Raw genomic sequence first — 72,089 nt, forward strand, 5'->3', positions numbered from 1 at the left:
ATATGCCCCACACTGCATATTTTCTGTGCAAAGCTGTGCAATGCAACTTTGTGTCTCTCTACAGCATCTCCTGCATCTCTTTAAGGCCTACTCATCAGGTCATTTCAGAGGTGAAGGTCAATGCCACCATGTGAAAGAAGAAGAGCAGAAGTGAGTGAGCTGGGATTCCGTGGTTTGTTCAAGCCACCACACAAGGAAGATTGAACAAATGTTTGGAGGTATCTGGTAGTTTCTTATTCCTTCTGTTGAGCCTTTGAATATTTGCACTGAGGCAGATGATCATGAGTAAAACTGATTCACACTGAAATGGAATTTGATTACAAAATTCCAACAACTACAAGGAGATTCTGCTTTGCATTGCTTTGTAATTCTCATACTGTAACCTTCCCTTTCAAACAATTAAGTACTTCTTTTTTAGTGGCTACATTCTGAAGTTATCAAATCCCTCTCTGTGTTCAACCTTATACATCAGAGCATAAAGGGCCTGATGTACGCAGAACCGAGGAATCTCTGAGTTTTCGAACAAATCACTCCACTAGCATAAATCTGCTCTTTCTTTCAAGACTACAGATGCCATGCAGTGTGTGGATGGCCACTTTGCATCCAGCTCTATAGCCTATAGAAGACAGGCAGGTAGAGGACACCCATGCCAAGGGAGAGCACATGCATCCTGTTTAAGATGCTCCAGGAGGTTCGATGGCTCAAGATGAGGCAGTAATTCATTGATTCCATTTTTTGACTCAATCACTATATACATAGCAAGAATAAATAATTTCTTGATCAGATCTCATTCAGTTGTTTGTAAAGCAACTACAAACCTGGAGTGAACCTGTATTGGGTGTCTGCAGCAAGGTGTTGGCAGTGGAGGGCTGCAGGGGTGGCCTCTGTGAGAAGAGGTTGGGGGCTGCCTCGTGCCAAACAGTCAGCTCCAGCCAGCATCAACGGACCCACTGCAGGACACAGCTGAGGCCATCAGCCAAGTTATTGGTGCCTCTGGGAAAACGTATTTAAGAAAGGGAAGATGCCACACAGCTGAGAGAGTAGTAAGGAAAAAAAATAAGAGAAGCAGCCCTGCAAGCTCCAAGGTCAATGGAAAAGAAGGGAGAGGAAATGGTCCAGGCACTGAAGCAGACACTCCCCTGCAGCCCATGGAGGACAGGATATGATCTGAAGGAAGCCACTGCCCATGGAGAACCTATGCTTAGAGCAGGGGAAAAGCATGAGTAGGGAGGAGTGGCAGAGAGGAACTGTTTTGAACTGACCATAAGTGTCCATTCCCCATCCCCATGTGCTGCTTCGAGTGGAGGAATTAGAGGAGTTCAGAATGAAGGAGTGAAGCTGACCCTGAGAAAAAAGAGTGAGGGGGAAAAGTTGAAAAGTTATTTTAATTTTGTCTTTGTTTCTCACTATCCAAATTATTTAAATTAAATTAATTCTTCCCAAGTCAAGTCTGTTTTGCCTGCAATGGTAATTGGTGAGTAATCTTTCTGGTTTTGTCTTGACCCATGAGATTTCTTGTGTTGTGCTCCCCCTTTTTCCTGTTAGGAAGGGAGAATGAGGGAGCAGCTGGGTGGGGTGTCTGGCAGCTGGCCAAGGCAAACCCACCACAGAATCATTACACTTGGTGCTTGTAAAAGGTTATTTTTAAGTATTTTTGAAGCTGAGTGACAGGAGTCAGTATACCTTTTGGATTCCCAAGATTGGCTCACCAGCATTTGTGCATGCTATTGCATTTTAGATTTTTTTTTACTTACCATCACTTCTACAATCAGCTTCTGAATTTCAAGGCATTTTATCTTTGAAGAGCACACACCCCTTTTCTGATCACTAGTAGATTTTTTCCCTTTGATCATGTTACAGGTAGGCTTGGTAACATTGGTAACATCTTGGATTATAAATTCCTGGTTTCAGTTGCTTATGACATTGCTAACCTTAAGCTTTTGGAATACATAACATCTATAGTGCATGTATACTGAAATATTTTAGAAACTATAAACCAATGTTTTTTAGTCATGTCTGAAAATGAAGTCATGGAAAAATGTTATTTTGTCCATCACAAAGACGGAAATATGCAGAAGCAAGAGTCCTGAAAATGTTTTACTAAAGATCAAAGACAGGTGCTCCACTAACCCCAGCCTTTCTGAATCCACTCCTCCTTGTTGATGCACTCATTCCCCAACCTCATGTTTAACTTCTTGGGGAAGTAATACTTTCTTATGATGAATGGAAACCAAAAGCTTTCTGTTCCTTTCTTGGCACTTCATCAGAACCATTATCTTTTTAAACAGTAACTGTATTTCTATTCCCTGCTTTATTTTAAAACAGCTGTTTCCTTTTCCCCATCTTTTATCTGACCTGTCAATTATGTATGTATCAGGGCTGAAATGCTACCTGTGTGTTTGTGGAATGTTTATTCCACTAAGGCTGTGCCTTAAATTGATAATTTTTGATGTTGTCATAAAAATATAATCTGGAAAATGGATCAAGACCTGGAGAGTCTGGATAGCAGAAGAATAATATGAAACAAGGCACACTGGAGTTTATCTGAGCTGCATCAGGAAATCCGTGCAGGTGACATGAAGCGGTACTTATCACTCAAACAGGTTTATCTATCTTCCTTCCCTATAATACTATAGGATCTGATACAGCAGGGATATCTTTCTGTCTCTTACCATGCTGTTAAATTGCACACACAGCTATCAGAGGAGGGGTTCACAGCACATTGTGATATATCTGATGCCTTTCAAACTGAGATTATTAAAAGGAATAGTAACACTGGTAATGGGTAATGTAACATCTTATACTGTAGATAATCTTTAGGGTGCTGTAACTAAGGAAGACTCAAGAACTTTTTTCTTTTTTCAAAGAAAATGTCTTAAGTTGTCAAATGAATGAGGAACTTTATATATTGCAGCTTTGTAGACAGGTAAAAATCCTAATGTTAAGTTACAAAAGGCTGAAAAATATTTGATACAGTACTTTGGATGAGATTTCTGTGGATAGTTTCATCATAACCTGCACGAGGATGTGGAGCACAGATGGGGCATCAAAAGAAATCCTAGTCATCATCAGCATTACACATTCTTCTGTAAGCATAGAAGACTATAGCATCACAGCTCAAAACAAAGATCTTCCATGGACTAGCTAAATGAAGCACTTTGTCAATTGATAGTAATTTAACAATCCAGCCTCTACTTTATGAAATCTAGTTTAAAGTTGAAACTATCATATATTTACATGGTACATGTTCTAGCATGTCCAATATACAACTACAGAGCACCGTACTTATTACTAATTTTCCTTGGTACTAGGAGTACTGGATGTCTGATGGATAAATTCACCAGAATTAATGCACAGGTTTAATCACATCAGTTATTTCTAACCTTAAATCACACACACTTTGCTTAATGTAAGCTTATTTATAAGCTGTTGGATATAACCGTAGGGGTGCAATAATGAAGAAAAGCTAACCCAAGTTCTGGTAATTGCTTTCTTGGCTTGAGTACTTAGTACAATGTTTATCCATACCATTACATTATAGCACTGAAGCATACTAGTGCTTTTACCAGCTTGTTTTCTGAGGTGAATGTAATGATTCATATTTTGTTGGAATGGTAACTTTAAAAGAGACCGTTGTTTGAAAATAGTCTTCTTGTCCAATATAAAAGGCAAACAGAAAGGAGCTAGAAAACTGTTATTTGAACTCAAAAAATGAGCTTTAACATGAGGGCATAATGAATAACAGTCTATTTAGCCTGTTCAAAAGAAGGTTAAAAGACTATGATCACAATCAGGTAGTGTCCAATTGTGGAAGAATTATGACTCTTCAGTGCAGAGTAGAGAGATTCAAATTTTAGAGGCTGAAGCTTTATGTACTTCAATACACAAATTTTAAGTGAGAATAACTAGCTGTTGGAACAACCTATTAAGGGATGTGACAGCTCTTCTAATCAAGTTAGAGTGCTTTTTTAAAAGACAGATTATAGCTTAGTGTTACAGCCTTGATACAGAAATGATTGGTGAAGGTCGTTGGTCTGTGTTGTTCAGTAGAGTCAGCCTAGATTATCATAATGGCCTTTACTGTCTGTAATAATCTATGCATATAAGATTTCATCATGGCTAAGGGCAGATGTGGGTGGCATAAGCAAGTAAGTTCTGCTTTAGAGCCTTTGTGTCAGAGGCTTTTCCCTGCATTCTCCCCTGCCTCCCATGGGAGCAGGGGGAATGGTGTTCTTCATGTTACAGGTTTAAGAAGAAACAAAGCAATTAAAAAACCCTCCCCTTCATAAATGTCTTGGAACATTTCATGAGAGATGTTAAAAGTATAAAAATCTAAACTGTTTGAACTAGTTAGACAGCAATGCTGAGTACACAGAAATGAAACAACCTGCCCTCAGGGAGGTTTCGGTATGTTCTTCGATCCCAGTTCACCTGCAACTTTCTATTCATTTGAGGAGCAATCTTTTAAGTCATCTAAGGTAAAGAAGGGATCTTAAAGAACTCATTCACTACTTTCCTCAGCCTAAAGAAAAAATCATTATGAGCCATCTCTGACTAAAAACCTGATCTAAATGCTTTACTGAGGGAGATTACAGCTTATTACAATGTTCAAAACACTTTGGAAGTTTTTTGTCCTAACATAATGGCCTTTGCAGCAGACTTTATTATTTTTCTAAGTCATTAGTATCTGATAAATAAAATTATGCTTTCAATACTAATCACACCGAATCCATATAAAATAGCAATAAAACCAAGGCAAGGGCACGTACACATAAAGAAGATGAAGGCAAAGAAGAAATATCATGAAAGATTTTTCTTTTAATCTTTTGTGGAGATTTGTAATCGTTGACCCCATGGTCATCAATGAAATTCAGATTTTAATTTCTCTTCCTTTATATATGATGGGAAAATTCTTAAGAATTCACTTTCTGTTGCACATTTCATAGATGTAAATACACTGAAAGGGAAAAAAAGGCAGGCTGAGAAATATATCTGGCTTTGGGATGAGCTTGTCCAATATTTTTAAAGCTTTCCAAAGAAGGGAAACGGGTGGTCTTTCTGAGTAAGAGGATATGACCATATTGAACTGTGTATGTAAAAGATGATCTGCGCTCATTGTTTAGGGAAAGGGTTAGAAATTGGATCAATTGCTTTGGGAAACAAAGATACAAATGCTTTCTATCATGTCTTCCTTGTGACCTTTTATGCCATACATACAACTGCAGGAGGCTGCTAAGAGCTAGTTTCACTTAAGCCTTCACAGTTGTTCACCAAGATGACAGCTCAAAGGAAAAAAAAAAAAAGTGTATTGTCAGATAAACAAGCAGTGGCCTCTGTAGGACAAAATGGCACTAAATATTTTCTGTTTAGGGACAGAGGAATGCAAACAAACAAAAAGGAGAAATCCAGACCTGTGAAAGACGTTGTGAAAAGAGAGAAAGGGACAGCGCATAAAGAGCATCTTTTCTCCATCTCAGAAACCACCGTAAAGAAACAAGAGGAGACTGCAGCAAGGGTTACAAGGGGGCTGCTGCTGGGCATAAGCAGCGGGCATGAAAGGGAGCAATGTTTTGATCACAAGGTACCTGGTGAATATTCTTTCATATGTTTTCTTCGCGTCCTTTTACCTCCTCTGTAATTTTCTTATCTACTGGGAAATACCTGTTTTCTGGTTTAAGTCTTACCCTGAGTATGTAAAGGGGCAATTTTCTTTCTACAAAGGTCAGACTTTTCTCACTGCTACATAGTCAAGGTTTAGACCCCTAATAACAGGCATAAGCCCATTAAACCAGAATCTTATCCATACTGCTGTCACTCCAAGAAATTCCTTCTGATACCCAAGGCTTGGAAAATTATTCAAGTGGTTTTAAGCACATTTGAGATTTAAACTGGACGGCTTTGTGCAGCAAGGCTGAAAACCTGACAGTCTCTTTCACAAAAGGGCCTGAAATCATATAGCAGATTTTAGGCTTTTGTGAATTATAAGGGAAAAGAGATGGGGCTGGTCTGCAAGGGATTGAGTGTCTAACCTACCCAGGCTGATTCATGAGGTCCTCTTAGTATTTAAAAGAACAAGGTAAAAGTCTGTGTGATGCTTTTAACATTTCTGAAAGATGAAAATCTTAGAAAGGCAGAGTGTAATTCAAAATCAAACTATTCTATCAGCTTACTAGTTTCCATTACTATCTCATTTCTTTCATCCCATGGCTCCAGCAATGAGTAACAGTGAGATGATTTGGTTCTGATCCCATCTGTTATCTTCAAATAATTGGTCTTTTGGGGAAGGTCAGCAAGATATCAAGAAATTTGCCTCCTGCAGTTGTAGTAATTATGAATTTCTCCTTTAAAACCTAAGTACTAGGTGAGATGATACAGTTGGATCATTTGACTTCAGAAGATGGAAGATATTAAGGACACCTTAGTTTAAACAGCACTTCACTGTATGGCCAAGAATAAAAAGGCCCTGAAAGTACTCTGGGGAAGGCAAATACTGCTTATGGTTATGTCCTAATGGAATCAAGTGACACTTTCAGTCCTCACTGAAGGATGCTGGCCTTGCTTTCAAAGAATTTAAGCACTGTAATTTGTGATTCTTTCCACCAGCTTCATAACACACTTAACCAAACTATTAAGAAATTGTATTTTTGTATTGATTGTAACTTTCTTTTTATGAAGTCAGTTTGACTTTAGCAGTACAAAAACATCATGATGGAAGTGGTAATTGAATCTTTAGGTTGCACTGCAGTATTCAGAGAAAGCTTTTAGTCCTTAGGTAAGTTGACAAATTTAATTTAAGGTTTCTGGTTTGGGGACATGTTTTTGTGATTCTTGCTATTCATTTTGTATTATGCTTGCTGCTCCCTGGTATTCTGTGTGGAAGCTGAGAGTTTGAAAGTTTTATTTTACTTACAGGCTTTGCCAATTGGAGGGAGTGAGTGAAGGAGAGGAAGGTAGACAGACAAGGAAAAAGAGACTTACAAGGGGATAGTCCCAGCAGCTCAGTACGCTGAACAACCAAAACAAGGATGCTTGTTTGGTGACTATGCAAGACCTGAGGCCTGATCCTTTTCCTGTTAAGACTGGTGAAAATTTGAATTAAGTCTGCTGAAGACAGAAATGGAGGGAGAGATTTCTGTGGCATACCTAACTGAATGGCTGGTGTTACAAAGGGGTATGCCCCTAACTCCGATGCTGAGAGTCCGGTACCCTGCTGCTCCAACAGCCTTTTTACTGTGAACCTACAAACCACTACACTGGGCAAAATTTGGTCTTTCAGTGTCCTTTTTCTTCCACAGTTGAATACTTCTCATACCACCCAATAGAAGCCTTTCCTACCTATATGTATGTAAAACACATGTTCTATACACGGCATTTTGCCTTACATTTGCATATTGTTATACTATGTGCACAGTCACTAATACACTAAATAACCCCAGGGAAATCAGGTAAACAAGTACCATCTCTTTTTTTGATGGAAACAGAACCTGAGAAGCAACAAAGTATCAGGTGATGCACAAATCCAGAAACTGGAATTCTCATTTAGCCTGGGATGAAACAAAACCATGTGGTCCAGTACACCCTTCCTTCCACCAAAAAAAAAAAAAAAAAAAAAAGTTTCAACAATCAAGAAAGCAATTTAGGAAAAATGTTCATCAAAATTGTCTCATTTTTTACAAGGTCTTCCTACCCTTAGCATACATTGATACTACTCACAAAAGCTAAGTGGTCAATTGCAGGCATAACCAGAAATAGTAACAACTGATGTAGCTATTTCTCTCCAGGTGAAGTCTTGTGGCTACCAGATTTCTGCTATGTGTTCTTTCAAGAAAGATTTCTGTGCCCAAGTTTCATGTGTGTAATTAATGTTTATATCTTAGTACTAGTCACTTCTATCAGATAGCGTTAACTTAGCATTAGCTTCTGGTAGAACAGTGCACTAAACTCAAAAATCTTACCTAATGACACGGGCATGCAGTGCAAATCGATCCATGGCATTGGCCTTTGCAACATAATGCAAATCAAGACAAACTTCTGTCTCTCTGCATCGAGTTCCAGTCTTTGAAGCCTAAGGCTCTTCTTTATGCAGTCAGTGTGAAAGCTACCATGAGCTTCACTGCAGCAAGGCCCAACTCATGTGCTTATGTATCTTATATATCCATGCATTACTGTCATATGGAACATTTCCCACAGGCCTCACAGAGGACAGATTCTGTACTGTTGCCTTAATGCAATTTATCAACAAATGTACTCAAGTCAATACATTTTCTTCTTCATCATAAAATTCCTTGTGAAACTGACTTAAAGCTTCAAAATATTTGGTTTCCATAGCTCTTCTAGCCTCAGTTTATATTAAAATAGATTGCAGTTTGCCCAGCAATGTCTGAAACCTTTACAGCATGAAATTTCATTGTTTTGCTACTAATACAAGCACTGAAGGTGTCTAAAACTTAAAGCAACTCAGTCAGTGTAACATCTGGTCTAAGCAGCCTTGACACTTGAATGCACGTTGATGAGCTGGGCCTCCGGGACTCCCAGCTCTCCTCTGTGGTCATTGACTGACCAAGATCCTGCACACACAGGGAGGACTGGAGGATTCCCTGAAATAACTGACTTGTGGCAAGGTAAGTAGGGCTACTTGCAGTCATAAAGGCAGAAAGTTGAAATAATTATTCTGTTCTCCAGTGCATTCAGCTGGAAAACAGGAGCCACAATGTTTGCCTGCTTCTTAAGGGGCTGTAAGGCTTAATTAATTAGAATCTGCAAAGTGTTCAGGGATTTTTGCTTGAGGGCATTTTGCAGACACAGCGTTTTTCCTTTAGTGTTCTGCAATTATTAATTGTCCTATAAAAGCATCAAATGTCATAAGCAGGAATTGAGCTCCACCTCAAAGTCACCTGGATAGTCTGCACAGCCAAAGCTAGTCTACAGTCCAGTAATTTCATACAAGATAAAGGAAATGTGCACGGGGGGGTGGGGGGGAACAGACGGACGACAGTCACAGAAACACTCCTTTCCATGGGGCTAGAGCAGAGCTAACTAGTTTTAAGCTGGTTCAGTTGCTTTGGATGTGTAGCTTTCCCTGTAAATTAGTAAATTTGAAAGTTGTATTTTTGCCTTTCCAGACCTCCTGTATTGAAATCTTTCCATTATCTCTGGCTTTGTTCCAACCTATTGCATGCTTCTTTTTATTTCAGACCTACATCAACTTTAAAAACAAATCTATGAACATCTTTATTGTCTTTTTGTTAAACTTGAGGTTTTAATATCAAGATTAAATTTTCATTCGTTAGTCTTCTGCCAGGAAAGCTATCACTATGATACCTCCAGAAAAACATATTAAATATTTGTTTATGAATTTGGCATTGACTTCTCATCCTGACACTTGGCTAAAAAGTATAAACCTCCTACTTCGGTTAATGAATGGCTCTGAAGTCATGAAGCAAACCAGCATCATTCAAATATTAATTTTCTTATAAGATTTATGGTCCAAATGCCTGGGTTTTGGCTCAGTTTTATTACTAACTTAGTAATATAATACTGCATCGCTGTGATTAGACAAAATGAAGTTTTTAATTTTCATGATTAGCAAACAGAAGGCTCTTGATTTGCATTTCTTTTATCACCTTTATATAATATTATTCTCTGCTGTTACAGCTGAAGATTTCTTACTAATTTTTTTATTTTTCATTCAACATGAGCATTTAGCATTTTGACACAGTTGAAGTAACAGGAAATAAACATCCACTTCAAAATCAGAGCAGAGGAAACTGTATAAAATGTATTAAGGATTATCTTTCTTAGGATTGGAGACTAGCTTGCCATTATTTTTTGCCTGTCTTTTCCAAATTGCATCATTTGACTGGTGCAGACTAAAACCCAAGAGGCATGGAAGATAACATTGACAACTAGTTTTCAATTTACGGTCTGTAACATTTTGAAAGAGTAACTGAGAAAAGCAGACTTATTTGCTGCAGATTTAAATTCACCATTTATGTGCCTGCACCACTGTTACAAGTTTTAGTGGATATTTAGGAACTGCAAGATAAACTGCACATCAATGATGTGAACAGACGAGGTGCAACACGTTAAAAAGTCTGGCTGAAAACCCCCAGATTCTATTTCATAGTACCAAGACTTTGGATCTTGGAAGTATTACTTTATTCTTTAAGAAACCAAACAAATAGATTAAAGGAGATCACAGGAGTGAGAAGCAAAGTCTTTTACAGTCTGCCTGTTGTTTAGTAAGTTGAGGTTGAGTTGATAGCTTCAAATTATTTCTGAGACTGGCAGGGAGGAATCCTTAGTGATGTTCAGTCGATCACTTTGCCACCAAAGCTGCATATTCTTTGTCAAAAATATATATAACCTGTACCTGATGAAAACCCCAAGTGTCGGCAACTAAAGCACATTTTTTTCAGCCTGATTTGGGAAGGTGAGAATTAAGCAGGTGGTAAGTGCCAAATACCCTTTATTTTTCATACAAGAGACTTAGAAAACCATGAAGTCAAGCCTTGCGGAGAGGATTGTCATGGAGAAGACTGTGTTCTTATTATGTTCCTCCCATTGGGATGAAAATGTCAGGCTGTGTTAAGTGTAACCTGGAAGATATCTAAACTCACATGCACAGAGGTCTACAGGAAACTTGAGGGATGAAAGTGCCAGAATATTATTTCCCAGCAGCGGCAGCATGTAACAATCCCCTGAGTTCATGCAACTTCAGAGATGTTTCCCAACCGAAAAATGGAAAAAAAAGGAAAATCAGAAAAGCTGACAGCAAGACCAGAATATCACAGTCTCTTTCAAAAACAAGTTCCTCTCCTTCCCGCCTAAAAACAGCCTCACCTGCCTGTCTCTGAAGCCACTCTGGTTCTACCAGACTCTCAAAACTAACCAAGATCTGAGGGGAAGGAAAGCCAGCAAAATGACAAAATAAGGGACGGGTCAGTTTCTTTGACATGAAGGCTGTAGCTGATTAAACCCACCGAACTCAGTGTTGTACCAGCTTCACACAGGCGAACCATGTAAAAAAGCATTAGACAGGTTGAACACACAGGTCTGTTTCCTACTTCAGGTACAGGAACTAAGGGCTCACCTTTCACGGATTTAATTGCTTCATCCAGATAATGCTGGTCTTGTGTACTGCAGCACTGCTATGGCAAACCAGATTTTTTTTGTCTCACAAACAATCTCACAAAAAAAACCCTCACAAACAAAACAAACTCAGGGGAAGCTCTGAGCCACTGAGTGGACAAAATGCCATTAAAATAAATGGGCCTGCATCTATTTAGTAAACTTTAATGTAACAAGAGATTATTCTTTACCCTTTTCACACTAGAAAAAATAACCACAATATGAGGGAACTTTGCTGGTTTAGGCCATGTTTAATCTAAAGTTAGAGCAGAATTCTAGAAAGCCAACTCATTGCTTCAAAGCAGTAAGAGCTAGTTTATTCAAGCAATCAGTCTTGCAACAAATGTGTTCAATTTTTAAGAGCTTGTAATTTATATGTATATAATTTAATAATTTATTATTAAAGTAGCTCTGATTTCTGTGAGAGGTTCCAGGACGTTTTACAGGCAGCAATACACATCCACTAATGCTTCACAAATGCTAGCACATGAAATGTTGTTACACATGCTGTAGCAAAATGTCTTGAGAAGTGATGCTAAAAATGAGAATTGTGGATCCCATGACTATAGCCAGACATCAGCAGAAGGTAAGTTACTGTCGCTCTATGGCGTAGCCACATTGTGGTTAAGGCACAAAGCTTCAAAGCTCTAGTAAAAGACTGGAAGGTGTGATGGATAGGGAGAGGAGGGACTCTGCCCCTTGCTTGGGGAGGAAGATGTCAAAGGGCATGATATAAAGGCCCTTTGGTGAAGGGGGCCCTCTCTGATATATAAGGCCTGAGAAGATTAACAGATAAAGGCTTTTAAAAAGCATACATCTGAAGAGGAACACAAGCCAACCCAAGCACAGCCAACATTGATGGAGGTGACAGGCAGAGGTTGAAAGGCTGGTCCCTGATCTTCTATGCCATGCACAGAAGAACTCCTCTAATGAGCCAAAAAAGAGGGAAGTTCATGCATGCCTATTCAATTTTGACCCTTCCGTTCTTTTGAACATATTTTAGACTCCAGCCACTTTCCTGGAAAGCTTTTAAAATCAGGAGGTATTTTCCACCCATCAAAATAAATAATTAAATGCCATGATTTTTAAGCCAATAGCACGATTGTTATTCTTTGTAAGGGAGAATATGATATGATTCATTGGTTTTGAGCTTGTGGAGTCAGCAACACTATTAAAGCCACTGTATAAAACTCAGGAGGTAGCTACAGCATTTGGCTGGTAAATTGTACATAAAAATACATCTGAAGTAAGATTTTGCAAGAAATATTAATGTTATTCAATTAAATTTTTAAGAAAAAAAATCACTCATCCCAGATATTTATCTAATTTTGTATCATAACCCATAAAACTCAAGTTTGGTTTCAGCCTATGCAGTACATAAATGTAGATAATATTTTTCCTTTTCAAATAGGCCTGATTTGAGCATCTGGAGCCAATTTATTTTTATTATGTTCTGTGTCATAAAGTAAGAAACTTCCAAGATGCTTTGTAGCCATAATATGTTGGCCCACGTATTTTTAACAAGGCATTTTTTCTTTTGCATGTTACTCACTACAGAAATGATGGCTTTCAGATTGGTTGTATGATTACTGTAACATGCACTGTTGTACTTATGCCTAGAGGCAGGCTTCAATATCATGAACTTTTTTTGGAAATCTATGCTAAAATGATTAATAACATATTTGAAGCAAAATTTGGTATAGCAAGGGTGGGGTTTTTTTCAGATAACACCATCTCCTACCAAACTGAAAATCAGACCCTTCTGTAAAAGAATCAGTGAAATAATTTTGCCAAACCTATTTTGTGCTATCTGTTACACACAATTATTCCTCCGTGGTAACCTCCAGGTACTAGAGTGGATGTCACGTGATGCGCTTCAGTTCTGAGGCCAGATGAATACATGGCAGCCCTTGGTTCAACCCCATTCTCTGGCTGTTTTAGAGAAAAGTTGGCTAAATGTTCCCCATATGAGTGCCCAAATCTCTGGGCTGTGGATTCACTCCTATTCTGTTTCTTCGCAGCCAGCTTAACTGTTGATTATTGAAATACTGTCAATATTTCATGCAAACCAAGGCACGAGTATACCCTATCCCATAAGAAGTGGTAGCCTTCTGACTGAAGTATTCCCAGTGGGGGTGTGGGTTTGCTTCCCCCAGGCAGGGGAGGAAATTGAGCAAAGGCTTCGATTCAGCCAAAATTATTCAGAGAATTCCACCCACATCTGCAAATATAGGATTCAACAAAATCATTTCATTCCTTTCTGCTCCATTACTGCGAGGTGCTGTGAGAACATCTTTTCAAACTCTCCATCATCCCACACCGCATGCAAGGCGTTGAGTAATGCCACTCTGGATGAGTGTCGTGCAGGCAGAATACCTTTCTTTCCATACTGATGTCACCTCTGGCGATAAGGTATCACCCAAATAGTATGATGGCTGGCTGCAGTCTAAAGGTCTATTTTAAAAAATCATTTCTAACCAGTGATATATCCACATTAAACATTAAGAGGCCATCTCTGGGCAGATAATAAATTGGTTAATTTTACCTGTACATTAAGCAATGCTGGATAATACTCGATCTCTTTATTTTTAAGAAACATATGCATAACAAATATCTAATTATATTCAGTCAGTATTTTGACAAATGTGTTAGTGTGTTAAATAAACAGTTAGATCTTCACAGATTATTGTAAACCCTTAAATCCCCAAATTACTGTATTAAGCTGTTTTCATAGCAGTGTTTCATTGTTGAGGCAAGCAGCACTGCTAGGGAGTTTCTGGAGCCATGTCTGATGTGTTAGTGTGAATAAGATGTTTGAAAGGTGACTTCATATTGGGAAAGTTTTACGTGATAGATTTATTATCACGTTCATCTTCTCATTTTGTTTTTCACAGAAAACTTGTCAATGTTAATACAAAATATTCCTCTATCTGGCATAATAAATCTTCTAACTATATCATGCTAAGCCTGTGTAATTCCTTCTAGCTAGTATATAGGGTAGTATATATCAGTAACAAAAAATTACATTCACGAAAATACTGTTACAAGCTCTATTTGGAAGATTCATGTTGTAGTGGTTATTAGGTAGGCACGCTGTTACTCAGCAGTGCATGCATCTCCACCCACAACAATGGAGACATTTAGCTGGAAAACTACTTTATATTAATAAATTGATTAGGTTGCTTAGGTAAATAACAGTACTTCCCAACAGTCTGATGGAACAGCTGGTACCACCAGAATTTACAGACACCTCTCAACAGAATGCTTCTGTAATCTCACTTTTAACAGATAAAATAAGGCAGAGAATTGCAACCACCAGAAATGAGTAAACCACCAGCTAAGATTAAAATTAATATCATATCCATCTTTCTGTATTCAGCACTTGCAGCACATTTTTGAAAAACAATCTTCTTTTATCCCTTAGCATCTCTACTGGCTTAGGGAGCTACATAAAAAAAAAAATCACTATTCAGATCTATTCAGGGTTTGTTCCTCAAGTCCATCTTGACCATATCTCTACAGATGATACCTAGTTGATAATCACTCTGTTAAAGTCAGTCTGACTTGGTCACAATGAGCAGTGATCCGTGATGCACTAATTCTTTTCTATTTGGCACCTACATCACGTACCAGATGGGATTGGGACTGTATGGAGAAAATACATGATCATGCAATCTTATCCAATACTACAGTGTATCCATAGTTCAGGAAAAGTTCAAGTGGCATGAGAAACTTTTATTCTTGCTGGTTTATTATAATTTCCTAGGCTTTCTTTTGAAGAAGAAGACATAAGAAAATTGCTTTTTCAGTCTTTTTTTTTTTTTCCAACTCAGAAAAGTGTCAGCAGAGACACCTGTCATTTCAGCCAGAGAATCAACTGCATTAACTAGAAGGCTGACAAAGGGAGAACAGAACTGGCCCCAGGGTAAAGAGAAACTTTACTCATTGCCCTTTTTCAGGTCTGTGTAAAATTTTGGGAAGGCAATAGGTTGGGCCTGGAGACTTTTAGTGGTATTTCTTGTCCACAAAGGAGTCTCAGAGAGGTAGGAACCACTGAAGTACACGCTTCATATAGCATTCAATATTGTAGCAAAAGCTGAACACCTGTAACTTGAGCATATTCTAGAAAATATTAAAGACTCATTATTAATGTAGGAGTTACGAGTATTTTGCAAAAAGAAAACTGAAAGTTTACTGTATTGAAATGTTCTGGCTAATCTAGTATAGTTTTGGAGTATCTTTAATAAAGGTGTGCATGGCTGTAGCGGTATCCCTTCCAGATTATTATATGGCAATCCTCAGAGCGAATCTCACATTCTGGATATTGCCACATTCAAAACGACAAACTGAGTCACTGCACAGAATACAAAGAGGTTCTGAATCTTCTATACGCTCAGTGATCACTGCCTCTGTGGTAAAAAGGAAAAACCAATATAAAACAAAGCTGTGGGTTACTCCAGATCAAGTCCAGTCCATTCAAAATAAAGCTCAGTGACACCTTTCCTCAGTCACAGTTAGCCAACAACTTAAAATTGCCTAAATGTGAAAACTGCATATGAAATATTGAAAAGCTGCACATTATCCTGCTTTTCTCTTAACCTCTGATGGGCAATGATGCAATAAAAAGTAAAAATGCTCCCTGTTCTTGTTCTTTTTGTTCTTTCCAAAGGAATTTTTTAAGGATGACGTTATTTTGCAACATGTTTTTAGATGTATTTATGCATTGCTCTCATAGCAAGATCTGGAGTTGATATAAATATAAGCTCCAAAAAGATCTGCTTCTCTGTCTAGTATTTCAACTATTCATAAACATCTTTGGAGCATTTTGAATGAAAAATAAAAGCATCTAAGTGACATTTGCATCATGGTGAAGTCCTACAGATTCTTTGCTGTAGGAGTAATAAATTAAATATGTAAAAAAAGAAGTCTGATGAAAAGCCTGTTGCAGTTTGTTATGAATGTAACAAACACACTGTGTAAGAGATGAGAAACAGAGACTGCGAGAACTGTTCTCTCACTGAAATAAGGAAAATAAAAGGAAAAAGACACGTAGATACTCAGTCAATTTATAGCAAGCAAATGGGATCTGCTTGAAACATGATTTATGTGGACTTATTACACAGAAGTAGGACCTGTCAGCTCACTAGTCAGTTAACCACTTTTTCCTTTCCCCCATTACGAAAAGATGATACAAAAATGTGAATGTCTAGTTCAGATACAGCCCAGAAACCAACATGCAAGAAGTCTGATGACACAGGAGTACTATGAACAAGATGTGAGACCACTGCTTTTCTTGAGGGTGCCATGGCATTAGCATGGCCCAGTCAGTGCCTTCTTCAGGCTCTCAAAGACATTGGCATGTCCCAGTACCTTCATCAAAGCATTCCTCCTCCTGGTTATGCAGCACTTGACGCTCCAATTACCTGTGTTATGAGGCTCCCACTCTATGAGTGGGTGGACTTCAACATTGAGGAGAGAAAGTCGTGTATGTTCAGAAAGTTTCTGTGTTCCCAATGAGCCCTTCCTCTGAGAAAGCGCGTAATATTTAAATATCAGACAGTAATAGTAGGGAGATGTTCCCATGTGCCAAATGCCACAAGAAGTCAAGATCTATTTTGGAGTAAAGAAATTATGGGTTGTCTTCACCAGGTAGACAAAGACAAATTCTAACAGCTCCACTAAGCCCAAAATATGTGTAAGGAATTAAAACCATATTGTCTTGGAAAGTAGCTCAGCACTGAGGATTTTGAAAAGGCTTCACCACTCAGACAATGCTGAATGGATCAAGTTTGGAGGAGTTAACGCAAAACTAAATGAGGAAATGGAGCAAGTCTTGCTCTCTGTTCAAAAAAATTTAAATGGCAGCGTATTTTCTGAGGTTTTACATTAAACAGTCAGGGCAGAATTTGTCCCTGGTGTTAAAGCTACCTGGATGTAAATGAGGGACAATATAGCTTGGTACCATTTTTCTATGCTTTTATTTTGAGGGAAAAAAACCCCACTTTAAACAGTTTCACAGTTGCACTTCTCCTTTAACACAGTTGTCAAAAATAGACTAAATACCTTACACAAATATTTTCAGACTAAGTCTCTTTTGAGGTTGCTGTTTAGCAATTGCTTGTACGTCTTCCACCATCCAGATGCTGATAGGCACCAGTTTTATGGGTTTTTTTCTGAGTCTAAATGTATAGCAAGTACCAGAAAAAGTTGTTCAAGCTGCCTTCTGTGGACAGCAGGTTATTGTTCTGATAATTCTCTCCAACAGTAAGTAGCTAAACATTGCCCATTACCTTCAGGATTACTCTTTCTTCCCGATTATTTCTGAAGTTCATATATTTCTCAAAGACACAAATTAAGGATAACTGGTATATTTAGGCTGAATATCAAACCCAAAACCAATTAGTTTTATAAACAGACTAGTTCAGCTTTATTGCCTGAAGTAGAGCAATGAACAAATGAAATATATTTCCTGTCATAAAAAAGGACCTTTTAGATTACAATGCTGTTTTGTGAACAGGGAGGGACTGAACAAGCACAATTATTTATATGTCAACATTTTGACTTTTAACTTCAATATTAAAACATGTTATGTGGATATTTCATCTGAGTTTAAAATAATTTTCTCTGAGGTTCTGATGACTCTAAATGCAAATTTAAGCCAAGCACAATATGTGGTTATTAGATGATTTAGCAAAATCATTATGTTACAGATTGATATAGGACACAACACATTGCTTGTCATGAGTTTTAACACTTTCTGGAGTCCTCACTACCTCCCAGGACTCACAAAATCCTCACACATCTGTTAATTCCTGACTGATCCATCCTTTCATACAAGTGGAAATATGTACTGCAAGGAGCTCTGGTGAGTCCTACAGCTCACCTTGCCTGCTCCACACATGCTGAATGAATCAGTAGATTTTTCAAAAGCATGCAGTGACTTTAGCACAAGAAAGCTAGGTCACACACTGAAGTTACAAATATCCCATCCCAGAATCATTTTCACCACATCAAGACAACTTGTTAAAGAAGCAATAATGAAAGCAACAACTGATCAAGTGTTCAGTTTGAAAACCTTGCTACTGCAATTTTTATAGGCATGGACAAATTTTCTTTGACAATCTCTTTGTGCTACACGCTGTGATGATTTCTGGTTTGAAACACACTTTTTTAGAAATAAAGGAAGAGATCATTCATCGTGAAAGTATCTTAAAACTATTCACTAGCAGCATGATAGATTATTTTTTTTTCCTATGTGCTCTGAATCTGATTATATCCCTAGAAGTTAACATGAGCACTTTGGATACATGTACATGACATGTCATGCTACGATGATTTTGAGGGCTGGTCTTAAACACTGAAGTGTGCTTTTTATAATATATTGCTTAGAACAGTCTGAGATAATTTGGATGCATGTTTACAGGAATATGAGAAAATTACTGGAAAGCATCCAGCTGAAACAAGTAAATTCAAGATTCTTTAAATGTGTAGCTCCAAATTCTGTTCCAAGACTGAGATGTTTCTGAAACATGTGCATGCACCCACTCACCCTTAAAGCAACATTAATAAGCACCTCTATCCTAGCTGACAGCAGCCAAACAGTCTCAATTGCAAACCACCCCAATTACGTTAACAGAAACATGAGTAATCCATACCAAGGAATGTCTATGAGTCAGTAATGATGTGAAATTTTACGGTGCTAAAATAGTGACCTTTAGTTCATTAACTAAGTTTGCTATATCCATTATAATTTTGCTTTAAATCCACAGTCCTGTTGTTATAGTTTAACCTTGTCAGCCAAGACAGTGGATGACTGACTATCTCAGTGCTGCAAAATCCAAAGCCAGCAGATCTCTTTCTTTGACCAGAGGATTGGATCTTACATAGCATAAAAAGTTTTTAACTACTTAGGAATCACAGATTGAAACACACCAGTGTGAACATTGGTGAAACAGCTGAAAGCAACACCTTCTTTTCTGTAATTCTTGATTTTACTGTCTCCCAGGTAGGTCAGGATTACTGTCATATATGAACGCCATTAACCATAGCCAAGACTGAAGAGAAGTGAGGTGGAGGTATCTAACAAACAACTTCATATTTTGACACCACTCTTCAGTCAATGTCTACAACATGCCCTGCTAGAGCTGGAATCACGTCATCCAGTCCTTTACATAAATTCATCAAATTCCATAGTAGATATCCAGGATTATTACTTTACTACTGCACTGCAAAGATTGAGAGAAACTTCTCCTTTTATTCATGGGAGCTTTGTATTTATTTGTTCTTGAAATAACATCAGAAAATATATGCAGGTCTATTCCATGCTGTTATTGTAAACTACAAGTACCTGATTTCTTTGTAGGATGGAGAGGGACTGTTTATAAGGGCATGTAGTGACAGGACAAGGGGGAATGGCTTTAAACGGAAAGAGGGTAGATATAGATTAGATATAAGGAAGAAATTCTTTACTGTGATGGTGGTGAGGCACTGGAACAGATTGCCCAGAGAAGCTGTGGTAGCCCCATCCCTGGAAGTGTTCAAGGCCAGGCTGGATGGGGCTTGGAGCAACCTGGTCTAGCGGAAGGTGTCCCTGCCCATGGCAGGGGGGTTGGAACTAGGTGATCCTGAAGGTGCCTTCCAACCCAAGTCATTCCAGGATTCTATGATACACAGAATATTAAAATATCTCCATGAAAGCTGTTGAGGACTTTACTCAGTCCCTACCAATTCACAGTTTTCCTGTGTGCCTACAATGCAGACATCCCCATATACAAATAAAATTATTAAAAACTTGGGGCACTTGGAGAAAAAAAATCCAGAACTATGAATAGCGGTTATGGGCAATACTAGGATTTATGAGATCACTCAAGGCTATTTTCCATAAAATATTCTGATTCACCCATACTGCATGTAAACCATAAATCACTGGTCCCCACTGATAGACCTACTTCTGAGATGGGCTTGAGACAGCTACTGTCTTAGAAGCACACTCTGGCTAGTCCTAACCATTCGTCCTTTAAAACTGCCAGGCTTCATCCTGCTGTGCCTAACTGTACTGTCACGAGTAAGCAGAGAAAGCAGCAACTTTGGTGATGCAGAAGTTGCTGCAAAATGACTAACCGAGATTGCAAGCTGTGTAAAGTCACATATAGAGTACCTTCAAAAATAGCCTGCCATATTAAGAGATGTCTTCCTAGACTATTTCTGAAATAATTCACAAATTTTATATTGCAAATTCAGTTCCAGTATCTGAAGTTCTGCCTCTGAAAATATTCTGAATTGAGGCAAAGCTGGCAAAGTAAATACTCCTAAACTTATCTCAATCTTTTATATTCGGTAGATGGAAAATTATAAACTATCTCTTGAAAAATCTGAAAAAGCCAGTTCATCTTGCCAAGTAATGACTCTATTAAATTCCTTTATAGATACTGTACATTTATACCTTTTTATTACTAGTAATTATATTACTATTCCTCTCAATAAAAAGATCATTATTATAGCAATGCCTAGCATATGACTGGAGGAATGTTTTTTATTAAGAGGATTTGTAACAGCTGACTCAATTGACATATTTTCTTAATGAAATTAAAATGCTAGTCATTTCATTCCAGGCCAACAAATAATTTTGTGTTAATTGAAATGAGGGGTTTAATTTCATTTTTTCATTAAGGGTCCTTAATTTTTAGTTAAAACTTAGGTCAACTTTGACACAACAATGCCTTATCAGTATGAAAACTCATATCTAGTTTTAAAAGTATCAGTATGAAACAATATGAAGGATTTTGTTACTTTTAAGTACCTAGCTCCCTTCATATTCCCCTCCCCCCCCCAATATTAAATGAACTCAACTAAGTGTCTAAAACTGGTTTGGGTATGAGTGGCATTGAATTTTGGAGCAAACTTACCATAAACTGAAAGAAAAGTAACAAAAATGCCTACTTCTAACCTGCAGGCTTAATTAAGCTTTTCGGTGGTTTTTGGCAGAAGACATTGTGGAAGTAGATAGAAAATGGACAAGTTCTCCCTTGTAAAGTCACGGTTTATGGCTTAGATCCTGCAAAGTTTAATTTAATTTGATTGTATATATTTTATTTGATTTACTTAAACTCTGTGTAGGACCAGGACTACAAGGCTTTTCCAAATCTACAAGCCCTTGTAGGTATCTTGCTCAGTACAGGTAGATACTTAATTTTTTTTTCTTTTCAGTGTATTTTACATTCTTTCATGCATCTGAACTAGCCAGGCACTTACCCTGTGCCTGAATGCCTTTGCAAGTCTCAGCCAAAACCCTTCAAGAATGAAGACAGGTTTATGACAGGAGAGAGCTGGTGAAGCAGTTACTGAGATGTAGAACTGGGAAAAAGAATAGAATAAAATAACATTTTGAAAATGGAAATTTCACTTGAGAGGAATCTTGAGTATCCAAATATACCTGCACTTGCACCAAATGTCTCTCTTATTGTCCATTACATCCTGAGTAGGACTGAGCACCTGCTCTTCTTATTGCTTGCAATGTGAGCTGTACGTGCCCTGTGCTTTCCAGTATCAAACTCCCAATGGACTGTACTGGTTATCAGATGCTTAAAATGAGCACAGCTTAAAATGAGCTTGGGTTAGGAGTCAGCCAACCAAGTTAACATTACTTTGGTATTACCCAGGACAGGACACCATGGGAAAACGTAGTTACTCAGGAAAAAAAAAGAAAAAAAAAGAAAAAAAACACAGAGATAAGTCTTCAGCTGTTGAGTATGTCCAAACAACATGAAGGTCAGCCTTTTTGCTTATGTTCAGAGTAGGTTTTGCTCTTTGAATTTAAGGCATATCAGAAAGATTCCATTGGGAAATAATTTTTTTCCCCATTTTGACTCCCCTCTTCAGAAGAACATCACATCTTGAGTTATAAACAGAGAATGACTTTCCAATGTTTCTGCTTTTATCAGAAACAGGAGGTGGGTCCCTATTTCTGGGTTCCCTTCTCATGTCAGAGCATGGAGAAATTCTGGCTTGCTTACAGTGTTGGAGGTTCCCCCAGTCTTGATTCTTGTCCTCAGGAGTAAAAGAGGAAGGAAGAGTGCTGCCACCTCCACACATGTTCTTCTGTTCTCAAGCCAGTTCTAATCCTGTCTAGAGTATCCTCTGGTCAAAAAAACAGGGTTGGCTACAAAAGCCAGCCTTCCTCCTGACACAAGTCTACATGCATCACTTGAAATGAGAATGTGATGCATTATGACACAATACTTCATCCAGTTTATACGCAGCACTGACTACGTCAACAAAAATATGTGCAAAAAAGTTGTGTCATACTTTAGCAGAATAAACACGAGGTCATGGAGTTAAATGGAAAGGCAGGCCAGGCGATGGTAACAGTGTAGGTGGAAATGGCTTAGCTAGTAACCTCTATAAATATCTTTGTCAAGGAAAGGAACTGAGAGAGACAGGACATAGCCACAGCAGCTCTTCCAGAGAACAGGCAAAGAATGCCTGGAGAAAAACGTATGCTTTCCCACTTCTTAATGTCAAAGCCTATAGCTTGCATAGGTGAGCAGACAGAGCAGATTCAAGTGTGTAACGTAGCTGAAAACATGCCTCAAAGAATCCAGGAAAAAACACCTCTACTTCCAAGAGCTCTGTAAAAAGCAGAGAAAAGGGCATTAGTTAGCCCATTCCAGCTGAGGGACTTAATGCAGCCACCAGCACTCAACTTTTTAAATTTATTTATATGGAAATGCCCCATGCTTGCATTCAAAGAGCAACTCCGTACTTAATTCTCATCAGCCCTTCAACAGCCTTGTCACAGACTTCAGTAAAATGAGCATCTTAGCTTAGGTACATTAATACAAGTGTAACCATAGTCCTTCATTCTGTGATGACTACTGATGTATTTTTACAGCTTTAATGCATGTTTCGTAAAGCCAGTACTCTACCAGTATCTGAGTACAATATTTTAAGATGATCTTAGGTCTAGAGGACACTGCAGCTTTGACTGCAATTTAGAGATATTTTAAGCCAGAGAAAATTATTCCAAAAGAATATTAAGCCCACTGCATTTTCAAAAGCATGAAGGTGCATGAAGAAGTAGTTTTGAGTCCTGTTGGAAGTTTTTGGTGCTAATGCAGCTGAAGAGCCCAGCAATTTTTGTTACACTCTAGGCTGCAAAGTACCTAGGTCAATTGTGACAAACTACCAAGATTATGTACTCAACAAAAGACGAGCAGCTTTGGGTCCCACGTGTCAGACAAGTTGTAGCCCTTCCCAAGAATGGCGGGGCATACCACAGAGCTTCACTCCCCTAACATATGGAGATGGATTTCTGTAGGTGGAGATGTGGAAGCACATCACCAGTTCTGCACTCAGGAAAGTCAGCTGAAAGCCTTGAGTTAAATCCAGCTTCTGTGCTGTGTCTATGCTAACAAAGGGCCTACTGTGTTAATCTGATTAATGTCTTTAAGGAAAGGTAAAATCGATACTAACGATGCTGGATTCCTGAGAGGTCCAGATTACCTGACCAGCTGCAAACTGCAACAAAGAACTGGAAGCCCTGAGAAGCCTCAGAGGTCATCTTACATACTACAGATTTCAATAAACTCAGGGCAGTTTATTCACAGTGCGGTCTCATCTTCGACTTAGCAAGTGAAGGCTGGCTACTCCTCAGGGACAGCAATCCTTTCTTTTAATCAAGCACCATCTGACCTATCCATTTTTCCTGAGCACAGAATTTCTCCAGAAAGTCATTCAAAATCATAATGCTCATACACACTCACATAACACATATCAACTCAAAGATTGTCATCAGGTCCCAAATTCTCCAGCCAGAAAAACCTCATTTGATGATCTCAAAAACAATTCACAGGATATTCCTGCTGCTCTGCAGATGCCCATCTTCTGAATTCCTCAGTGCACAGGTGAGCTTTTCCAGTCTCTGACTCCTTATCTAGTCCCCTCCTTAGTCCCAGGTAGCCCCTCGCCAGGCTGACTAATTACTACAGGTGCTGCCCAGCAGCTGTGAACAGGCTGGCTCTCACCGATGATAAATGTGCACTTTGCAGCCTGGCCTGCCTCCTGGTACCTCAGCTGGCAGAAGGGTCTCAGCTCTGCCTAGAGCCTCCTTTTTTAACCTTCATCTTATGTAAAATACAAATAACCACAGCAATGCCTAATTAGCAAATAGTAACATAGAAGATCTTCCAAAATTCTACTACAAATGATAAGTAAAAAGATACAGAATGCAAAGCAAACAAAATATCAAGCTGCTGTAGCAATGCAGAGCCTAAAGATTTCAAATGGGTTTACATTATCCAGCATCTAATAAAGAAGGCCAAGCAGGATAAAAAGAGCAAGTGTAAAGTTTCAGATTCTCCAGTTGCAAACCAAACAAACCAACCTAGCAAGGTTTCATTAACATCAACTGATTTTTAGTATGTGGTTATTTTAAAAGGATTCTTATACTACATAAAGCTTTTCTTCAGCTATAAGACAGACAGGGAACTACTGGAGAGGGTCCAGCAGAGGGCTATGAAGATGAGGAGGGGACAGGAGCATCTCCCTGATGAGGAAAGGCTGAGGGAGCTGGGGCTGTTTAGCCTGGGGGAGAGAAGACAGAGGGGATCTTGTCAAGGCCTACAAATACCTTAAGGGCGAGTGTCAAGAGGCTGGGGCCAGGCTCTTCTCAGTGGTGCCCAGCGACAGAGCAATGGGCACAAACTGCAACACAGGAAGTTCCATCTGAATATGAGAAAAAATGTCTTTACATTGAGGATGACGGAGCACTGGAACAGGCTGCCCAGCGAGGCTGTGGAGTCTCCTTCTCTGGAGAAATTCAAAACCCACCTGGACATGACCCTGAGCAACCTGCTGTAGGAGAACCTGCTTTATCAGGGGGTTGGACTAGATGATCTCCAGAGGTGCCTTCCAACCCTGATCATTCTGTGATAACCAGTCTCTGGAACCAGATACTGCATATTTTGCCATTTAACTCACAGGTGCAACTATTTCATGTTCACAGCCCTTGGAGAGGCTCCCTATTAGAGGACAAGGGTAGGAAATACTGTGATTAAGAAAAGCCAAGTGGCAGTGCACTTCCCCTATCAGATTTGCTTAGGGAAAACTTATAATACTCAAAGAAGCCTTTTTATTGTTATTCATCTTTATTCTGGTGATTCACCTATTACTAAAATGTACGCCTTCTAGGGGAAGTGTTGCACTCACTGATGTTCTTTGATAGAGTGTCTGTAAGAAACAGATTCAAAAGGCCACATCTTTGCACCTTGTATTCTGTATTGTCTTTGGAAAGCATGGACACAGCAACCAGGACCACCAAAGGTCGTTAGTAGTCATGGCAAATAACTTCTGTCCACACCCATTGTCTCTTAGTCCTCAGCTGGCTCTTCTCTGGCTCTGGAGTCAAAGCATGGTAACCACTGAAGCACTGTCCTCCAAATGCCTTTGGCAAGGAATTTCTAACATACAGCAATTTAGTTAACATAGTTCTTCAGCACTGGAGAAATTCATTAACCCTGTCCTCCCAGGTAAAATTTGTATTTGAGAGGTGACTGATGTCAAAGAGATACATTTTCATGGGAGGGACAATATATACCAGTGCAGGTAAATAAAGTTTAACACCTCTTAAAAAATACAAAACATGTCCAAATAGCTTTCACATCAAATTCTCTTCTACCTGGCCCACCAGTTCCAACTTATATATTAAAATTTTCAGCTGCTACCAAAAGCTTTCCCTGTTTTTTCTTTGTTACATAAAAATTAATACATTTGCATTTCCCTTTACAGGATTTTCTCTGATGAGAAAATCTTAATGAGCTCAGTTCAGCTCAAGAATTATACCCTGTTTCAAAAAGGAATACAATTCTCTGCTGAAACTATATCAGGTAGTTCAATAAACCCACAAAAAAAAATCCATTAAAATAATTATGTACTAATGTTGTGAGATTTTCCCAAGAAACTTAGAAGCTTTACACTTTTAAAACTTGTTTTTAATTGAAGACTACATGCTGAAAAACAATTCAGCAATACAGTGCAACTAGTTGATCAAACAGGAATTTGTATATCCCTTTATAAAGTAGGACATAAAAGAAAGGAAAATTCCTTCCAAGTCTTGCCTTTGAATTTCTGCTCCCCAGGTTTTGGACCACATATATTTAAACTTCTATTTTTTTTTTCAGTCAACTGCATTTGAACCATTTTTAAACCTTTACAAAATGGTTTTGCCCAAATTAAGCCTGAATGGCCATTCTCTACACACTCCTATCATTTCTCTCCCACCTTGCAGAAACTTCAAAATCATCAGCAGTCAAAACCATTTAAAAATCCAAGATCAAGATGTACTTTCTTATGCATCTTGTGGGTCAAAATCATAGCACTACTACTTTAGGTCACCACTGCACTTTTACTTGTCTCCTAAATAACTTTCCTTCTCTTTTGATGAGATTTACAGCACCTTTGCCTCATTGCTTATGGGTCAGAATATCATATACAGCCAGGTTATATTCCACACTCACATCATATTGGCATTGCCTGTGCTTTGCACGTTTTTTTCAGTCTTTCTATTTGCACAGTGCCCAGGCTACCTGGTACAGACAAGATGTCATCAGCCAAGAGAAAGTGGGGACAACTCTTCTCAGAGTTTGTTACCACTAATTCATTTGGTGGTCAGGTTCCTCACAGGACACAAGGCACTTCTTTGCCCATCACAGGGCAAATGAGGGACAGACTGGTCTCTAGTCAGAGGTAACATTAATGACTGAAACCATCAAAAGTGTGTTCTTCTAATCAGTTGGTCTTTTACCTCAAAACACCTACTTCTCCTGATTGGGATCTCAAAAGCCAGTACCTCCAGACACCTTCTACTGCAGGAAGTCTTTCTGCCAAGTCCTTGAAGGTATGTAACATTTAGAGTTGATTGTAGGAAAAATTACGGGTGCTCAGTACCTTTCAGCATTTGACCTTTCATTGGGAAGGCCAGAGGACTTTTTGCTATCAGCAGAAGAGCCTAAACCTTTACTATAAGTGAATGCCAGGAAACTTATTCTTTTTCTACTCCTAGAGTTGCTATGGTTAGAGCTTTCTTCAAAAGTTAAGTGCCTAAAAGTTTGTAGGCAAAAGCCTAGCATGCCTTTGTTATAAAAAGATTTTCTGAAGTTCATGGCTGTGAAGTACCAGTGTGACTGTGCCCTTACACAACACTGGCTCTAGAAGCTGTTTGAAGAACACCTGTTTGTTCTGCCTCAGGTGTTTTCAACTGCATTCAGCTCTCACTGCCTCTTACCCAGTTTTTCTGTTCCCTACAGCAGTACGGTAAGTACAGACATACTGCAAAATGTTGCTCCTTTTTTTCAGGTTCCAGTATTTTAAGAACTGATTTTGTCGAGGGTTTTCTTTGCACAAAGTTTCCCCTGATCCATACCAGGTATTTGAGCACATAAAGAAGAACACGGAACAAGCTATCCCCTTTGTAATTAAGTGACTTGCTAGAAGATCAGATCTGGCTATAAGAAAGCAAGAAACATACCCAAATAAGAAGTTCCTTAATGTGATCCATAATAGGTGAGTTACCACCCTAAACCCATCACATGCTATAACTCATAGAAATTATATCCTCCAAACATAACTTTTCAAACACGAGGGATAGCTGTCTGTTAGAATCTATGTGGTGGCAATGGTTAACATTTACTACTGACTGAGGCAGAAATCTCTACTGGCACTAATAAAGGCTGCTGTCCAAAAATGATGGCGTTGTATAGCTCCAATACTTTTTAATCCGGCACAGCATTAGAGGCCCATTAAACCATAAGCATGTGCCTAAGTGCATTGCTGGATCACAGCCATAAACAGACCCCTGAAATCAGGCTGGAGAAGGGTCCCATAAATACAGAGTTGACTGACCAGAGTCCGAGCACCAAGGAATATGGTATTTCCTGTGAATTTATCTATGATCAAGCATAATTTGGTTAACATGGAGATGGTTTTCGGCTAGTCTCACACTGATCACATGAACACACTCGGCACAAATCACAGTGGTGCACCCTGCATGACAGGCTCTGTCCTTTGAGATTTACATGTTGCAATATTCCTTCATAACAGATTGAAACTGAATAAGGACACACTTCCCCTGCAAAAAATTATTTACATTTCTCCTTTTGAAAAAGATAAAGCATAGGAAAAAATGAGATTTCCCTTGTCTGAAAGAGAAGAGCTGATAGAATGCTTCTGAGATGACAAATGTGATTACCATATTAATCACATTTAGTATAATATTATTATCTCACTTTGCCTACTTTACAAAAAAGCCTAAGCGAGATGCAGGGATGCTTCTCTTGGCAACATCAGTGCTTATCTTTATGATGTTACAGACTCAGAAGCCTGCACTTTGACAGCAGGCTTCTTAAATTGGTCAGGAGTGCTATGAAAAGTAACCTGGGAGGATCTAATTGAACTCCAATAGCAACAGCATGTAACAGAGAAAGAAAAATTATCAGAAAGTAAATTCAACCTTCAGAGATATTTTTTTTCCATAGTAGGGAACAGAGATTAAGTTAAAAAACGTTACTGATGCTATTTTCAAGCAATGGAAGTTAAGCTGTGATCCCCATATCCATTATGAATAGTCGTGAAATGTGAACACACAAAAGCTAACTTTTTCTTCAAAGCACTATGAAATGAAAGATTGAAAAACACCAATCTACTTTAACTGGAATAATATTCACTCCTGACTTAATCTGTTGGTTTAGCTTTATAACGTGAAAACGACCCAGGTCTCGAAGAGCTTTAGCAACTGTGCCTAAAGCTAACTTCCAACTTAAATATTAAGAAAAAATTAAAAGAAAATTAATAGTTATAGAAAATGATAACTATAGTAAGACAATATGATCTTAGGATATAAACTCATGGCCCCTTTAAGTATTTGTGGGAACAATAGCTCAGTTTGAGTTAAGTTGTTCAGAATATCTTGGATATTGTAAGGCCACTGTGCCTGCCTTCCTCTTGACAACATTATTTTTGAGACACTCAACAACATCATGCTGGCATCCACTTTGAATACTGAAAGGTTTCTTTCACTTTGGAAATTCTTGAACTGATGGGTGTCCAGCACAATGGATGAACAGTGGAGCAAACCCCTCGCACCCTGACCCGTAGCTACATATTTTCATGCTCTCCCATTAGGTGGGAAGCACAAGTTTATAATTTGTCTGACAAGCAGCATTGCATCATATACCCCTTTTCTCCTCAGTTTTTCAGATTCCTCTGCTGTAGGGGGCTCCTGCTCATCATGCAGGTGAATTAAAGCACTTTATTGCCTCCATGCAGTAAACTAAACTTGCACATGGCCTTCCTACAAATTGTTTCTGCATAGTTTCTGATCCCTTTAAGTCCGCAGAAGGAACCCAGAGGATGTGAATGACAGGTAAGTTTGGCCTTCACACACTTAAAGACCCAAAACTTCAGTAAGGAGGATGTAAACATTTTCTCCCACAAGCTGCTAAGGAAAAGAAAAAGTATGATCAATCTGTATACAAGAGGTAAGTGGGCTATAATCTAAACAAGCTGATTTCTTCTACCTGCTGCTAAGGAACAGAAAAAGGGAGGAGAGGAGGAAGAGCGACAGAAAGAGAAATTAGAGGAGTTTCAATACCAGTGAGAACTACTTGGGTACCATTGTTACAGGCACAACACATGGACTGGGATAAATGAAACAAATCATCAGCACATGTAACTTGATTCTGAGCCTCCTGTTGACGAAATAATTATACAGAAACATTTCCTTTCACAACAGGATAAAATTGCCCCACCCTCTTGAAGTCTAAAGAAGATGTAATTATTTAATTGATGTTGGAGTGGCTCCAGATCTTGGCTGAATTGCAAAGAAAATAAAGTCTACTCTCTGCTTATGAGTTCATGTGCACGATTTCAGTTTCTGTGCAGGAAAATGAGAACATGATTTAAAATGTCCCTTTTGCAAGGGAGAGACCAGCTACTCCAGAGTGAATTTGTAATCGCTAGTTGACTACAGCCAAGATATGCTGATGACGTGGCTGATTAATTAAGAAAAATGAAAGCTACCTTTGTTATAACAAGGAAGTCCAATTGATCTTACATTAGCAAGATGCATCCATTTTACTGGCTGGCAATCAGCATTTCATTAACACAGTGAAAAAATCCATTACAATGGATGAAAACCCCACCACCAAATTTACAGTTGGGAGGATTTTTTTTTTCATTTAAAAATGAAAAAAGAAAAATATTTCATTTAATTCAGAGTAGGTGAGCCCACAGGAGTTTTCCTCTGGGGAGCTGTACTTAACAAATTCCTGTTATTGCAAAGACACAGAGCACTAGGAAAGCACTCAGCCTTTCTTAATGCCTTTCCGAATGTACTTTAGCTTCAGTCTGCTTCAGTCTAGGTCTTTGAACAGGTTTGCTGATGGCATCTGAAGCATATTTTCCATTGAATGCTATAGACATTTATTATATGACTGCTGCAATTATAGGAAGGGTATTTTAATATGCCAAACCCCTTCCAGTCTTATGCTTCTGCGATTGTAGATGAACTACTAATTAATAGAAACAAAGCATCCTTAACATGTAGGTAGTTAAGGTTATGTGCTCATCATTTGATTTATCAGAGGAGCGGCTTTGATAGAGTTGACATGCAGTTAGACTGTAAAGGAAATTTTGTCTTACATTGTCAATTATCATTTTACTTTCTTCTTCTGTCTTGCTTTTTTATTTGATTATTATTTGAACTGGTGCCTGGTACTGCTACCATGATTACAGTTACACTGACATTTCCATTAAGAAGGTGCTTAGAATTTGACTGCTCACATTTAAATTTTGATAGATTGGAGAATACATCTTCTGCCCACCCACATTATTTGTTTGTTTGTATGTTCACACCTTACATTTTAGCTTTTTACAGTAGCTTAAGCCTGTCAAATTGTCTAATCTCTCATTTTCAAATAATGACTTGCCATTCTCCTGTTTTGAAAAACAAACTAAAAATCATGTTCATTTAGAAGGCATTAATTGTGGAAGTAGTGTTAGATAGTAGATATTTCCCTACGGGCTAAAACTGATCCTATAACTGAACTTGAAAATACAATAAATATACATTTGTGTGAGCTGTTTTGCAAAACTGTTTGTTTACTAATCATCAGCAGGCCTAACTCTGAAATGTTTAATTGCTGTGGGCATAAATTCTGTTTTCAGTTACAGTTATGTAAATCCAAAATAATTCCAGTGAAGCCCTGTGTGGCCAAAAGCATAACCAAATCTATAAAAGCCGTACTTCAAATATGTCTTAGGAACTATCATTGCTGAAGTCTCAATATAATGACATGTCACCATGAATTAGTAGCTCCTGGTGCTATAAGTAGTTCTTTAGGAATGCAGCACCCAGAATGCCATAGGTGGCTGATAGTCAAAGCTGCTGAAAAATGAGTCACAAATTTGCAGTTCAGAACCCTGACCAAAGAGGCCATCAATGCACACCTTTGCTCACTGGGAGTCTTAATGCAATGTTGATTTCTAATAGAAGAGCTAGGAATCCCTATGCAGCCTAGTCCAGGGGTCCTCAAACTACAGCCTGCGGGCTGGATACGGCCCCCCAGGGTCCTCAATCTGGCCCACGGTATTTACAGACACACACACCCTCCCCTCGCCGGGGGTTGGGGGAGGAAACCAAACAGCCGCAAATGACTGCCTGCCACTGCATCCGCACACCGCCCCCCTGGTTAAAAAATTTGAGGACCCCTGGCCTAGGTCATGTGTTTTAAAGGTAGCTCTGGCACCCACATCAGAGTCTGTACTAGTGACTCACTGACAGAAATTATATCACTAGGTGGGAGGGCAATACTGGTAAGGTAAATCACTATCTAGCATGAAAAAGGGCAGCAGAATCTAGTTTGCAGAGTAGTATGGGAACTGCTCAGGGTCACATACCTCACCTCGGCATCTGGCAGAGGGTGTCGTACGCAGGCAAGGATTGCCTCTCATGTCTGAAGCAGAGAAGCACAGTTTTCAGCCACCTGTGGTTGGTGGTTTGGTCTTAATGGTTGCCTTGCTTAGGAAATTGGTCAAGATACTTCAGAGGTAAACACATTACATAGACAAGACTCTTTTGCCATTTACATGTAACTGTCTACACCAGAAGCTTGGTTTCATTTATTTACAGGAATATAAACCGAAATTAGACTCATCGACTCAAAAAGCCTTCTTCCCCAAAAATAAAACAATCTCAAAGCCAGTGGTTACAAACACAGAGCTGGAATTTATAATCTGAAAAAGGGAAACCATTTCTTTCTAAAACCATGTGTGTGCTTTAACCAATGTGTTCAAAACATAATTTATGCTTGAATATCTATTGAGTCCTCAGGCTGGAGGAAATGGAGACATTGAATTTCTTTCTCATGACTCCATTTCATTATTAGTATGAAAGGTCAAGTCAAGTGGATTGTATATTCCAGTCTTAAAGTGGTTATATTTGGGATCGATTTCAGCTTGTTTGGAAAGGAGACAGGAATACTTTGCCAAGAGATTTGTTTTCAGGAGCTACCACTTGAAATCCTGAGCCGACAGAAGTTGAACCATCAGTTCTGAAATGAACCTGACCACTGAGGAACAACTAAATAATTGGTTTCTTGATTAACAATGTTTGTCTAAAATGACTTCTGTACGTGATGTCCTCACAGGGCTTTGCAATGGCTCCTCAGAACCCTGCAAAATTTCCAGATACCTCATGACATTACTCTGTGTCTGCCAGTTTCTACATTCCTGAAGAAACATCCTCCACTGAACCCAACCTCCTCACAATGCTTCAACACTTCTACTATTAGTGCTTGGAATGTAACAACATCACCAATAGTATTCTATTTCTACTGTCTTTATGATACTATATACTACTCCTTACTTGAAACTGAACACTGATGTCTTCATTAGAACTGTATATACTTGTCACCTAAGAATCTGATTCTTAAGTAAGCACAGCAACATACCCATAGTTTCATTATTGGCACGACTGTTGTTGATATTATAGACCCATCACTCAGAATGCTTCTGTTTATGAGACTTGTATGCAAATCATTGATGTTACACTCTTCCCACTACATATTATGTATTACATAACATTTTCACTTTTCTTTATGATCTATATTCTGCCATGTCTTACAATAAAAGAAACAAAATTATTTACAAACAGTATCTAACAGAATTTTTTGCAACAGCAAAATACCTATGTAAAAACATAAAATAAATATGTGAGTCTTTAGTTTAATAAAGTGATTTTTGTTTCCAAAGACTTTCTTTGATTGGTGTTGAGTGACTTCAATGGAAAAAGGTTCTATGAATATAATAAATCATTGATTTAGTTTCATAAATCAACAGGGCTTTCCACCAGAATGGTATGCTGACTCAGCAAAGTATTCCTGGAACATAGGGGAGAGAGATTCAAATGCCTCCTTCCTTAGAAGACACAAAGCTAAAACTGCACTATGAGAACTTTTCTAAGAGATCAAGGACCTAATAATCAAAAACCTTGTGATTTCATAGAATTATAGAATCGTTTAGGTTGGAAAAGACCTTTAGGATTATCAAGCCCAAAAGTTAACCCAGGACTGCCAAGTCCATTGGTAAACCACGCCCCTAAGTGCCGCATCTACACGTTTTTTAAACACCTCCAGGCATGGTGATTTCAACACCTCCCTGGGCAGCCTGTTCCAGTGCTTGAAATGCTTCAGTAAAATGCCAATGCTTCAGTAAAAGATTCAACAAAAAGGCAGTTGGAAGCACACTCTGTCAACAGGCTTATTTAATATAAATTCTTAATGCTTTAATTTGATGGGCCAAAGACCGTTTAAAGAAGATACTGTTTCCTATAGTGAGAAGTACATAAATATAGACCTATTCATGTGGCCTTTCTTTACAAGAAATCTTCTTTCAAGTTAATAAATTCTAAGCTGAATTCAACTTCAAGTTCTGATCAGTGTTTTTGCATTAGATTGAAATTTGTCCTCTAGTGCCTGATGGTTACATTATTTGTTGTCTTTAGAAATATTAGCCAGAATAACCATAGAAGGCAGACATTACAAGGAAACTCTGTAGGGAGGTATTAGTCTACAGTATCACTTTCTGTTCTTTACTGGGAATTATCAGGTCATTGAAGCTGTGTTAGATAGCTTTACCTTTAACCACGTTTCAGAGCAAAGAGAGATTTTCCTTAGTTATCAGGACTGCAGTTTGGATGGGAGGAATACACTGAGAAGGACCATCCTAGGCAGCGTTACGAGACTTCAGACAGCACTGGAACACCCATTCCATTCTTAAATTAAACGAGCTTCTAAAGGGAGAAAAAGCAATGTCTTGATGTTTGGAATTCATTTGAAGAGAAAGAAAACAAAACTGGATTAAAGCATGCCAGCCCTCTGTCATCTTTGTGAGTTCATTCACTGTGCAATGAAACTCCAAGCTTTTCAGCTTTGCCTGTTGCCTGTGAGATGACCTTGAATAGGTCATTTGGCTACTTTGCCACTATATGGTCTGTCTATATTGTTCTTCTAGAAGAGGATCTCCTCATCTATTCAAGCCTTAAAGATAAAAGACAATTTTTCTTTCTTTCTTTCCAGTCAGTTAGACTTCAGCACACTCAGTTGCACAAGTTCTGCTCTACTAGATATTTAAGTGTACTCACAATATGCTGGCTGTTCACAAAACAAGGATAATTACCAAAAACCCAGATAGCTCTGCTACTTGGAAATTTTGAATTTTGCCTTCTTTTTCTCTTCCTCCCACTCCCTTCTGTTTATCTCTCTCTGAAATATTTCATGCATTAATTTTGTTATATGAATTCTTCCTCTGCCTTTTCCTTTCTTTTCCTTCACATCCTTATTTTTGTTTTTTATCTTTTCTTTTCCTTTTCTTTCCCTTGACAAGACATCATTCAATAGACTCTCAGGCTGTCACTGGCAAAACTTCTACTTATTTCAGGGCGCACAGGACTGGGTCCTTTTCTCCACCTCATCATCACCACCTCTTTACTTGATAACCTGGTAGTCACATATTCTGTGTCTCCTCCTTTGCCTCTCTCTGGTCTCCCAGCTCTGCACTTTTTCTATACATGCACCCACTGCCTCAGGCAGGGTTACAGGTTAACTTTGCCAGCCAGCCTCTGCACAACACAAGCCATAAAGTCTCTGATTTAGGGTGCAAGGTTATCTTTCCAAGCTATTTTCAAGACTATGTCATTTTTCACCCCCTCATAGCTAACATCATGCACCAAGAGCTGTCAGAACTGTGTCACTCCACTGCAGTTAAGTCTTGGATAATGTGATCTTTGACAAAGATAAAAATGTAGCTATATATATATAGCTTATATATGTCCAAACACACAATGCATAACTATTTTCAGGTGGAAAATATGGACACTATTTTTAGAAGTTTAAACTAATTACATGCTCATGTCCATACATACACACATCCTTCCCATACCATGGATAAAAAGTAGTGGTGCACTAAGCACCAAAACAAGGAGCTCTAATTTTGTTCTCTCATTTGTTTCTCTTCTTCAGTGTTATACACTACATGCTGTTCCTCAAGATGACAGTCTCCAGTTCTCTTTTGTATTGAGTAGGGAAAGGGGAAAATAAATTAAAAAAAAATTGCATTTCCTTTCCTACTTTCATCAGAACTGGGTCTTAATCTGCTTATTTACATAAGGTCTATTCTAGCAGAGTTAAAAGCAACTTCATGAATAGGGTAAAATTGTGGTTCTGTTAACATTGGCATCAATTCAGTCTGCCTTACTGAGAATTTGCTAGGTACTGCTAACCTGAAAAGGCTCATATTTTCCTGTGGCATGTGCCAGCTAGCACCATGACTCTATAATACAAGGCCAGTTTACAGTGGCTTGACCAGAAAAATCATTCTTTCTCTGCCTAGCCCCACCTTGAATTCTATAGAGCTATTCAGAACCAGGGATGGTAACAACTTAACTCCCTCATCAATATTTGGCAGAAGCTCTCTGTCAGATCCCTTTGACTTTTCATGCTCCAGAGAATCCCCATCGACTGTACTGCCAAACTGCCCCATATATGGAGACAAGCAATGTTTTTTTCACACTTGTTATACATTGGAGGCAATATTCTGCACACATAACCTGATCAGTTATAACCATCTCAAATAAGGAGCTTGGGTTTCAGAAAACTGTTTTCTCATCTGTGATAATTTGCACAGTAAGAAGCCTATCATGCTACTGTAGCTGCTATTGCAGAGATGCCATGTGGCAGCACTGAATGGGGAGGACTGGCAGAACAGGGAGAAAGCAGGAGCTAAAGAAACAGTGAGGGCCTCTATTAAATAATTATACTCTTACTTCAACATGTCTTTCTGAAAAAGACAATGTAACTGCACAAGGAGGAGGAAAAGGACTGCAGACAAGTCTTGAATTTTCTAGGGAAATATTGTCCTTAACCCCAAAGGGTTCTGGAAGCAGTAAGAAATCAAGGAAAAAAGCTTTGCTGTGTTTTGCCTATTTGTGGCTCCCTCAAGCTGCTTTGGAATGAGTTATCACCTGCTCCTAGAGGGTTAAACCATATAACAAACATAACAGCATTTTCTCTAGCATGGAACAAAGAGGAGAGCATGCATGGGAAAGTGAAATATCTGAGGAGCCTGGGGCATTTGTTCTTCTGTGTAAAGAAATCATCTGAAAGTGGCACTAAACATAGCTTGTCCCAAGGAACTGCACAAAGGGTCAGAATCAAGCTCCACCGGCTCGAAAGCCTGCTCAGTCCAACAGGAAACAAAACATGAAAGTTCAGAGATTCAGCGCTAAAGATGGAAATGCTGCACTTTTCCTGCAGAGAGAACTCTGGCCGAATGCCTAAGTTTGGGATAACGACGTTCCTGTATCCAGACTGGAAATAGCAGCCGCATGCAAGTGTGCATCTCATGAGATGTGTAAGGACAATATCCTTCCTACAACTTTTATTTGCTAATCTCCTGGGTAATCTACAAGGGTCCTTTCCTGATACAGATTTTGAGTAAATATGAAGAGATAGAACAAAATAAAATAAGATCTAGGCTGTGATAGACAACAAGATAATAAGATCTGGGCTGATGGCAAGAGGAAGGGGAGCAGCAGAGTTAAGGAAGATGTTAGTTCTAATGGCAAACATTACTGAGATTGAACATATGCATTTCAGATTGTTCTTACACATTTGATTACTTGAACTTTGATACAATTATCTTATTACTTATCCATACTTAGAATGGAGTTGAAATAAGTCTGAGGAAATAATAAAATCAGTCAAGCAAATGTTTCTTTTAAGTTATGAGCAGAGAAGCAAAATGTACTCGCTGGCCTTTTACCATAATGGATAAGGATGATGAGAAAACAATTATATTTTACTCCCCTCAATAAAAGAAGTGCCCAAGGACATGTATGAATAGGATTTTGCAAAAGTGAAATTAATAAATAAAAGAGTTTAACATATGGATAGGTGCTCTATTTAATAATGCATGTTGTCTTTACTAAAAAAATAATGGCTTGGTTTTTTGTGTCTAGAATATATGAAGCAAAGATAAATACTTTCTCAACTTGGAAAAGGAACTTCCACTCACTTCCCTGAAGGCTTGATTCTGCCCTGTCCATGGTGATGTGCGGCTGGAAAGAGTTCAGCTGAAGTCAATCTACTTAAGTGACAGAGATTGAAACCTGAGGTTTTGCTAGTATTAAATACAATTGCAGCAAGCAGAGTTAGTACCTGCAGACAGTATTTTTTCCCTTGGAGAGTGTTTGCATCAAAGACTGTGGTTGTGTACCTGTGTTTTCACCATCCTTCTGCCTGTAGTTTACTTGTTATAACCCATAAGCAACCTGGTACCAAGCTTCCCAGATCCCTGATGCCTACTAGGAGAGTCTGCCCTTCTGCAGCTCACACACAGGGAGGAAATTACAGCTATACAAAGGAGCTGTGAATTCCACAAAAGTGCATTTAGCTCACACAGAAACACTTCAACTGAATTCAGAGTCATCCCTAGTTTTCCTCGCTGTATCCTGCCATCAGGAATGTATAGCACCAATGCTGTGTCAATGGGCCACCCTGTCAGAGCTCTGCCATTCACTGACCCAGCTGGGACACCAGACTGTGGTTCCTCACCAGCATCTGCAGGTATCAGTCCAATAACAAAGGGAAAACAGAGGTGTTTAAATATTTTCTCTTGGGAAGTGAAACTATCTGACTTCCTCCAAGTCACAATAAAAATAAAATCAAGGCTTTATGCAACTCTGCTGTCATCAAAGGATCAAATCCAAGTACAGTCAGCGAAAGGTAAGCCCTCTGAGGCGTTGTCCCAGCCACACTCCTGAACTGGCTGACAAACCATGCCAATTCTATCCAATATTTTCCCACTGAGAAAATACCAGTAGGAAATGCCAACACATTAAAATAAAGTAATTCAGTAGGCACGTGTCTGTTGAATAGGATAACAGAGACAGAAACCTTGTGTGTGACAAATTCAGGTGAAAAACAACCAAAAAACCCAACTAGAAAACATTAATCAAAATCAGAGGCACATTCTAGGGATAACAAAATAAACACAGAATTTTTCAGGTATTTTCACAAACAGGTATGGCAGATGAAATGCTTTTGCAGATCAAAAGAGCTCTTTGGCAAAATATCCAAGGTCCAGCAAGCATGACATACATTTATTTGAATAAAATTTGATACCATAAATCCTCTGTTTATAATTTAGTATTTTTATGACTTTGATTTCCTGGAAATCAGAAACTCCAGTCATGCTCGCTGAAGAGTTTGTTTCATAACATGCCACAAATACCTGATAGTCTAGTGCAATAATTTACAAAGTATCCATAGTCTGCAATTAGTTGCTTGAACTGTTCTGTGAATTACCTATGAATAATTAATACATTTGGGGGGAAAAAAGGGATCTAATGTTTCTATCAGTCCATATATCTTCTAACACTGAAACATGCAAGCATTCTTAAATAAACCACAGAGAATAAAAAAATATTTGCTAGATTAAGATGTAGCAATTCAGTTAGCCCTACCTGCAAATTATTATTACAGGTTATTAAAGACAAAAATCAGTGCAAGTGTTCTTAAAAATTACAAAAGTATTTTGGCCAAGCTCTTGAAAATTAAAGCACAAGTAGAATATGATGGGATGCTGAATGCAACTTGTTCATTTAAAAATAAGATTTGATCAAGTAATATCTTACTACTGTGGGAATTCAGTATCCCGTTGCACAAAGATGACATACTGCACGGCTTCACACTGGTGGGAAAAACACATGTAAGAAGTCAGTTTGGATATGGAAACACACAATTAGCAAGTGACTAACCATGACTAACCATACCTTTTGCTCCTGAGAACATAGAGAGGCTGAGGTTGTTGTCAAGTACATGAATATGAATCTATGATTTGAGGTACCAGAGAAGAAAGTTTGAGAAAAAACAGGATTTGGGATTTTGGGGGGTTGTAGTTTTTTATTTTGTTAGCAACAGAGAGTGAAAATGGGAGCTCCTAGCTAGTTGTAATGCCAGGCAATTACATCTGTCACATGCCTCAGCCTGGATCCAGATACAAAAAGTCACAGCAATAACAAAATCACTTGTTTAGGGAAAGCTCTTTTTCAATGAATCAAATGCTTGGAGATAGTGCCAGAATGACATTAACTGAAATGAATTATTTTTCTCCTAAAACAGGTGTACAACAACCCATGCACAGTGCAAGCTTACTCCCACCGCCCTTCTGGGGCATTTGAGGTGGTGATGAGAAAGCTGCTATTAGCAAACAAACCAGTAACTCCCCAACTTTTCATGCTTGATACCCCTTACAGAGCCAGCGGTCAGCTATACAAACAACCTCAGCTTAAATTTAGTTGCGGAGACTGTGAAACATTTGGCTCTGGTGGGCATCATTCTCCACTCACACATGTACTTGCAGCCACATGAGATCTGGCTGGGACACTGTTATTTGAAGTAGGAGAATAAAAGGTACCTCCACCACCACATCAAACCGCAGCTAGCTCTAAAGAACTGAGAGTGCTTTTTCAGATATAAAACCTGACTTCTGAGAAAATTTGAAAAAGCTTCATCTAAGCATCCAAACACTGAAAACTTGTTCCAGCCCATTTCAAATCTCAGCTGATACGGCGGTATGCCAGTCTTCATGTTGATTCACATCACTTGCATCCTCGTGTACCATAGCAAAATACTAAAGAAAGGAGTCTAGTTGCAAGCTTCCCCTTATTATGAAGGGACAGGTAGAGACATCTAAGAATCGAATACAAATTCCTTTTAAATATCCTTTGGTGACAGGAGTTCAACTGCCTGCAGAGACTTAATAGGATCTTTTTCTTCTTGGATTAATTTACAGTGTCAGATGCCATTTTATTTCCATCCCCAAATACAAGACAATGAGCCACCCTGATACCACAAAGACCAGAGAAGTGAGGCCACATAGTCACAGTCCTGCAGCGAAGGAAAACTTAGGAGTGTCTTTCTCCACAAAGAATAGATGCATGAACAGATTGTCTTTTGCTTTCTCCTCAGTCTGAGGTATCATTTAAAAAATGACAGGTTCAGATAGTATATTGCAAAACACATCAGATCTCTGCCTTGATGAATATGATTTTAACACAAATATGCAGCATTTATGTCTGTATTAGTAGCATCACTGAATATCATTCTTCTAGATGGCAGGCATGCTGTTATTAAAGTACAATATCTAGAAAGGAAACAGCTCACTTAGGGTTTTGAGAAGGTATTTAATTTAACTCCTCTTCACAAACCTCACATCCCATTTGCTGAACTAAGAAAAAAGTTATGAATGTTATTTCAGGATGCTTAACCTATAATTATGTTCCTGTTTCAATGGCATTGCTTCTAAGGAGACCTCACTAGCTGCTAAGCAAACCTCTTTCTTATTTAAATTTCACTCATCTCTATCCCTATGACTAACTAATTCACAGGATCTCTTCCCAACCAGCCCATGTTCCTCTCCTTCCCTTGAAGAAAACAGGTGACTAGGAGCAAATACATGATTTTTGGACTCTGTTTTTGAGGAGGGAGATAGATTGTTTTGCTTTGCCTTCATTTTTTGATTAACATTTTTATTTGCAATGTGAAAAATCATCCAGTTAGCAAAGACTCTCTGGATTCAGTGAGAGCTGGAACAGACTCTAATTACTGAAGAACAGAAATAAGAACTAATAGGCAGACTGAGCAGCTCCCTTTTTGCTGCTTCGTACTTCATTCCTCGTAGCGCAACTGAAAACAAGCAGAAGTCACCGTTTATGTGGATACACACAGTCTGTTCCTAGGACTGGGAGCTTTTTCCTGATTTGGATCTCAGTGTGTCTTGCAGGGTCACATTTCAATGTGCATTCTTATGACAGCATGCTTCCCAATTTAAATTCCACCTTTCCTACTAATTCTTTTTCCTAAATCAAACACCTTTTCACTGTCCAGCCTAGTAAGTGCTTCTAGGAAAAGCTGTAAATACCACAAACAAACAAACAAACAAAACAAAACAAAAACACCTGGGAAAACCTAATTTCCTCAATTATTTGTCCTTAATACCGTGAGGGGGTTCTGAAGGATCACAAATAACAATTTCAATGAACCCAGTAACTAAGCCTTTGCGCTCACAAAAAATCTAGACAAATCTATGTTCTTACCTCTCTCCAAAAAGCTTGCCAGGCTTATCGACTGTCACAGCTGTGACAACACTGTTATTACCAAAAAAAACTGTTCCTTTCAGGCTCACAAATTGCACCACCCCTACCAAATACAACTGCACAAAAATTTTCCAGTTATAACCCAAGTCAGAAAAAGAAAAATCTAAAACCATTCCCTCATATATGAGGAGAAAGTGGTTATTATCGTGCAATACATAAGCAGAGGTGTAACAAGCGCAGAAGACAGCCATACTGTGTCACACAACAGGTCCATCCAGACTGGCACTTTGTTTTCAGCACTGACCACTGTTTAAGATGACACATAAGCAACAGAGAATTAATACAGTGGCCCTTTCCCCATCCCTTCCTGCTTCTAGCAATTATCAACTTTAAAATCTCCTTAGAGGTAGCATCTCAACTGCTAAACTGCATACTGCAATTGGATGTATTTATCTCCCTTTATACCATAATTTTACTTGTATCCAACAGTGCAGGAGAAAAAAAAATAAAAGAAAGAAAATCCGTATTTGCTGTTGACTAAAAGGACAGTTGAAGGACTCTTTTAAAACATTGTCTATACTCTCAAACTTCAATTCACAAGACTTCACTGAATAGAAACATATATTTGGGAATTATAAACACTGAATTATTTCAGCTTCACAGAATATACAGAAATTTGTGTCCTAAATATTTGTGTGACAAGCCAGTGCTAAGCAAGCCATGCCCTCGCCTGCCATTGACTCACATCCATGCTGTGCTTCTCTGGAAGTTGCAAATTATGCTGTAGAGAGAGCACGATGTGGAGCAGAATCAGCAGAGCTCAGAAAAGGCTTCACTTTTACCCTCCTGCAAAATAAACACATGCTCATTTATTAAAAAACTGTTGGGACTTTTGTCTCTGAGAGTATCTTTAACACATTACATTGATGCTGTACATCACTGAGTTAGTTTATGCAGTGGGAGAAAAAAAACACAGACGAGAAGGGGTAAGAAAAACTCATTTAGGGGAGTATCAATAAAAGGTCTGAGACTCCTACAGTACACCACAAAACATTATATAGTAGGAAGTCAGAGCAGTTTTTTAATGATGATAGACACAGTGAGAGAAAAAAAATAATGAGCATTATCAGGGGAAAAGAGAACATAATGAGTACACTGCAATCACGTGTTATTTGATTTGTGGGGGGTTCTAAACACACTGTGTTGTAGTGCTTCACTGCTGGCTTTGGCATCACTAACCTAACCTAGAAAACATGCTAGCAATTACTTGGAAAAAATAATGAAAGCATCTCCAATTTGCATGATTTTCCTCATCCCAAACCCTTAATAGCTAATATTGAGACAGTGCTCCAACTCTTTCACTCATTTTTGCTACTAAATACAGGTAATTTACCTGGTATATCTAATACCCAATTAACAATCATCTGAATTAGTCAAAAAGTATTTTTACTTTCTCTAATTTCAAACCCATTCGAACATCTGCTTTAACTCATAGAGGAATATGGTGAGGTCAGCCTTTGTAGAAATCACAGGAATAGAATCTTGATGGTGCAGACAGAAGGAGACGTCCCAGACACTGGGTTCCTGAAGAGCAAGCAGAAAGAGAAAAGGAAAAGAGATCCGGGGGGGGGGGGGGGGGGGCGGGGCGGGCAGGGAAGTCCCACAAACAGAAAAAAAAACCCACCCAAGCCTACACCTTAAGACATATTATGCCTATTATTCTGAATTTTTGTCCTTCATCTTTGTGATTATACCAGTCATTTGAAAGCTCATTTAGGGCCTGTAGGCACCTAATACATCTACTTGTCCCTCATGCTAAGGTTTTCCTATATTTCAAATGCTTGCTGTAGCAAAATACTTTGAAAAGTACTTGTGATATCAATTACCTCCACTTGAAGGCTTCTATCCACCAAAGCAGGGTCAAAACACCCGACTCAATCTTCTGATATAGACATTTAGCAGCTAATATTTTATTAAGCACTTCAAGACTAAAATACCATGTGACTGGGCTGCTGCTGTTACTCTATAAAGTATGTCCTAACGGTACTTCAACTTTGGGAGTGTTTTTCTTCCATTCCTAAGTTAAAGGTGGTCCCTTAGCTAGGAAATATATCGTTGCTGATAAAATCTTCTTGCCCTTGGAGGGCAACCCATATGTCAGGGAAGTGGAGGCAATTATTTCAGCTTGGTATCATGCACCATGAAACCAATTTGTGAAGATGCAAACAGCTGAGCAGTCTGAAGGTTATTCTTATCAGTTTTAGAAGTACTCAGAACCCCTTGACATCAAAAGGAATTACAGCTGGCCCAGACTCATCTCAGTGTTCAACAGTCAGAAGATCTGCAAATGCATTTTTGGGCTCTGGGTTATACATTTAATTCTCAAATAAGATTTAAATCTTCTTCAAAGTACTGTGAAAGACAGGACGAAAAACAAGAAAATTATGGGAGTGTCCTGCAGTTCCATTAAAAACCAAAAAACATGGCACAAAACACAGGCATCACATCTTTTGATGCTAATGAAAAAAACTTTTGAAAGCAAAGGAGACCTCATAGAGATCACTAAGAGCCAAGGCCATTCAGGTCCGCTTTTGACTTTGCTGTGTTGTGATACCCTACAAAGCCTGTTAAGCACTATCAGAACATTGCAAAGTATCTGCAAGGCTTGAAAATACTCTGTCTAATCTTATGCTGCATGCAATCTATACAATTTCACCCTAAATTTTCTATATAGTTTGGAAGTCTAAAAATGGCCCCCAAAAAATCTAGGAATATTTTCTTGCTCCAAAAGGAAAAATGCAGATCAGCTGAAGAGAATTGATATCAGAATGATAAAGTGAGCCTGACAAAGAGGGAGCCAAAACTTGGGTCAATATGTGGAAATGCACTGGGAAATCAGACTGTTCTGGGAGCAGAGGGCTCCCTCTTTTAGTAGAGCCTAGTACTGAGCATAAACCATGCCAAGTGAAGAAGTTAAGATGGGAGAGTAACCCACCAGCATCACAGCTGCTCCCAGGCTTAATAAGAAGGCACTTGAAATCCCATGTGTTTTGCAACAAAAGCAGCCAAAACTTTTATGTTAAAAAGTACACAAATTGGACACTTAAAAGACAGATTTCCAGCTGCTCTTGAAGTCCCTGTTCATGACATCCAAGTAACTTGGGGGGGGGGTCGGGGAGAAAATAGTATAGTGTCATTTCCCTGCTCTCCAATCCTTTGCTGCCCACACCAGTTTCTGTTCTCTGATGACTGAAGTAGCAGCAGTGGCTCTCTGATAAGTACCACACACCATGGTAAAGACCCTGACTTGGAAGAACTTCCTATATTGGGTATGTACATATACGTACATTAGAGATAGTTGCCATCCCTGCATAGTTTTCATTTAAATACACAAGGGGCAAAAGCCGGGATGAACAAGTACAAGGATAGGAGGCTGTGGCAGCAGTGGTGTAACAAGCAGCAACACCAGTTGTAACACCAGTAAGTGAGCAACATATACTTACAATAGAATACAATAAGTATACGTCTAATAAAGCTTAAAAGTTAAATCCTTTCCTTTTCTTCAACTCCTTTGCACTCATGGTCCAAGCCTGTGAGAATACGAAGCTCTTTTATTTCAGAGCTGAAAAGTTCGGGGCAGTAATTCAGAACATATGAAACTGATGCAATAACTACATATGCTAAACAAATCAAGAAAGTCAAAATTGGAAACTCCAGCACACCTCCTTCTCCAGTCCGCCATCCACCCCACCCCACTGCCCTTTTTCTGTGAACGTTACAGTGAGAGTAAAAACATTCTCTCATTTGGAGAAATCAAATGCCTGATGGGATTTGAGACCATGGTACCCACTCTCAGAACTTTATTTTAAGTTTTCACAGAGGCACCTTCCCTGTGTCTTCCCAAGAAAAAGAGACATATTTATGAAGCACCTTTAAGAGTGTGTGTAAAATGCATACCACCAGAGTAATGCAAGAGGTCTGGGAAAGGCCATGCAGCTCTTAGGTAGGCAGGTTATGTCAGTACAAAAGGCAGCTTCTTCAAATCCAGCATTTACCATAGCGTGGTGCAGAACTTGCCTTTGAGGTTCTGTACCAGACATGAGCTACTAAGGTTAGTGGTTGGTGCAAAGAGACTGTTTTGTGTCTGCTACTGAGGGCAGTAGTGCTGTTTGGGTGTGTTTTTCTATCAGTCTGAAGGCAACCATTACCTCCTATGTTTACACAGCCAGTTTTGTGGGGGAAAATAAGGGTATTTTTGTTCTGTTTGTAGATAGCACAGTACACTAGGGACTGGGTCAGTTTTTATTTCTTTGTAACCTTTCAAAAAGGCCTCAGATAGCATGCTTATTTTCCAGCATGCTCTAAAGAAAAAGCGAGTAATGGAACATTTTTATATTTCATTTGAAGTTTTGAGTCTTGTAGTCTGCAAAAAAGCAGATAGTTAGGCACTGTAGATCAATCATCATAAAATGGTTTAGGTTGACAGGGACCTTCAAGATCACCTAGTTGCAAACCCCCTGCCATGGGCAGGGACACCTTCCACTAGACCAGGTTGCTCAAAGCCCCATCCAGCCTGGCCTCGAATAAGCTTTATTTCCTTTCAGTGAGAACTGATTTTCTTTAGTTTCATTAAAATGTCTCAGAAGTCCTGCAAATATTTTTCCTGCACCAGGTAGGATGTTGGTTTCCCATGTTACCCTGAAGCACATAGTACCTGCCTGCTGCATCACCTAGCCCTCCATGCAGTTTCCAAAGCTGCTGATAACTCTGGAGTTAATAGTGCTACTTAACAGCCCCAGAGTCCAATAAACTATTGGTTTAGCTATAACAATCTAGGGCCATAAGAGATACAAAACTCATAGGAGGAAAAAAGCTATATTGTTAGACTAACCAATGTTGCCAGGGGTGAAAAATATAAGCAAACAACAAAAAGGACAAACTTTCAAGCACACAAGCTTTTTTTCAGGCCTACAACAGCAGTCATCTTGCTAAAGACAAGCTGAGAACCGCTGCCTGACATTTATGTTTATCGCATAGAATGGAACTTCTTAAGGGAGGGAGAAGGGAGGGATTTGGTTAAAGTGAGGTTCTGGTGTGCTGAGGAAACAATGATCTGCAGCAATAAACAGGTCAAACCCTTTGGCCTTTGAGGATGTGAAATGTGAGCGAATTCCAGAAGAAAAAAACTGATTTTTTGGTTACCACATAAACAAATTCAAGACTAATCCTTGAAAAAAAGACACCTAATTTATAAATGCTCAAAAAGACAAAAAGCAGTTCTTTCCTCCTCCGTGTTGTCACAAGTGAGATTGATAGCACCATTATAGCAAGCCTCAGGATTGGTAGCTTAGATGTAGAAAAAAGAGACACATTTCTGGGTCTGATTCAAGATCTAAGGAAGAAGATAGCCTGAGATAGCCTCACATTACCCTTACTTTTCATAAGGGGGAAAAAAGGGAAAAAAATGGATTTATGCTTCATTTTGTAGTTGGAATTCTGAAGATTTACATTCTTACTCATATGAAGTCACGTGCAACACTGCTGAGGGAATAGGGCCAGAAAATCTGACAAGATGTCCAACATCAGAATGCATATTTAAGAAGAAAGAAAAGAAAAATTAGGTATTCATACTGTTTTATTCTTAGCCAGCAAAGACTGAATGTTGGTAGCAGTAAAATATATTTCCATTAAGAGCCATGGTTTATGTATAACCAGGATTTGCAAGTATATAACTATACACAAAGAAAGGTGTGAATTTACAGATCTTTGTTTTTTGCCTTGGTACTCAATGCAGATAAGCTCAGCATGAACTAAAAATTACATCAAACAAGGTAACTCACCTTTCTTTGAAAATGAGGTAAGTGCAGGATAAATGCAGTTGCCAGGGCTTTTAGCAGGGAGAGTATGAACAGATGAACTAGCATGCTACAAAACCTGTGCCCTAAGTTTTACATGTCCTCAACATCTAAGAATGCCAAGAATGAGAGAGTGGCAAACAGATAGTGGCTTAGGGTCAAAACTTTCCTTGGTTTTGTGGAGACCTGGGTCAAACGTTTCACTGCCTCACCACAACGGCAAGAAGTGCATCAGCAGGGGCTCAAGAGACTGGTGCTCAAAACCTTTGCCCTGTGGCAGGCTTCTCAGAAACAAAATATTTAGGGCTAGATCCATGAAAGAGTACATTCCCCAAGATGGTAAGTAGCTCACAGGCAAGTGAGGAATGATGGGGATTGCAATGAGAATACCCAAGTGCAAACATCTGTATTTTGAAGCTAGGTGAGTGCCTGCCATTCCTTGGTGTACTACGTATGCACCTTGGGCCAAGGCCCAAGATCCTCCACATCTTTTATCCCAATGGCAGGATTTGGTGGGTGTTGTGCCAAGAGGTTTAAATGATCTATGGAAGATGACTGTCTTCCCCTCCAAAAGCCATGAACACAAATGTAGTTTGGTGTATAAATTCCATCTTTTCCAGATACTCTAAGCCACATCTCTCACTGGTTACCCTGAAGACTGTAGCAAACGGTTTCCTCTCTTTCCCTTTAGTAAATTTACTTCAGATGAAAAACAGTCAAACCACCACCCCTCATGGTCAGAACATATACAGTCTGGGGAATAAGATGGGGGGAAAAAAATGAGAATAGCATATGGAATTCCTACCTGTCTGTAGAAAAATATTTAGCATCAACATTAAGACCTAATTGCTCCTGTTCAGCCCTTGAGCATGTTTTGAAAGCTGCAGGAATCTAAATCCCAAAGTATAAATTCCACCTTTTCTGGGAGGGAGTTTTAAGATCCAGTGTAATCCAAGATGTAACCAACATGAAATACTGAGGACGGGCAACTAGGAAACTTTATTCTGACAACAGTGGGTGTACTGTGTTACAGTTTCCATTATAACCACTAAATCAAAGCCTTTTTTGTGTAACAGAAAACACAATGTGAGATGAACTCATGGTTTTTACAATAAACTTGCTAACAATATTTTGACAGAAAGGTTGCCACTACAGAATTTATCATGTCAGATTCGGTGTCTGATGTTCTCCTACTGTCAGCATGAAGTCAGCTCTGTGGTCTGGCTAATTGAACAATCAGCTGCACGCCCAAACATTAGAAACAGAGAGTCCTAGGGTAATCGAGAATAGAAGGCACCTCAGGACGTCTCTAGTCCAGTCCCTTACACATAGCACCATCACCAATGAAATCAGGCCAGGCTGGTCAGTGTTGTGTCCAGTTAGGGCACAAAAACCTCCAAGGACCAAAATTGTACGACTTCACAGGGCAACCTGCTCCAGACTTGACTTTCCTTACAGTGAAAAAATGTTTCTCCCTATACTTCTGTTTCCAATCTCTCGTCCTTCCACCATGCACCACTGTAAAAGACTGGCTACATCTTCTCAATAACCTCTTCACTGGAAGACTGCTATTTAGTCTCCCTGACCCAGGCTGAGCAACCCCACCCCTCTCAGCTTCAAAGACCAAAGATGTAACACGTGAGAGGTCCCAGGGCAGGTCACTGCAGCACTCCACATACTGCAGGCTCCAGGCTGAGTACAACTGCTTAACCACTACCCTCCAAGCCCAATCATCCAACCACTTAACCAACACACCTAGATGACCCAGACTGTGATGTCCCAGCTTGGACACAAGAATATTGTGGCACACACCACTGAAAGCATTATTAAAGTCCAGGTAAGTGACATCCACTGCTCTCCCCTCATCACAAACATAGTCATTTTATCACAGAAGGCAGTCACAGTGGTCAAGCACATCTTGCCCTTGGTAAATCCATTCCAGCTGTTCCAAATCGCCATCATCTTCTCTAATCACACTCATAGCAGAAGATCCAGTGAGACACAGATTTGGTACTGTTGACCATACAGCTGTAATAACCAGCTCTCTGCTCAGGATCCTAAACTTCCCCAATTCCACCCTGAGGCAGCTAGCTGTCTTTTATCGTTTGAAAGAAATTGGATCCCTGACTGAGGGTTGGAACCTGCTGTGCAGATTGCCTTGGGCCATCTGGGTCACCTAGTTTCCCTGTGCCTCAGTTATTCATCCAGCAGCACTTCAAAACAGCTCATAAAGATGGACCAACACATTCAGAGCTCTGATGCTGTCTGCAGCATTAGTAGCAATGCAAGAAAGGCAGAATCTTATTTCTCCCCCTCCTCCCTGACTGTATATGAGGACAATAGTAAAATATTTAAGCCCATTTAATTTTTAAATCCATCCACTTTCTGTTATGGTCCCTACGCACAGATATTAAGCTTCCTTAAAAAACTGGCTCTGCTTACCTTCAAGACTGTTTATTTGATAGTTACGCTTACCCTCCAGTATAAGCCCTTCCCCACTCAGCACCAAGCACCTGACCTACACAAACAAAAGCAGACAAGCTACCTCCTGGCTTTTGTTCTCTATTTATTTTAAATTATTAACTATTCTTCCACATGCTTCTGGATTTTTATAAATTAGGTCAGTTTTATCCATGGATCAATCTTCAATTCCATGATATAGTAATAAAAAAAGTTAGATGACCTTCTCAACTAAAGGGTAAAAAAGTGTTAAAACATTTTATTTAAGAAGACAGAAAGTAGAACATACTTTTGTAACAGTACTTACTGTGTCTCTGTATTTTGGATAATGCTTGAGAATTGCTAATGCATCACATTACTCAGGAAATACAAATTAAAACAAAGCTTAAAAATCTAAGTTGGAAAACAGGGACCTGAAAAGTTTGGGAATTTCACCCCAAGCACAGGATGCAGCCAAAGGCCAATACTTAGAACTGGCAGAGGAGAATGGAGAGGTTGGAGACAGGCCAGAAATACACAGTCCATGTTTTTATAGAAGCTGCAGTGAACTGAACAGGAATGACACCATTCCAGAGTAGGGGGACTTTAATGTCACTCTTTCAGTCTAAGGTAGCATTTTATGTATATGCAGAAAACACTCACATGCACGTACACATATCGATAGACCATGAAAACCCTGAAGTAATGGAATTATCTAAGAGGAACAGAGTCAAAAGATCAAATAAGCTGCCTGATTCATAGTACATTGCAATATGAAAAGGGAATATTTTGGCATGCAAAGACTGCAAATATGGCCTTTATTAAACATAGCTGTGTTTGTGCCATTTAATGGCAGAAACTCTTTTGCCCCTTCATTAAAAAAAAAAATCCATCTATAATCTTGGCCTTCAGCTACAGAAAAGACAAGAGAGAAAAAGCCACCATACTTCTTAGAAGCACTGCTAGGAGGCATGGTGAGAGCAGGGTCTTTTTAATAGTTACTTTTATATTTAAATATAAATATTTAATAGGCAAAATTGCAAAATACACTTCTGCTGCACCTAATTGTGAAATTAGATATTTATTTTTTTTGTACCTACTCAAGTGACACTAAAATAAAGGGGTTATTTTAAAAGCACAGCATCAAAGATGTTGGGAAGAAGTTACACTCTTGCTCAGATTATCCCCTACAGCCATTGTGAATTTTAACTTGTGTCACCCAATTAAAGCTCTTCAGTTTTAATATTTTGAAAGCTGGAAGGGGGTGGGAACCAAGAGTAATTTTATCATTAGAAGGAAAAAAAAAAAAAGGTGTAGTGGAAAAATGGTAAAATTATCCTGACTCCCTTGTCTACAGAAGCCCCAAGGGACAGTTTACAAGGACAACTGGACTATCATTTCAAGCATGTGAACAGCAGACTCTGTACCTCTTCCACGACACAGGGGAGGTGAAGTATGAAGTGACAGATCCTCTGGCTCAGAGCAGTCAGAAGAGCCCAGCTGCCCTGTAGGGCTCAGGAAACAATATATTCCCCACCACAGGCAGCAATGGTAAGAAAGGGAGAGACCAAAGAACATAAATTAAGTAAAAGCACTGCAAAAGCTAATTTCTGGTAAGAGGTTGATTGCCCCAGATTGATAAAACACTCAGTGAGGAGAGACTCGTCCCTCACAGATGTTCCAGAGCACTGAAATTAATCTTCTTCTCCCATCACCTCCTAAAGCATGCTCCCCCGCCAGCAACTGTTGTGAACCACAGAAGATGAAAGTCCATAGTCTAGTGCTTGGGTTTGGTGACTCCTCTTGCTGGGAGCTGATCCCCAGCACAACATAAGACAAGTCAATCTGCCTCAAAAATGGGTGCCAGGAGGTATTTGTGACCTTTCTCCCCACACGCATGTTTTTTCTTTTCCCTCATTGCCAGCCATGCTCAGCCACAACTTAACCCAACAGATCTGGCAGCTGGTGAATGCCCCTATGAACAGATTCAGCTGAGCAGCCCAGCAAAAAAACCCAGATAATGTTTCTGCTGTGTTAGTGAGCTAAACTAGCATGTAGGAAGGTGTGGCATGTTCTGGGGCCACTGGAAAGAAGGTGGCAGCACCACATTGCTTGGAGCAGGGGAAGCTGAAGCAAGCAGTGGCAAACAGATCAGTGAAACAGTTGCCACCTTCTCCTTTCTCACAATGCACGCTGCGACTTGACTTTGGCAGCTTCTTTCCAGGCAGTGAACAATTCAGGTGTAGATACTCATTTTATGGTCAGCTGTGAATGGTCCCCAAAAACAAGCACTAAGGGGCTCAGAGCAAACCTTTCTCTGTGTAGATAATTAGAATTGTAGAGTAACTACTCAGAAGCAAGACAAATGCAACCCCAGTTTTAAGACAGCTACAAATTACCACTTTGCAGTCTAAAATATTATTTTCATACTTCTTTTAAAGAAACAAAACCACAATTGCTGATGTGTGAGAAGCAAGCACATTTAAATAAAAAAGCACACTTTGTTCACCTTTTTTCTTACTGAACTATGACAAAACCTGTCAGACTGTACTGACAGATAACAAAGACAGAGAAAAACAAACCTTTCCCCAAGATGTCACCTGTCTTTCATTGTAAGAATATGGCCTAGTAATAGTTTAACACGTTCATATGAAAGAAAACAGCTAAAAAACCTCATGGTGATTCCCTCCTAGAGTTTTCCATTTATCATGCTCTATCACTACTGGACACATGCACAATAAATCCATGCTCTTGCAAAAGCCATCCCTCTAGAGAGGTATAAACATGGGAGCAGCATTGGTTGAGCCAACATGCACAAAGAATTGGAGAGCAGCTTGAAGGGCACTCACACGTTCCTACCTCCTACCCTTTAAGCTGTACACAGTACTTAAAAAATTATATTTTGCATCTCTCTAATAAACTCTGTGCTGTCTAGATTACAAAAAAAATAATGCAGCAGAGAGGCTGGTGAAATTCTTTTATTATTATTAATTTTCTCAGAAGCAAAGCTCATTTACACAAAATCTCACACAAAGTCTGCAGCTAAGCAAATGATTTCAGTCAAGCGCCCCCTTAGACAAGCACACTTAGCTGTGCATCTTGCTTTGGGGCCTGAAAGGAATTGATCCCTGGCAGTTATAACAATAGAAGTGCTGACTTTGTGAAAACAAGAAATGCTTTCTGATTTCTGAAGTTTTAGATAGGAAATCTTTTCATCTTCACAATCCAATATAACAGTTTTATTTCTTCTTTTTAAAGTAGAGCTGTGACAAGTTTTACGTTTTCAAAGCTAGAAAAACACCAACATAGAATGTCTGTATAAATGGGTGATAAAAGAATAATGCAGTATTTTCCGTGACAGGAGGAGTGCTTTTTGCACCAGGTATTTGGCGGATAAGATTTATTCTTACCACCACACACAGATAAAATTGTGGCACTAGAAACAGCTTAAAGACAGAAGTAGCAGGGGAATGGCAAAGCATCCTGTGGCCTTACTCTTCCCTTCTGGCATCAACATTAATTGGAGTTTCTTAAGCTTGAAGCTTCTGCCAAGATCTGAGGGGAATTTATAGTCTGAGATCCTATTGGAAAAACAACAAACATACTGAAAAAGGGAATTACATCTTGCTTGTGTCAGCTGCTAACTTTATTTACACAATGAATTAAACAAAAGGAACAAACAGACATTGAACAGCATAAACATTTCTTGAAAAAGAATTGCTTTCTGTTTTATAGCTACTTATTCCATTTTGTTGTACTAAAAATGAGAAGTAGTTTAACCAATTCTTAATGAAACCTAAATCAAACTATTTGAAACTCTTTCTCTACAGGAAAGAGAAATAACTGTTTATACAAATAAAATAAAGCAGGCACAGTCCTAAGGAGCAGGAGTTCTACATGTGAAACTTCTACAGCAGTTCAGAAGTGCACATTAAGTATCGTGGTGATTTGCAGATGTTTGCAGGAGAATTAAAACAGAATTTGTGACACCATAACAAACCTAGAGGCTAAAACACTATTCTACAAATATCTCTTCAGAGGAAATGCTACTGATAATGTTACAGCTTAGGCAAAGGATCAGAGAGCAGGTGGAGAGAGCTAAGACTGACAAGGAAGAAGCCAAGCAATTCCCATTCAAGAAACAAACTTACTACCTTAGTTACTGGAGGCCTCCATTCTCTAGCAGTGAAAAAAATTGTGGAAATTCCTGAATTTCTAGCTAATGTCAATAAGACAAGCATACTTCAATAACTTATTATACAGCTTGTTTTCTAGTGCACATCAGTGGTTTGTCATATAAGTATTCTCCTTTGTCACACAAGTTCGTTCTAAGGTCAATGCTGAAACACACTGAATGTAAATTATCTCTTTCCTGCTGAATTAAAGGATAAATAAGAGACACAAGTCACCTTTTCTACAACATTTTCAGCTAAACCAAGGTAGGAGGGCATGGAATTGAGGTCCATTGATCCAGCAAGCTGTCATTAGAAATTGTTAATCTTCTTATTCTGGTAATTGAGAAAATTCTAGTGAGTGGGCAACATTCTGATTTACAACCCCTACTCCAAGCACAGTATCATGCAAATCTGAAATATAAAGAAGTAAAACAAAACAACAACACATCTAAACTGTCAATAACCAATAGGTTCAAATAATTCTGTTACTTAAAATTTCTTCTACTGTTGACCATAAGTTGTTCTTGAGCTCCTCGCTCCAAGTTTTCCATCAAATCCCCAGTTCCAAATGCTTACTGCCTGAGATGTCTGGCAACTATTTAAAAAAAAAAAAATACAGTCATGTGAGAACTTGTCACATCTGACAACACTTGATAGAGAAAACGAAAGTGACTATTTCCACTTTCATTGTGATTAGAACTGTTTTGAATTTTTCTGACGAAAATATTTTACTATCGCTTGCTAAAACTGAAGTTAGAAAAAGGTTTCACAGGACCAAGGTATATTACTTCCAGGCAGCTTACATATGAGTCACTATTGAGCTCAGACCCTCTACATTTCAGGTCAAGCTAGGACTGTAAAACATGCATCAAGGCACAAAGACTAATGCAGAGCTCAGGATTGCCTGAACAGCACAATTAAAGGGGCTGGGAGTTCCTGGGGTTAACGTTACATAAGCAGTCATGGACATTAGTGTTTGTTAAAAAAACTAACTAACCTTCCAGGGTCTTGGGCATAGAACAAGACTAATAAGTGGGATCAAATTCTTGAGCATGATGGCTGATTGCTATCCAGATGGCAGCAGGAGTCTCTCTTGCAAGGATCTTTGACTAGATTGTGTAAGACTCCCTGAACCACTGTTTTCCTGAACTCTTGTAACTCAGCTGGCCTGTGGTCCTACATGGCCGCCCCAATGTATAGTGGATCCATTGCTACAGATCATTGTAACTACACAGAAAAACTGTTCTATGTGACCATTTTTGCACCTGCAAGAAGACTTTCTGCTGACCATGTATAAGCATCTTACCTATGTACATTTGTTCAGTTTTGCAACAGGAGCCTCTAGTGGAGTTTCTGAGAGGAAGGGCCAGATTGTCCACCTAGGATGTTAATTAAATTTTCAAGCACAGGAATGGGCCCAGGCACAGCAGGACCTTCCTGGAAGGATTCTTCAGGTCATTCTGACTATTCCAACTAGAGAAGAGCTATTGCACCAAATATTTTGCTAAGAAGGTGGTTATCTGCACAGTCAATCACCCCATTTCACAGAATGATCTGGTTTGGAAGGGACCTCTGGAGATCATGTAGTCCAACCCCCTGATAAAGCAGGTTCTCCTACATTAGGAATAAAGGTACCTGCCGGCATTCCCCAAATGCCAAGGTTCTGCATGATCACAGGGACATAGCACACAAAAAGCCACCAGCTGGAGAATCATGTTTTGTGCAAGACAGTTTGGACATTTCCAATTTTTTACAGCTTTATATAAAACCCTCCAACATTTAAACCCCATGACGAGGTAGGCCATCACAGGATCACTCTTTTACAGGCCTTCAGATTTTGGCTGTGGCCCCATGAAGACTAGATACACCCATACAGCTGTGGAGGCAATGGACCTGCTCTTAGCAGCCTGCACCCTTGGCAAGGCAGCTCTGCCTCAAACCTTCCTGTAAAACCAGTCCTCCATGTTTCAGGCAGCATAAGATGCTACTAGAGGAAAACGGGAGGAAGCTGTGTATTTCTCAGCTCTAGGACTTCAAAGTCAGAGCTGCAGGACACAGTAAGGAAAGATCAGTCCTGCTGCTTGTGATCAAAGAGCATTTAATTTTTTTCCAGATGACTGCATGCTCTCTTCCTCTCCCCCCACCCCCTTTGACTAACCTCACTCCCAAACCCAAAAGAGAATCTGAAAGAGAAATATTTATGTATTTACACTGAGCATGCTCACATGGCTATCTCCCTCAAACATTTAATGGAACATTAAAAAAAAAAAAATGTTTTCAAAAATATTCTCAGTGAGAAGAGGAAAACAAAAAAAGGGAAAAGCAGTGGTAAACTTACAGCGAGTCTCCTACCTATCACATTTATTGTTTATTCACTCAGTAGTCCACAGGAATTAGCATACTCAAACTCACATATTATCTTACTTAAATCATAGTAGTTAAACAAACACTAGGAGTTCGGGCAGATCTTTTCCTCTGCTTTACATACATCAATAAACATGTTCAGATTGTGATGAGTTTCCCATGCACAGAAGATGTGCTAAAATGACAGTCACTGCTGCCTTAGTTTGCATTTCCTATAGTATTCTGCAGTCTTCCTTGAGATAGCAAGAAATCACTAGTCTCATTAAAATGAAGGGAAATTTATTATTAGTTCTAACAGACATTTTATTCATGTGTAAATGACAGGATAATAGAACTGTTGTTTGACATCTTGCTGAGAAAATTGTAGCTTTCATCATCTTAGATGACAAATTTTTCCTAAAATAAAATGAACACTCATGGAAGAAATTAGAATTAGGGTTTTAGACAGAGAAAAGAATATAACAACTATTTTCACAAACTATTTTCACAGTTTCTGTGATCTCACAGGAGGCAAAAATACTTTGGTTCAGAAAAAGCCAAATTCAAACATCACTTGGCAAGATAAATATTAGAACTGGGCAAAATATTTGGAGAATTTAAAAAGCAGTAAACTCACTTTCATATTCTTAAGGCTCATTAGTTTACTGAAAACAAGCAATTTTATACTTTTGTTGTCCTCATGTTTCAGAATTCTCACACAACTGTGTGGGTTTTTGGGGTTTTTTTTTGGTTTGGCAGCTTGATGGCAAAAGCCTCTTAAGGCTGCTAAACAACATCTAGTATTTATTACAGGATTTTGAGCCTTGGATCTGAGGAGGAATACTTTTCTTTTAAAAAAAAAAAGTTATATAGGTGGTTCTAAATATTTTTAATAGAGAGGACAAGGAAATTCCAAGACCTCCCAGAGGATATGAAAAATAAAGTGCTAACCAATACGGGAAGTACAAGCTTCTCTTTGTGGAAAGAACATTATTGGAAAGTTTTCTTTTCACATGTCAGTCTTGGCATGGAGAATAGAAAACATAAGCATTTTTACAGCTGCCAAAAATGAATTTGAAACTGAAGTGTTTTGTTCACAGTGGGGAAAAAAAAAGAAAAAGATTAGTTTGACCTTAAGTAAATCATTAAGTCCAAAAAAAAAAAATGGTTATTTCGCATTTAAATTGACTAAGCTATGAAAAAGAATAGTTTCTGCAAGTAGTCCACATCAACATCAATTCAATCTACTCAACTTTTCAATTTGCAAAGGTGAGGAAAACCTTTTCTTTCCCCAGGCTTTATCCCCAAATGCTAATCTATGGGAAAATGGGAAATTAAGGCATTTCCCAAACTCATCATACACTTAGAACTTCTTTGAAATTCATTAAGACACTTCTGTAATCACCAAACAACGAAACCAAAGGAGAACATCAAGCATTATTTTATGGTTATTGTATTTTATGGTTGTTGTATCTTATTTTAGAATGGTTATTTTAGTCTATATCAATTAAGCAGCAAGTATTGATGTGTAAGAATATAACATATTTACTATTTACTGCCAAGGCCCACGCACAGGTTTCCCAGACCCTGGAGGCAAGAGAGGAAGTCTGGAGAAAGGAATATCTTCCCTTGGTTGAGGAGGGTCAGGTTAGAGATCATTTAGGCAAACCTGACACCCACAGACCCATGGGCCCCAACAGGATGCACCCCTGAGTACTGAGGGAGCTGGCAGATGTTATTGCCGAGCCACCCTTCATCACCTTTGCAAGGTCGTGGAGGACAGGAGAGGAGCCTGAGAACTGGAAGAAAGCCAGTGTCACTCCAGTCTTCAAAAAAGGACAAGGATGACCCAGGAAACCACAGACTGGTCAGCCTCACCTCCATCCCTGGAAAGGTGATGGAACAGCTCATCTGGGAGATCATCTCTAAACACAGAGGAAAAGGTGGTTATCAGGAACAGTCAACATGGATTCACCAAGGGGAAATCATGCCTGACCAACCTGTTACCCTTCTAAGATGGAATGACTGGCTGGGTAGATGAAGGGAGAGCAGTGGATGTTGTCTGCCTTGGCCTCAGCAAGGTTTTTGCTACTGTCACCCATAACACTCTCCCAGGTAAGCTCAGGCAGTGTGGGTCAGGCGAGGACAGCGAGGTGGATTGAGAACTGGCTGAATGGCAGAGCTCACAGGGCTGTGATCAGCGGCGCAGAGTCTGGCTGGAGGCTGTAGCGAGCGGTGTTCCCAGGGTCAGTACTGGGTCCAGTCCTGTTCAACTTATCCATCAGTGACCTGGATGAAGGGGCAGAAGCACCCTCAGCAAGTTGTCTGGTGATACAGAACAAGCAGGAGCGGCTGATTCCCCAGAGGCTGCGCTGCCATTCAGTGAGACCTGGGCAGGCTGGAGGGTTGGACAGAGAGGAACCTCATGAAGTACCACAAAGGCCAGTGGAGGGTCCTGCACCTGGGGAGGGACAACCCCGTGCACCAGCACAGGCTGGGGCTGACCTGCTGGAAGGCAGCTCTGTGGAGAAGGACCTGGGGGTGCTGGTGGACAGCAAGTTGCCCATGGGCTGGTAGTGTGCTCTGGTGGCCAGGAAGGCCAGTGGTATCCTGGGGGGCATTAGGAGGACCATGGCCAGCAGGTGGAGGGAGGTGATCCTCCCCCTCTGCTCTGCCCTGGTGAGGCCACATCTACAGTCCTGTGTCCAGTTCTGGGCTCTCCAGTTCAGAAGGGACAGGGAACTACTGGAGAGGGTCCAGCGGAGGGCTACAAAGATGTTTAGGGAACTGGAGCATCTCCCTGATGAGGAAAGACTGAGGGAGCTGGGGCTGTTTAGCCTGGAGGAGAGAGAAGACTGAGAGGGGATTTTATCGATGTCTACAAATGTCTTAAGAGTGAGTTTCAAGAGGCTGGGGCCAGGCTCTTTTCAGTGGTGCCCAGCAATAGGACAAGGGACAATGGGCACAAACTGAAACACAAGAAGTTCCATCTGAATATAAGGAAAAATGTCTTTACATTGAGAGTGACAGAGCACTGGAACAGGCTGCCTAGAGAGACTGCAGAGTCTCCTTCCCTGGAGACATTTAAAACCCTCCTGGACATGATCCTGTGCAACCCGCTGTAGGAGAACCTGCTTTAACAGGGGGTTGGACTAGAAGATCTCCAGAGGTGCCTTCCAACCCTGACCATTCTGTGATATGTTAAAACTTCATGCTAAGTCTAGGATCCCCAAGCCACACTCAGTGGGTAGCTTTCTCTTTTTTTTTTTTTTTTTTTTTTTTTACTTCCTCAGTTTTCTCAGTCTTGAACCCTGCTCTAGACTCTTATCTACTCCACTCCAGAAATAAAACAGAGGTGAATCTAGGTAATAGTAATGGTGGTGTTTATCAGGCAGAGTCAGTATACCTACATAAAGATAATCAGACTTTTCAGAAAATACAGTCACTGTTGCTTTCATTTTAAAACACAAGTAGAAGACACCTACTGCTGTTGGTTTTAGTCTGGTAAAGAGTAAATTGTATTTAGACCTGCTCCATCTAAATGAGGTTGTTTCCATCATTATATTCTCCCCAGCTGACATCTGGACAAGACTCAAATCCTACCAACACACAGATGTTAGCTAAAACAACACCTCTGTGACATTTTGCTTCTGTTGCTGAATTTCAAAGGTTTATTCCACATCAGAATTTTAAAGAAGCTGAAATTTTGGATTCACACAGAACAAATTCTCAGAGACCTGACTGAGAAACAATACAGACCTTTCTTACTGAATGACTTTGCGTATACTTTCAACCCTCTTCTACACCAGGGAAACAGTTAATTACCCAGGGAAGAAAAAAATAAATAAAAATACCCAACCCAAACAAAAAAAGACAGAACAGACAGAAAAATATGATACTGATCAAGTGAGTGAATTCAGAGGAAATGAACTAATGGGACAATTCTCAGAAAAACAAAGAATATTCCACCCCAGAATGCTGCTCCCCACTCCCCCAGACAATGGAATTGCCCTTCATATTTGGGACTACAAACACTTCATCTGTCACGTTTAATTTTGTCTTTTCTCCTATTGATTTTGCCAACCAAGAACGTTACCCATTTCAAATAGTAGATATTTCTTCAACTTGTTAATTACTTCTGACTTGCAGATGTTCCATTACAGAGGCCAATTTTAATATCTGCTAATGTTTAAAACTCAGTGCTGTAATAGATGTTGCCTGACGTGCCAAGGGACCCAGTGAAATATTTGTTTGGTTACTTGAAATATTTGAAAAACACCCAGTTGTCTAAAAAAATGTGTGTTTTAACGGTGACATTTCTGATTTAAAGATATCTCAGTTATTCTTAAATCTCATTCCAAGGTGTGAGAGAGTATACTTTTTTCCTCTTGCCTTAGAACTGACAATCCAGTTAAAATCAAGTCTAAAGATAGCATGGTTGCAGATACAGATTTAGCTACAGATAACTGCTGTCTGCACAATAAACAGCTTGGAGATACAAGGTCAGTACTTTCTTCCTCCTAGAGTAGGCAGGAACCTTCACCTTGAACCAGCTTGGGAGCTGTCTGCACTGGGAGCCAGGTGATGATACGGCATTGCTATCAACAGCACACCACCACTTTGATACTCTGATGGACTCTATACAGAAAACCAGAGAAACACAGTCTCCATCCTAAATAACTCTGGAGGCAAAACAAACAGATCTAAACACAAAGGGGGAAGGCAGCAGCTGAAGGCTGTGACTGTCCTTGGCTATAGTCATATTCATATATTAACTGTGATTCAGCTCAGATTAAGAGATACTCATGTGCAGGAGCAACTTCTCCAGGTGTCATGGCACATCATTCTTGAAGGTGCCACTGTCCTAGTTACACACTGTGGTAAACCAAAATGCAGCCTTAAGAGACAATTGGAAGTGCAAGCATCCAAATGGACACATGCTTGAAAATGCAACATGCGTTTTCATTCACTAAGTAACAAACTATTCTCAACAGTGTTACTAGAAGTGGACCACCGTTCAAAAAGCATTTTCAGATCAACAAGACATGGCTCCAAAACTATTTAACCTCAAAATCTCATAAACAATTTTGCTCAACTACAATTTATTTTCTTCAAATAGAAATGGGGCAAGAGTTTAAGATAGACATGAACAGAAAATGCTGAAATAAAGGTTGCAACCTTTTTGATTTAGCAACAGATAGCAGTATTAAATGAATCCAGAATTCATGCTAATTTGAGTTATTTTTGGCTCAAGAATAATGTTTCTCTCAGAAGATATCAGTAAAAACAGTATTCAGAGGCAAGAGAAGAAAAACAATTTGTATAGTAGCTGTGGTCACTTCCAGGAGGAGGGAAGGGAGGTGGAAAAATTCCCCAGACTCCTACATCTGAAACAGCACTTTTATAATGGAATTTAGTTTCAAAGTAAGATATGAAGCTACAGCTGGCTGTCTAAGAGTTCAGAATAAATTAGCTCACGTGAAGAGTACCTCCATTTCAGAACACAGAGAAATAAAGCAGAAAGAGATATTAAGGTATTAAAAAAGAAAATTGTGCCCTGCGTCCTTACTAGAATATTTACTAGGAAATAACAAATACCAGAAGTTGAACTACATTATGCTTCACTCCGATAGTACATCTGAAGCCCTATCACCTTGAAATCACAGCCAATTCATCACAGCTCTCCAACAACTTCTCACTTCTTCCATGCATGCAGTTATGCCCCATGGAGGCAATTATTTGAGTGACCAGTTTCTGCCAGTCTAATTCTCTGATCTCAGAAGGTTACCTTCTAGTGCAAAAAGCACCATATATTGTTCCCTGTGTTTTCTTTGTATTCACGAAGGCTGTCCCTGGATATTTAAAAAGAAATGCCACCACAACTAAGAATTTAAGATACAGCACTGACATAACTGCTGGATAAAATCTGGGCAAATCAATAGCAACTCTCTTACTTCAAGAGTGTTGCCCACTTGAAAAAGGCATTGGTTGAAGAGAAAAACAGGCAACTTGAACTGAAAATTCTTTTATCCAGTATTTGGACACTAGGTGAATATTTTAGTTCTAAGATTCTCTATACAATTTTTTTCATAAGTTACATGAGAGGGCAGGTAAATCACTCCAATAAACTCAATTTACTCAGCTGTCACCTCTGCGGGGTGTGGAGAACCAGCCAAACAAACAAAAAACCACCACAAGCAAAAATGACAAAACCCCGATCCCTTGTATTATACTCAACTTTCCTCAAACCACATCTCATGGCTACATGTTCCTATCTCAGCAGGATGCTAGAATCTAATGAGTAGCCCAGTAGTGCTTAGTATTTCACATGCTTGCATTAATTTCTGTCTTCAAACACACTGACATCATCTCTGGTGGACATGCCAGATCAAGCAGGCTACGAGAGCCTGCAGCAGTTACCCTCCATCTCACACCAGCTGAGGGTAAGATATTTGATTACTCATGCTGAGAGTAGGAGAGGAAGAACACATCTGTAAATATGTGTATTTACACGGGAGGTGATGGCTTGGTCTCAACAGTTACCGTTCTGGGAGACAAGCAGCACAGGTTCATGGATCCTTCGACAACGGATGAAATAAAATCCATGGCCAGTGACCAAATCTCACAATTACAAGCTGAAAAAAAATTTGCTTCCCCTCTCATTTCCTCTGTCTTCTGTTTAGTATCATTAACCTTTCATAAAACCGTCCTGTCTCACTTCTAGGATTAAACAAAACCTTTTTAAACATGAATTTCATGCTTAGAAAAGGGAGGGGGGAAAATCCCTAGATCAGTATTACTTATTTTCTTTTTCTCTTCCTCTGATTAATGGCTAAGCAGAGCTCTTTCCACAGCCCTTCTAATCACCAGCTGCTTTGTGACTCCCACTGCTGGCTTCAAACAAGCCTTGTTAACCCCTATTTAATTTCTGAAAGCATAATCCATTCCACTTTTTCCTGGATGAGACAGGGGGTCATGACAGAAGAACCAGCTGGCATTGAGCTGCTACCACCTCTCAAAAGTGCAGACAAAGTGTAAGTGGGCTGTGGCAGGGGATGGACACGAGCCAGCATTGCTCCATGAAATGACCATAGACACAGGTCTGATGAAGCCTCAGGTAAGGGGAAGCAGGGACTGAACCGTGACCACAGGCATGTCTGAGCAACGTAGTAATACCTAAGGTTGTTAAACATTTGGTATGGGAAACAGTCTAGCTACTGTCCCTGTTTTCTACCCAAAACTATTAGGAGAGTTTAAGAGAACACACGGATACCCCAGAGGCCCAGAAAAACAGCTGGCTCTGCTCTAGAAGGAAAGCTAAGCAAAAGCATTGGCAGATTTATAGTGGCTTCCAGCTCACAGGGAAGAGAGCATACACTAGATTGTCTCAAACAGTGACTTGAGGAGGTCAGCCACAGAATAGCTCTCTAGATCAAAAATGCTCTTCTTAAAAGAGGCAGAATTGCACTGCTGCTTGACTAGTGGGAGAGCAGAGTATTTTTTCTTCTCATTACTGGTATGCAGACTGATTTGCATTGCTGCTGTGTTTAAAAATGAGAGACAGAATGACATTTTTCACAAACATGACTGTGGCATCCACTGTCTAGGGTCACTGGAAAGCTTCATCAGCCTACAGTGAGAAGACAAGTTAGCCCATGAAAAGCACCAAGTTCACATGGCCTCTTCCTTCCATGTTACCTTGAACAGCTTTGTAGAAACCTGCATTGGGCACAGCTACCTCTGACTTGCTCTTATCCCTAACTGGCTTTAAATCTTTCCTTTGATTATATTGCAAAATATAAATAACCCAAGTGTAACAATAATTTTTCAAAAATCCCAGACATTATATTTTCTAACACTACAGTAGCACCACAAGTGATGTGTTTTCAAAGCCTGAAGGAAAGCCCTTAAGGATTTGCCAGCAGAATGACACTTTTGAAGACATTAGCACTTCTCTTAGCAGCTGTCTCAGAGACAGCATCCCTTACCTTTCAGACTGAACCTTGAGCTGCAAGCCAAGAAATCCAAGACAAATTTTGAGGCTTTCTCATGAAAAAAAGAGTTAACTCTCATTTTCTGATAGTTAGTATGTAACCCATTAATCCATTTGGATTAGGTTAAAATAAACTCTAAAAGGCGTTTGCAACTAAAGGTCTCCTGTCTGGAGTAAGTAGAACAAGTGTATTGGTCTAAGTGCATGCTAGATACCTGAAGTCTTCAGCTCTCCTTCATGATCTACAATTTTATAATCCATTCTGACGCTGAACCCATTTTAACACTTTAAAAATAAAAGTAACAATGTGAGTGCAGGCCAAATCAATAGGATTTTAGTTGAACTACTCAATGAAGTAATTTAGGAAAAACTTACTGTGATTAACTTTCCTCTCTTCCTTCATGAGCTAGTGGGATACAGACCTAAGGCAAAGAGAGTATAAAAACACTACTGTTCTGTTAAACACAGTTGTTGACTGCTGAAAAGAAAGCTTCAAGACAGAGCAGATCACTTTTCTTGAGGACAGCAGGAAAGCAGCCACATGTTTATCCTTAACTGTGCATGAGTTGTCAATGGAATTTATACCAAGTAAGAGAAACCTGAAGTGCCATGTTGTAAGCTAAATTTCAGTTAGAAGAGCCACTCAGTCTCTCTCCCAGAGATGGAATTTGTCCGTCACTGCTACAAAAAGACAAAAGTTTGATGAAAGTAAAAGGAAATTGAGCTTTCCGGTCTAGTAAAAAAATTCTTAGTTTTACAGATGAGCTACAAGCGTCCATAAAATACTAAGTGTCTGAGAAGGTCATATAAAAAGGCTCCCATTTCAAAGGCATAAACAAAACAAAAACCAATGAAAAACTCAAAGAACAAACACTCAGGTCTCAGAGCTGGATAGTGATATTTAGATTAATCAAGTATAATATTAAATAGAAAATGCATAAGGAATGTCCTTTAAAAGCAGCTTTGAAGTTTTTCCAGACTTTCATCTATCTGGACTCCTCCCATGTCAAAATTGTGGCTAACCATGTAATTCCTAACATGTTCAGTACGTGTCAGGCTGAAATCGCAGAAGTACAAGTCATGCTCTTTAAAGGCAGAGCAGGTTACTCTGCAAGATTAAACCACTAAAACTTCTCTTAAAAAACAAAGGTATGCCACATAAGAACCTCTAAGCACTCTCCCTCCTTTATTCCAAAGCCCAATGAACTCTAGTAATAGAGTCTAACAACTTCAGAGCTCCAGAAAACAGCATGAGCTAAGGTCTCCTCTTAACTTTCATCCCAAGAAACACATGCACACCCATGTACTTGCACCCAGTGGAAGGTCAGTGTAGCTGTAGCAGGATACACATCACCTAATTTACTCTAAGGCAAACAAAGAAGGGTCATGTTTCAGCAGACAGTCTCACTGGTTACACCACAGCACACACTTACATATGTCTTCTACAGACTTCAGAAGTTTGGGGGTTCGTAAACTAAAAACACGTACACATTGAGGCTGCAGAGTTGGGACTTTTCAAGAGGCTTTTAGTGTAAAATTAGCTCTGCAGACCTGCACATTAACCTGCTCACACAGGCAGCAGAAATTGGTGATCACACATACACTAACAAATACGTCATGTAAAACGTAGGCCATGATGTAGCACAATGATCTCTTTTCTTTTTTTTTTCAACAAGAATTCGGCCATGCTGTGATCCGGAGGACAAGACCACAGACCTAACAAATAGTCAGTAATGGTCGTATCTTCTGTAAAGGCAAATCATAGCAGCAGGAGTGACACCGCACTACCAGCTAACATGCAAGTTTGTACTTCTGACATTTAAAACTGATAGACTCCCTGCCAGGACATCACAAGTTGGAAGCTCCTGCACTTTGCAGGTCCTTACTGGGTAACAAAGGCGCAGGAATTCTGGTTAAATTTCCAGGTTTTAACTTGAACATGCTCTCATTTAGCTCTTTTCCTCTCCTAAAGCTCCTTTGTCTCTTTTTTTAGTGGTTTTTAAACCCCATGTTCTCTTCCCTACATAAATTCAGTCTGGGGTGGTTCTGTTTGTTCTCCCCAGAAAAGAGCAGGCAGGGAGGGAAAACAGTGGTCCTTATGCTGGTGACAGTTTTTTTGAAATATATCAGCCTGTCCCTGAACGCTTGGTTGACTACTCTTTTTCTAATAAACTCTGACCTCTGAAGGTCATTAGCTGCTTATCATAATTGAGACAGACTTTAATAAGCTCTAGGTAAAACTTACTGAATCTGCTATACCTGGTCCTCTTTCCTGGTGCTGAGTGTAAAGATTAACAATTATATACCTGCTTGTACCCCACAGTCTCAGCCTAGACTGTGCAGTCAGGCCAGCTCATGACAGTTGCATTGAAATGAGGAGATGTGCTTAGGTGAAAGCATTGGATATAAATGCTGCTGCTCTCCAGCGACCTGCACAAATCCTTCCACCTTCCCCAAAGGCGTGCAGGGCTCTGTATGAAGTGTGAGAATCTGGCCATGTTTCAGCAGACTTGAATTGGGGGCAAGGCAGGGGGGGGAGAGGTTCATCATTACAATGTCCCCAAAGCTTCAGGTTGCTGCACCAAATTATGGAAGGACTAGATAATCCCAACAAAACAGTGTCAATATTTACTGTGGACCATATCACCAATGGAGAGCATTCTATCACACCAGTCAAGTACTGCAGACTTAGGTAAGGGCTGGCTGGCCCTTTTGGGTTTTTTGGGCTGGCCATAACCCCACTATCATACTAGTGTGGAAAAAAAAATCCTAATTCAGCGCATAGTCTAGGTATTATTGTATATGATCTGAATGCCACTCCGGTGCATGATGGACACATCATGCATAGCATATGTTATCTGCTCTAAAATTCATGGTGATACACAACACACTTGAATGAAGTGGCCAGGCCTGCACTTTCAGCAAGGGGAAGACATGGAAGTGTCTCCAAAGCATTTGCCACCTCTTCAGAAACCAAACCAGTAGAGAGCAAGTTGCCCAGAAAGGTGATAGATGCCCCACCCCTGAAAACTTTCAAGGCCAGGTTGGACAGAGCTTTGAACAGCCTGGTCTAGTGGAAGGTGTCCCTGCTCATTGCAGGAGGGCTGGACTAGATGTTTTTTAACAGTCTCTTCCAACCCAAACCATTCTATGATTGTATAATTCTCAATTCTATCCTTATTTCTGATTAGATCTTGAATTTATCAAGACTGAAGGACTGGCTAAGCAATAAAACTAGCCTACTTGCTTCTAGCTTGCTATTAAAATTGTAGCTAATAGGCTAATTCACTATTCACTAAAAGACCGTGTGAAAACTCATTTGATGTCTTTGTTGGGTCAGATATCAGATTAATTTTCCGGGCACAATTATCCAACTGGTTTGGCTTTTCACCCTGTAATTTAATTACATGCATATTTGCAAAAGTGTGATGCAAGGGAATAGCAAAAGCTCTGCTAATCTCAAAATGTGACATCTAATGTGTCTCCTTTATCCACTGGCCAATTACTCTGTGACAGAAGGGAACTGGGTTGAAAAAAATGGACCGTGTTGGCAGCTACTCATCTCTGATGATTTTCCAGGAGCTTACAGATGGTTTGATTTTTTCCATTCCAGAATTTTTCTCTTAATTGAAGTTAAGCTGACAAGTCAATAATTTCACAAATTTCCTTTCCTTATAACCTGTTCTTTTCTTATTCTTTCATACCCAACCAGTTCTGTACACTCTCCAAGACATTCAGTTACAGGTCTGAGAATGGAAACTTAGAGATCCAGATGAAGAAGAGATAAAGCTAGGTAAGCCCAGGAAAGTTTGTTTATATTGACAAAATATATTGACCAAAAGAGGGCCAAGGACCTTTGGGCTCCAAAGCCAAGCTGCACAGGCTGATTCATATCCACACAACTAAAATTCACCCCAATAACACAGTCACTGCATCCAGGTTGCAAATTATTGGTAGCCAGCCCTGGCTCAGAGCAATTCTGACATGCTTTGGCCCTTATCAATCCCCACAACCCCATGGGTGGTCACACTCACTTCAGTCCATTGATGAAGCAGACAGCCAGGTATGAAACCTTTCAGCACATCCTGTTCTATGCTTGCAGGCTGGAAATCTGTGCTGGGCACCAGTTGTGAAAACGTTGTGCCACCTGCCATGAATATTCTGCCTGTTCCTGCATTTTTCTCATTATGATTGGCAGACATCTTTAGATGCCTCGTATGGCACATCTATGGTCCTGCTCATCCTTCAGGCTGGAGCCAGGCAAGCTGTCCTCAGTTCAAGGCTCCATAGAAAATTAATTTCACTTGTATCTGGAGTTCCCATGGGACCTTCTAGATTGGGGCAATAGCAGTGCTCCCAAGACATGCTCTTCCTGCCTAAAATTACAGGTAGTTGCTGGGAACACTGTATACTGTAAACCACAAAACATTGCTTTCCTTCTCTGACCATAGGTCATAGGTCCAGTTGGCAACAACCACCATCTCAGTGGAACATGTGATCAGCTGGTTGACCACAAGGTGGTGAACACTGAGAGACAGCCTAGAAATTCATACTGTCAACAGTACTCATAGTGCCATTGCCCGCTGCACAACCCAAATGGTTCATCAGCATCCTCATGCAAGACAGGGGGATCACAGCAGTGGTGATGGTGATGGCCACAGTACTTGGCCCTCCAGTGCCCGTACACACTGCCTGTCCTCACTGGCAGAGATGGCCATGCACACTCATCTGCCTCTTCTAATTCCAGAACTGGAGGTGGCAATTTGAATGATACATATTTCCATCAGAACCCTCACGAACGCTTAGCAGCATTCACCTCCTCCTTCCTCAAACACAACTCCTCCTCTGTCTCTGCCTTGCCTTCCCACAATGCTATATGCAAGGAATACTCATGCTGACAGTCCCTACTGTTAACTCTATTTTTATGAGTCATGCTGACCACTGTTATAACTGAGATTCTACATTCTTATCCACTCTATTCTTCACATTTAACCTGCTACTGCCTATCTACTAATGCTACTCCTACACAAGCACCTGCCAACATCGCACCAGCAGCAGCCTCTGTAACTGCCCAGTTGAAAGGCTATGACACAGCTTTTAGCAACTTCTCTTCAGAAATAGTCTTTTGGAAATCTATTTCATCACTATGATGAACCATGATAACCAAAGGAGGTTAAAAAGAGAAAAACCAGACCATATTTATCTACTATTTAAAAAGATATCATTCACACGTGTATGGGGAATTGTGAGTAAAAGAGAAGTATTCCTTCCCAGTTTGTATTTCAGCAGCCTGGAGCTTCAGTCCCACCTGTCCAAGTACATCAGCTCTGCCTAGCTGGGCAAGCTGCTGATGGCTCAGGAGATGCCAACACACACGTACCTAACCAAACTGCTTTGTTTCCCAGAACAGCCAGTTCTCTTTGAGCAGGACCTGATCATGTCACAGAGGTGGTCTGTGCTTATAAGAACAGTACTTTCCCCATGGGTCCCCAGGAGCTGCTCCAGGAATGGAGCCAGCAGCTACTTCCCTCCTGTCAATCCCTGGGGATTTGTCAGGGAGAGCAAGTGCAGAAACTATCACATCTCCCTACAGCTCTTCCTGGGATTTTACTGCCATGCTAGGTGGCAGGGTTAGCACTAGTGACAGGACCAACCCAATTAATCATAGTCTTTCTCCTTGGTCTGTCACCCAAACACTTTGGTAGGCAATTCTGGGATCCAAATCTGTTTTCTTTTTAGAGCTCCTAGCCTCGTAGAGCAGGGGTTATTTAATAGCACAGGCACTGCCTTTAACCAACTTGTTGCTCAACAAAGCAGTATACCAAGCAGTAAGCTATCAAGAAGCAGACCTAATCTTTCTGCCAAAAACAGCTTCATTCCAGAAGCCATGAATTATCTCTTGCAGAACAACTTAAACTAAGACTTAGAAAATCCATATGCAATTCTGGGCATTAAATAGGATTTATTAATTTAATTAAACTGCCGCATCATTTAGGTAGGGCATGCATATCATCATCTAAACAGAGATAATTGGCAAAGCAAGACAACCTATTTTCTTACAAAAAGAGTGATAAAATTGAAAGAGCTCCTGTTTTAAAGGCTTGAAGCTACCAAGTATATTAGACCACTAACACAAGTGCGCAAGTGGAACCTACTGGAAAACGCCACATTTGAAAGAGTCCATGGTGTAAGTAGGAAGAGGAAAGTCATGAAAAACATGAACGATTAACTTCTTTTCTTGGCTTCTATGCTGACCAAAAGTGTAACTGCTACACCATGGTAATGATAAAAAATGAATACCAATTTGGAGAGTTAGAGTTTAAGCAGTCCTTCAACAAGTGTTTCCCATAGACATCTGGCCCATTAACTTCAGGTCTCTAACAGTAGAGAAAGTTTTTTGCATTGTTATTCCTCACAGGATGCACAAATGCCATGTAGACAAAAATAGACCCAAAAATTGCCACTGAAGTCCATCATGCAGCACAGTTCCCCAGCATCACCATCTCAGTCAGGCCATAGTTAAGCTAGCTGAACTATCAGAAAGTTTTGAATTGTCATAACTTGGGTTACAAGTAATGTAGAGCTCTTGACAGTTAATGTTGGAGCTGTTTTGTCAGAAGCATAGAAATTTTACCCATATCAACTGCAGAGTCTATACGGACCAGGTTCAGGATTTTATCCTTTTTCTTTACTCTTTTAAAATAACTGCAGGACTGCCATTGCATCAAACTTCTGCCCAGTATCAGCTATACAGGCTTACGCATTGTTGCTGCTGCTTCTATACTAGATCTTTCATTTATTTATTGCCATGGAAAATTTAGGACTTTTCCTAGAATCAAGGAGCCTTGCCACCTGGGTATCCCTTGCAATGACTGAGAGCAGTCCTTATACCTCGTGGTATAAGCTATCACAGACCAGCTGTGACATGCCACACCAGCAAACAGCTGTGCTGTCAGACACACAAGGCACTGAGAGGCTCCTTTGCCAAAATTTTCTCAAGAACAGTTTATCTAATACTACCTTTAGCTTAGGGCGCACATTCATGGCACAGCTGATCCCACAGAACGCTGAGATACTGTGATATCTTTTGTCAACCACTAAATGAGTGAAAAACTCCTTGGTGAGGGTACTTCCATCATTGAGGGACTATGAAGTATTAACTATCATTTCAATTAGACACCTCAATGAACATGCTTTCCCTTGAACTAAGGCTGAAGTGTGGTCAGTTTTGCCAGAATTTCAAATTTTTCCACAGAAAATTCCAACCACTGATGTTGTAACATTTTTTTCCAGAATTGTGTGTTTCACTTCTTTCAAAATACATTGTTATTTATCCCCCATCAAAATCATTTCAAGTATAAAATGCATGATTTCCAGAGAACACCTACACCGGATTGTCCTGCAGAGAATCTGGATGCTTTATCTTTGCTGGAATGCAGAACGATGCC

Source organism: Falco punctatus (genome assembly GCF_963210335.1).
Source record: "Falco punctatus genome assembly, chromosome: 1".
NCBI lineage: Eukaryota > Metazoa > Chordata > Aves > Falconiformes > Falconidae > Falco > Falco punctatus.